The sequence below is a fragment of the Numida meleagris genome, chromosome Z (assembly GCF_002078875.1).
Source record: "Numida meleagris isolate 19003 breed g44 Domestic line chromosome Z, NumMel1.0, whole genome shotgun sequence".
Taxonomy (NCBI): Eukaryota; Metazoa; Chordata; class Aves; order Galliformes; family Numididae; genus Numida; species Numida meleagris.
The window spans coordinates 50,752,321-50,824,409 of record NC_034438.1 but is presented as its reverse complement, the minus strand read 5'-3'; the positions used below and the strand labels follow the sequence as shown (position 1 = coordinate 50,824,409).

The 72,089-nt window shown below is 38.4% G+C and overlaps 2 protein-coding genes across 6 annotated transcripts in view; one reads left to right on the top strand and one right to left on the bottom strand.

Annotated features, from left to right (window-relative positions):
* The window catches only part of RGMB (repulsive guidance molecule family member b), a 14,212-nt gene extending 6,743 nt beyond the window's left edge, over window positions 1–7,469 (top strand). Inside the window, exon 2 of the mRNA XM_021379574.1 lies at window positions 2,740–7,469. Within this exon, the coding sequence (XP_021235249.1) occupies window positions 2,740–3,408 (669 nt within the window). The 3' untranslated portion in view covers window positions 3,409–7,469. The remainder of the gene's footprint in view (window positions 1–2,739) is intronic.
* CHD1 (chromodomain helicase DNA binding protein 1) lies at window positions 20,953–70,379 on the bottom strand. 5 transcript variants are annotated; one of them, XM_021379568.1, is made up of 38 exons: window positions 70,249–70,379; window positions 68,385–68,581; window positions 61,098–61,193; window positions 57,246–57,450; window positions 56,239–56,343; window positions 54,920–54,987; window positions 52,603–52,752; window positions 52,038–52,306; window positions 50,373–50,598; window positions 49,518–49,618; window positions 49,092–49,270; window positions 47,654–47,781; window positions 46,868–47,084; window positions 46,147–46,236; window positions 45,173–45,363; window positions 43,947–44,135; window positions 43,545–43,707; window positions 41,785–41,937; window positions 41,289–41,360; window positions 39,410–39,559; window positions 38,680–38,828; window positions 38,322–38,418; window positions 38,147–38,242; window positions 37,500–37,676; window positions 37,172–37,332; window positions 35,878–35,919; window positions 34,465–34,595; window positions 33,922–34,060; window positions 33,056–33,206; window positions 31,950–32,072; window positions 31,479–31,616; window positions 28,844–29,107; window positions 28,289–28,429; window positions 26,022–26,200; window positions 24,153–24,249; window positions 23,875–23,932; window positions 22,728–22,938; window positions 20,953–22,508 (listed from the first exon to the last, which is right to left on the bottom strand). In XM_021379568.1, the coding sequence occupies exons 2-38, from the start codon at window positions 68,435–68,437 to the stop codon at window positions 22,145–22,147; spliced, it is 5,523 nt and encodes a 1,840-aa protein (XP_021235243.1). In that variant the 5' UTR covers window positions 68,438–68,581; window positions 70,249–70,379; the 3' UTR covers window positions 20,953–22,144. The 5 variants fall into 5 exon arrangements, with proteins under 5 accessions (XP_021235243.1, XP_021235244.1, XP_021235248.1 ...); XM_021379569.1 differs by lacking the exon at window positions 70,249–70,379 and adding an exon at window positions 69,412–69,655; XM_021379573.1 differs by lacking the exon at window positions 28,844–29,107.

Sequence of the window (72,089 nt, the reverse complement as noted above, 5' to 3'; positions counted from 1 at the left end):
TACACTTGGTGGGGATGATGTTGCAAGCATCCTTCTGTCAGTAGCGGTGAGAAGGTGAAGTCCAAAATGAAATATTTCAAGCGTGTCTTAAATGCTTGGGAGACTTCTTGTTTTTAGAAACTTCAATGTAGCTGAGATTTGTGTAGTGCACCCTCAGTTAAGTTTCTGAAACAGCTTTATGTGGGTATATTCTAGACTTCCTCACCACAGAACCATTAACTAGTGAAAAAAAGTTACCTTGAAAATTTGAACAGAGAAAGCCTTGCAGTGGAACTTGCTTCATCTCCCTTTGCAACAAGCTCTTGATGTTCCCTTAGTAGAAGGGTGCCAGATTGCTGTAGGAGTGGATGATATGGAAAGGGCTTTACATATATCTGGATTTATTGATCTGGCCAGTAGATTCGGTGGATGTGACAGGACAGAAAATATAATACCTAAACTTAGTGTGTTGAGCTGCAATGTTTAAATGTGGTTGTGTCCTTGGCAAGTCTTAATGATCTCTGGAAGGATGCTGGAAGCATCCTTGCATGTGGAGGTCTTCATTCGCTTAGGCATTCATCCCTCATTCAGCATGCAGCTGTTAATGCTGATCTTGCCAGTTGTCCCCCCCATATGAGTCTGATGTTTCCAATAGATTTTGCCAGGTCCTTTGCTTAACTGTTCTATAAAGTAGCCACTTCTGTGTCTCAGTAAAACCATGACCTCTTGTTCACTTTTTTCATCTGTCATTCAGCTCTAGACTGGTTCAGTTGCTGGGCAGCCGTGGAGCCTTACTTCTCTTGAAATGTAAATCATTCTTTCCTTGCAGAGCTGCAAAAGTGTGCCCCAGGAAATAGGATTGGTCCTTCATTTGAGCAGTCTGAGTTAGAAATCTGTTTCTTTGAAACTGTTATTGAAAATATAGCACACAATTTACTGCATGAGGCCATAGATTTTGTGCAGAAATACTAATCGCTTGACAGATCTCAGCTATCTCTTCTAAAGGTTGGTGAGCTTACTTCAACAAATGTAAAGTTGCGAGGTGGTCTTTACAGCAAGAGGAGCACTTGGACATTTTTTTGGACCTTGGGCGTAGGCATTCAAGCTTGGCTTAGCTGTAGCTCACTTACCAGTTTACCAGATGGCTTGAGTCAAACTAGCTGTATAACTGATTGAAACAGAAGAACTCCTGGAAAATTCCAGACAGCACCAGAGAACATATGGAGTCAACACAGTTATTGCTGTCTGTGTGTGTGAGAGAGGGACAGAAAGTTTGAGAGTGACAACTCACAGGGACATGCCAGTCATTAAAAAATAGTGCAGTACTGTTTAGGGGATCCTGCATGCTCCAAGGAAGAGTAATTGCAGTAGAGGAAGGGTAGACTTTTGTCTTCTGCAACTGGTATGGAGAGGTAAGGCTAAGGAGGTTAGAGGTTTAGTCAGACTATCTGTAATAGAGCTATTTTTTTAACCACTAGGTCTAACTTCAAAGCAGAGTGGCAGGAAACAAAACCTGTTGCACAGAAGTATGCAGGCTAAGTGAAATCAAAACGTAAGGTTATTATAAAGTAGGTTTTAAGGAAAGTTATATTGTTAGTTTGAAAATATCTTCTAGTGTGTTTTGGAGTACTCTGAATCTTGTCGTCCAGGATGAAAGTAATGATAAACATACTTATTTCTGGTACAAAACGCCCTTTGACCTTTTCAGGAAGTCCCTGTTTGCTCTGAAACTAAAGAGAGAGGCATCTCTATTTGTAATAGTTCTCTGTGATTCCTCATTATATTCTTCGTTTTTAGAAAACGCCACTGGGCACTCCAAGCTTACTCTGCGAAATACCCTGATTATTCCCTCCAAGTAAGACCAGAGAACCTTCTCTTTCTTTTGCGGCGTATTCAAATATGTGTTAAAGTTTAAAAATTTCCAAAAAAAAAAAAAAAAAAGTAATTGCTGTATACTCCCGGCTTCTTCTAGGTTGGAAGTCATCCTTCAAATGCATGACTTGAAGTATCTCTTAGTCTTCCTTTGGTTCTCCGCCAGCACGTTTCTTAACAGCAGCAGACAGAAGTGTTACATCTCCCTGCTCCTGGGGCTACTGGATCCAGGAGACATAAGCAGCTACTGGACTAATTGTTGCCCCAAGTCATGCATCTCCTCTCGGCGCTTGGTGAGCTGGTGCAAGCACATCACTGCCTTTATGGCAGTCTCACAGTGCTAATCCAGACAGTGCATCCAGGAAGCAACGAGGACTCTGTTAGGGGTCATGCAGTCACTGTGAAAGAAGCAATGAGAATATTGTGTGTGAAGGAAGCCATGTCCTTGTGGTCCTTTCTGTGCTTTCACACAGTTCAATCCAGTTCTGCTGTAGTGGCTAGCAGTGCGGGAATTACTTGGCACACTCATCTGTGACTGTAGGATGCATTCCAAAGTGTTAAGAAACCATCAGGCAGGAGGGAGTTGTGATGCTTAATTAAATACACAGCTTTTTCCTTTCCTGACCTTGTTGCAATTGCCACATGCTAATAGTCCTGCTTTCAGGCCAAGTTAAGAACAAATTTAACAGTTGCCACCTGGGGAGATATTGCTTTAAACAGGTGTACAGGCTGTTTTCTGCTTAGGCATGAATGAGGAAAGGATAGAGGTCTGAACTAGTGGGCAGTCAGTCGCAGATAATCTCAGGTGCAAAATGAAAAAGGGATTCAAATTACTCCTTTTTTTTTCTTTCCATAATCACTAACTTTTTTTTCCCCTCTCTTTTTCAGGTAACTATTATCTTTAAATCATACCAACACTGTACAGATCAGAAAGTATATCAAGCAGTGACAGATGACTTGCCTGCAGCTTTTGTTGATGGTACAACAGGTGGAGGTGATGGAAACACCAAAAGCTTGCAAATTGTGGATAAAGTCAGTGGCAAATACGTCGAAATGCATGCCAGATACATCGGGACAACAGTGTATATACGTCAGCTTGGGCACTACTTAACACTGGCCATTCGCATGCCTCAAGAGTTGGCCATGGCCTATGAGGAGAGTCAAGATCTGCAGCTGTGTGTGAATGGCTGCCCTTCCAGTGAGCGTATTGATGACAGTGGCCACTTGCCATTGCCTGTTAGAGGACAGGTGCTCCCTCAGGCAGGTGCTGCTCGTCCCCGGTCACCATACACACTGGAAACTGCCACCACCAAATGCCATGAGAAGATGCTGGTGAAGGACATCTATTTTTACTCATGTGTGTTTGACCTCCTCACCACTGGTGATGCTAACTTCACAGCTGCCGCCCACAGTGCCTTGCAGGATGTGGAGGCATTGCACCCCAGAAAAGAGCGCTGGCATATCTTTCCCAGTAGCGGAGATGGTGGTGTGGGCAAAGGTAGCAAATCCTTTGTCAGTCTTGGACTTGTGTGCTTGATCCTAGTTGCAGTTTTGTAGGAGGTGGGTTTTTTTTGGTATCTAACAAAGTTTTGAAATATATATTGTCATAATATATTGAGTAAAGATGAGTATATATGTATATACCATGTATATGAAGGGATGTTTTGTCCTGGGACATCCACCAGATTGTACATATTATGTTAACTGTTCTATGTATGTTGGATGTTGTATTCTTTGTATCTATTTGTTTTACAGTTGGTGAAATGTTTTATAATGTCCTTGCATTGGGACCTGATAGAAAGCACTTTATTTTTTATATATTAAATATTTGTGTGTAGCTGAGTAACTATGTATTATACATATACAAATGTACCTACAGTACTCAGTGCTCTGCCTAGGTACTGCTTCGTTTAACAAATTTTTTTACTGTATTAATTGATGGGGATATTTTCTACACTTACTGTAGAGACAGCACTTCTTTTGTCCTGTAATCATGTATGTAATTTCCTGGTACCTTTTTAGAGCCATTGGAGAGATGATGCAGAAAGATTCTAATGGTCTTTGTATAAGGGTGTAACATTTCCTTTTCAAAGTAACTACCACAGCTGATTCTGCCCTCAAAGGTTAACTCCATCTGAGAGATGGACTGGAGAAGTTACATGCCTGAATTATGTCTCTTTCTTTGGTGTTAATTACATCAACACATTAAAAGGCGAGGAGAGGAGTAAGGGCCCTGGCTCTGACTGTGGTTACTGAGGAGCTATTGGGACAATGATTCGGTGGCTTAAAGGCTGGTTTTATGTGGTGCCTTAATATGCTGCAAGAAACAGAAGCCTTAATATATGCTACAGTACTCCAGCTCCAGGACAGGCTTGTTTCACTCTTGAAGCTGTTCATCTGAGGGTAGTTAAACCTGCTCTCTGAACCAGACTCAAGTAGCATTTGCCTTTCTTAAAAAATCTGAACTGCTGTTTGCTGTGGTGAAGTGAGGTGTAGTTTATTTGTGGAATTAGAACTTGTAATTTTTATGAAGATTGTTCTGGCCGGGTTAGAGACTGTTCACTGTTAGGAACAGCAGTAATCCTCAGAAGGAAACTAATTAATTCCTTATTGGATGTGTAACCACAGGCAGATGTTGTTCAGGGAATTCTTCAGATGAACATAGAACCGAGTTAAGGCAGAAAGTAAAATTTTTTTCTGATCTAGATCCACTGGCAGCTTGTCTTGTCTGTCAAACTAGATGATGGTGCTGTTTGAGGTGAGGTAGACTTAGGGATTTATGCTGTGTCTGATCATGTGATTTCCCAAGTTTCTCCTGATGGTGACAGGCTTCTCCCCGTTTTGTGTTGCTGAGCATCCTTATCACTGCTCTGAATTTAAAGGTTGTGTGGCTGAAAATGGATGGACAAGCCTAACATTGCAGCAGTGATGCACAAAATACTTGGGCAGACCCTGTATACTGGTTAATTTCCACTGCCCCTGGATCCTGTGTGTATATACATATACAGCAGATATGTATACGTGCATTAAATTGTGATTCTTTCAGATAAGTAACATTTCAGAAGCATAGTACTTCCACTGAAGAGTTTTCCGCTTTCTTATTCCTGCTGTGGGATTTCTTGAGAAAATGGTATTTACACGTGTTCATTCTTGAAGTCTGCCATTGCCAAGAGAGCTTTAGCTAATGCCAAATGTGGATATTTTGAAGCTAGTGAATAGTCTCTGGAGAGAACTTAAGCTTATGGGGAACGGTGGTTTTTTCACATATGCTCCAAATGGCTGTCTTTTAGAAGGCTGCAGACTTTATTTTCGTGCCTGGAAACCCTAAAATGTGTCAGTCTTCTCAAAAACTTTTAGATGTGGTTCATGAATATACCAGTAAGTATATGTTAATGTAAAAGAGTGGCTGTGCAGTGTGTAAATACTTTAAATTATTATGGTAGAAGAATAAAGTTGCCTACCTTGCTGAGGAACGTCTGTAGCATGGTGTTAGTGACCCCTGGTGGGGTGCAGGGAAACTGGGGATATGAATTACCACCGGGCAGGCAATCTGTAAATGAAGCCCCGGTTTGTTTCCTAGCCAAGGCTTGTTGCATAGGAACGTGCTGAGTACCGTTGCTGTATTGTCTTGAGGTGCTTGTTTCCTCTCTGCTAAAGCTGCATAGTGAAGTCTGTGACCAGCAGCTGCAAACCAGGCCGGTATATTGAAGATGCTGTGTGTGGGAAACCAACAGTAGGAACCATCTCTTCAGGACCCCACTAGCACACTTCCTTTTGCGGTGACTGGGGAGATGCTTAGAAGAGCTTTAGCACAGAGGTCCTGATGCTGTGCTTATCTTAAAGAGTGTAATGAAAAGCCTCCATTAAAGTTATTGGGAAGTTCTTAGACCAGAATAACCTTAGAAAAGGAAGTTGAGGCATCAAAAGAATAAACAATACAGAAGAATCCATAAGATAGCGTTCTGTATCAGGATGATCTGATAAGGATACATGAGAGCTGTGATACTTCAGCTGCAAGGCTAATAACAAAGTGCAAAGGAAAACTGAGAACAACAAAGCGCAAAACAAATTCTATCAAACACCAAGAGCGACAGGCCTAATAAACACGACGGCTGTTATTTTGCTAGGCTTCTGCTATGGCTAGAAGTAGAGATGTGGGGGAAATGGTCTTACCTGGTAGATATACATCACTGAAATGCTTTGTGGAAACAAATGGCTGTAGGAAGCAACATGAGCTCCAAATGTGCTTATGCTAAGTGCCCATGAAAGAAGGCTGCCATATCTGTACGAACGTATTTTCAAGTGTGATGATCTACCACCACAAGCTCTGCAGAAAGTAATACAGCTTGATCATCAGTAACGTAACGCAGCAACTAGTAAGCTATTACTAAAGTTTTGTCTTTAGAATGTTAGCTGATTACATGTATGTTAGTGGTTAATTCAAAAGGTTATTTTAAGTCTCCTCTAAAGCATTTCTGACGAGAGTTTTCTCTTAATCTCCTAATGTTTGTTAACAGAACTTTTAGCAGCGGAGGATAGTTCTCTGTAGTTGTGGAGACTGATAACTTCCCTCGGAAGCATGTCGCATAACCGAGCAGAGCACTGAGTGCTTAATCCTTCATTTTGTGTGTGTATGGCTTCTGAAGGAGGCTGTCCTCACAAAGGCAAAAGGTACACTAAACTGACAGTCCAACCAAAAGTTCTCTTTTCTGTCTCACATTTCAATTCCTGTAAAACCTGGCTGGAAGAGCAGTCTGCGCAGAGCACCTGTTAAATGGGATACAACCTGGGGGAATGCAGTGCAAGAGAATAATCCACGTTTTGGTCTTGTGGTCATACTAGGGCCCTTCAATATCCAAGCACATCAGTGCATTTCCTTTAAAACTGCTCTCCTGCCGGAAAACAGATCTCCAACTACATAAGTCTTAGTCTTATGAATACCATGCATTTGTTTTATGGATTTTGGGGGTGTGGAAATGGCTATTTACTGAGATACACCCTAAATGAAGTAAGTGATGTTGCAAGTTTTGCTCCACCTAATGAGTGTTTCATTAAGGGACGCATTTAGGAAAATAAACTAAATAAACTTGTGGCTTTTCTCTCTTTTCTGAGACCCATTGCACAGTTTCAAATTTTGCATTCATCGCATGAGTATAGCTGAAATTTTGCAGTGAAGTTTTCATGCTTTGGGATATTTTAATTCCTGCATGTGTCTAGACTGGTAGAGAGTGTTCTATCTTTCCCTCTTCTGTCTGTTCCCTGTTCTAAAACTATTAAAGACTGATATCAATACAAAGCCTAGGCACGACTAGTAGTGACTCCTTTTTTAATAGTATTCTGTGTTGTGGTTTGCAAGATTAACTTTCTCTGTGTCATGCTGCTAGTTCTCCTCATCTGTATTTAAAAAACAATTGAGGATTATGTGGGCCAGTGTTGTTTATTAGACTTTATCATTCTTAGTAGCCTGTTTTGAGAGCAGCATAGCCACAAATCAAGTACAGGTAAGCAGATAAATTTATGATGTTGGAGGAAAACACTTGCTTCTGATGTGATTTAGAATTATTTTAATCTATGTTTGTAAATGACACTTCATTGAAATTAAAAGCTGCTGATCAGTATATCAACTGTGGACAATAAGATTGATTACAGACTTCATGTATACACAGGGGTCATCTTCAGACCTGGTAACTAGCTGCTAAAAGGACATTTGCTACACATGGATTGCCAGTAGTTTTGATTACAGAAATTGATTACTGCAGTTTTAAAGCTTAAGTCCCACTTTTTTTTTTTTTCTGCACCATAACAGTAGAAACATACAAAGTGTGAATTTTGTTGATTACAAAGGAGGAAGGCAGGCATTGCATGCATCTAGCTGGTGTGTGAAGTGTCTACACTGAAAATTGAGATTCACAGTGTAGCCTTAGCTTGCCTGCCTGCAGTCTCCACCTGTTCTATTAACCCACTGAAGTCCCCCAAGGGACCTGTCTTTGTGCCACTGAGCAGGATAACATAATGCAGTTTTGGGGGTGCTGCCTGCATCCGAGCCAGTTCCCCATGTTGTTTGCATCCTAGTTTGCTTGCAGGTATTAGCCCTGCTCACTCCTCATGTTTGGCAGATGGTGGTAAGAGTTGGCAAGCTGAAATTCACAAAATCACAGAATTGCTTGGGTTGGAAGGGACCTTTGAGATCATCTACTTCCAAGGCCTTGCCATGGGCAAGGTTGCCACCCACTAAGTCAGGCCTGTGCCTGAGCAGATTCCATCTTTCACACCTGCTGGTGCCCAAGCAGCCAGGAGCTATTATCAAATGAATGTCATGGTGCTTTGCTACAAAGTGACAGCTTTATCCAGCCAGGCCTTGGGTGCCTTGGAGGAGTGATATTTCACCTCAATTCAGCAAACTTAGCATGCAGGTTTTCTTTGCGGTCACTGGAGCCAGAGGCTCTATTGCAGGCTGGCTTGAATTGTCTTCTGGAGATGCTCATGGATGTCCTTCAGTAGTGGAGGCACCCAGACTTTAAGTTTTCAATAGCTGAAGTCAGACCAAAGGAATCCAGGCCTGGTGCATAAATTTCAGTTCCTACCCAGGGAGTACCGACTTCTGCTAGAGATAAGCTGGCTGCCCAGGTCCTGCCCAGCACCACGCTATCTCCCAGACCTGAAGCATGGTGATCACTACAGTCAAATGGAGCTCCACTTCTGACAGTGATGCGTGAAAGCTGAAGCTGTGCACTGGGCTGTGAGCTCTGGTGGAGGAGGGAACTCCAGTGTTAGCAGCGCTTCCTGCTGACAGCTGGAAGCTGTGAATTCTGGCAATCTTAGGCAAGGTGTCATTGCCAGGCCTGGTGGGTCCTTCTTAGCCAAGATTTCTGGGTAGCACTGCTGTATACTATGTAAGAATAAACTTCCAATGTCAGCCATGCTCAGAGGATATTTTTACTGGAGATTTAAACTGCCAGCGGCTAAATAGCAGTACTTTGACCTCTGGTGCAGTACGTAATAGTAATAGAGCAATAGAGGCTATCTGAAAATCATGAATAAAATTTCCCCAGATAATAATTTAAGTATCTTTTTGGAAAATTTGCCTTCAGTGAGGTTCTTAGCAAGTCTGTGTGCACACGAATCAGCATGTGCATGGAGCTCCTGCTTTGTATTTTGGCTCAGGTCATCATTTTGCAACGTGAACTTTGGTGTGTAGGCCCTCTAAAACAATTAGGCCTTTCTCCATCTGGAACACAAAGCACATCCACTGCCAACCCTTTTCACCTCTGTTCCTTGCCCACAGAGCAAGCATTCAGCCTGTCCTCATAAAGCAGGAGTACAATTAGTCCATTCTTCATTTATTTTACCCTGGTGCATACCCTGAGCACATGACCTGGGGCACTATATGCTGGTTTTGGCAAGAGCCTGTGGTGCACCTATGGTGCAGCATCCCTAACTCTGAGGGAAGCTCCATCCCCTGCCTTTGCCAAAGCTTTGTTCTGAGCTCAGAGCATCACCTGTAATGATGTTTAAACACAGATGATCAAAATCCTTCTCATACCTTCCTGACACAAAGTGTCTCACCCTGTCAAGGAACCACTGGAGCTGAGTTCACCTTTCACTTTTCAGCAATGCCTTCCCACCCCCCACCCCCAACAAATATAATCAAACAATTGTAATTCAGTGCGGCCTACAAGAAGCATGTCGCTCTTCACAGCAGGGTTAGCACAGCTCTGTGTCCACACTTTCCTACGCTTAAAGATTTTCTACCTGGACTCTGAGCAGTGTAGCCTTCTGCTATATGGATAATGTCTATCGCATTCCTGGGGTTATGTGAAGAGATATCCTGCTAAAGCCACAATGGGCAAACAAAAACAAACAAACAAACAAACAAAAACTTGAGATCCGGAAACCTAGTGGCAAATGAAAATGCCTACAAGACTGAATCCTTGAGGAGGACTAGCACAGAAGTGCATTCCCTTGGATGTAGGCAGGAGATAGCACCGAACTGTTCAGATCATAGAAGCCTTTAGAGATGGTGTGGGTTAAGTGATCAGAAGCAGAAATTTAGGATGGTGGTACATTTTAATATAGAAATTTGAGGCACTTCAGGTCCTTCCAGATTAGGCAACAGCCATGTGTAAGCACTCTGGGGACTGCAGTACTGCATCTAGGTGCCTAAATTCCTCAGTGACCAAAGGCTGTAATCTCCAGAAATTAACAAACTCCTCATTTTGCAGATGGCTCTCGATTTTGTCATTTGTTGTTCAATGCAGGTGTTTAGCTGGCTGGCTCGATTAGTTGCTGTACTTTTTTCCCTATGCAAGTTTAGATGAGTTGTATACTGATGGCAGGGCCCAGTTAGAAGATGACACACTGAATCTGTGCTTGGCTTTATCAAGTATATCTTCTTTCCTTGTCCTAAGATTAGAGAGTTGTGTTTAAACCATATTCACCAGCTTGTTCATTTTCTTTTACATAACTTTATTTCCCCTGCACCTCCTACAGCTCACATAAGAGAGCTATATTCTGAAAGGAGGAGCCAAACCTCAGCAGAGCAACGGTGTTCAAGACTGCGGTCCTAAGAGTCTTGTTCTTGGTGACATACTTAATAGCTCTGTGTCAGAGCATGCATAATGAGAAACTTTGAATAATGGTATGAAACAGTGAGTTCAAGACGGGCTGGCAGCCTTCCACCTGAATTTCCTTGCTTTTGACAGCCTTTTAGAATATTGGCATTCTCCTAAAGCAGTTCCCAGGCTAGTAATCAAAATCAATACAGCTGTAGCCATTTTGAAGCTGTCTTTTCAAACATGAGGAAAATCGTTGTGGAAATTGAGAGAAGGAAACCATGTTCCTCTGAGACAGTTATAATTACTGCCAGCACACCACTTGCAAAACACACTCAGTTTCATTGTCCTTCATGGCATGCTTACTCATCCACTTGATCCTTTCCAGGACAGGGGCCCAATACTGTAATTAGCTGTCACTCTTGAGAAGCAAAAATGGAAACATATACTCTAAAGAGCAGTTATTCTCTTCAGCCTCATCACACCACCAAAGCTCCTTGTAAGGTAAGAGCCCCCATCTCTTAGTGGCACAAGGTAATCAGGTGACAGAACAGGGCTGTGTGGTGGTGTCAGGAGGACCAGAGGAAAGGTCTTTGCTTTTGGGTGCTAGAAAACAACCAGCCTGTTTTTTGTCCTGATTACAAATTACTCCTATGTTCTCAATGAGATCTGACAAATTCTTCTGAGATGGTGGCAAATGAGCTGCAATAAATGACTCTTTCTCTTGGAACAAATTTGATTCTGTTAGGATATTACCATAGCTGGCTTGTTAGTTTTCTTTCTTTCCCTACAAAATTTGCAACCAAAGATAAAAATAGTTACAGTGGAGTTAGGAAGAGCCAGAAATTGTGGTTCCATCCATGGAGTCATCTGAGACCTACTCCATACACCTCCTGCCCTGATGTATGGGCAGTTCAAAATCCAAACTAACTGCTGAGTAATTTTTGTAGCATTTCTATGTCACAAGGGATGTTCAGCTGGACTTCTCAACTACTTGTCCCCTAACAAAAAGGATTTGGTGTGATATTCAGGTGTCAGGTGGACCTGAAAAGCCTCAGTCACAATGCACTTTTGTGCAAACCAAATTTTGTCTCAGCTGGGGCTGGAACTATGTCATCTAGTAAACAAATAATGGTAAGATAATGCTTAATTTTCAGGATCGGAGCGTTATCACGAGTGTACTCACACCCTGTGCTGCTGCCTTTCCAGCAGGTATCGAAGTGGTTCAAGTCCCCTGTAAGGATAACGTGTTTGAACAGGGCCTCATCTCCAACATATTCCTGCTCATTTGGACCATTGCAGCTAGTGCCACAATGTCACCTACATTGTAGTGCCCCCAACCCTGGCCCATATCCTCATCATCCATCCTTAGGCAGAGCTCCATGCTTCCCCAGTGTTCCCTCACATAAAGGAAAAATCTCCGTCCTCACCTTCTCAGCCTGTGCCTTCTAAAGAGCCATTATCCATCCAGTGCAGTGTTCAGTCATACAAGGTGTTGTACCACATCTCTGTGTTTCCAGTGGGATGATACACCAGCAGTCAAGCACAGATCTCTTAATTCCTCCTGCTTGTTCCCCATGATGTGTGGATTAGTGTGTAGAGACACTCAGCTGTGGTGATTTTCCAGAAAGGGTATGAGACCTTCACCCATCATTCTGGCCTCCTGGCAGATCCTTGTCTGCATGCATATGCTTGGGCCTGGCACCTTTGTGCCCTGTTGATGTCACCTGTCCATTTCACCTTGTACCTTTTGTTGGTCAACCTAGGCCACAAATTCCTTATATTATTGTGTCATCTTCTCTGCTGTTCATTCTTCAGATACCTTAAAGATTGCACAGTGCAGTCATGATGTTATTCAGATCCACGACAGAAGTTTCACTTTCTTTAAATGTGAGCTGCAACATTCACTTCAAAGGTCTTCTCCTGAACTCTGTAATTCTTTTCTCTTTTCTCTTCCCTCTTCCAGATGTTGTAACCTTTCCTTGAAATACATGTTTCAAACAACCAAGTCAGTAACAGCCACAATGACCTCCTTGTATTTGTGCCATAATGATAATTTTAGAATCTAAGTATTTTTTTCAGTGAGAAAATAAAACTGAGGGCTCGCTTCACAGTATAGAGAGATCTGAAATCAATTGTGCATCTGCCTCATTCTCAAGTTTTCAGTGCTGGCATTCACTATGGGAAGATGAGTCCCTTCTGGAACACAGCGTACATCTGGTGTTTGTCTTTTACATATGAATAGACCATGGGAAGTACAAAAATCCAAACTGAACTGCAAATGAGTTTAAAAATAAGTGCAAGGAACCTTGTGGTTAATCAGCAAATGTTTAATATCTAATAAAGAATCAAGCATTAGCAGTGCTATGGGAAATGAAATCACCTGCATTAACAGTACTCAGGGTAGAGTATTCTTTGAAATTACTGATTGTTGACAGCAAGCTTAGAGAAATCAGTATTTCATGTTTGTGCATGACTGCTCCTGTGATAGTCTCTGTGTAGACTTCTTTCAGTCCTTGAGCTGTCATGGCCATGCAGTCTAATAACAGGACTTGCTCTGAATTGCTGGGGTGGCCTTCAGTCCAGAGGCTGCCCATGGTGCATGCCTCCTCTGGTCAGCTCCGAGCATGTGGCAACAGGAGGGATGTTCCCTCCCACCTGTTGGGATGAAAAGTGAAACCCTGATTATCAAAACATATCTCCAGCTGAAGAACAATGTAAGGGAGAAAATAGAGTGTGCACTATAATCTAAAATGAGTGACTATAATGAAATGAAATGGAGCTTAGTAACTGGAACAGCTGAGAGATTTGAAACATGTGAGCAAAATTTACAGTGTCTGCAACAGGGCTGATTTGTGGTCACATATGTGAGGGGCGGAAGTGACCGTGAAAAAATAAGGATAATCCATGACCTTTCCAGACATGTTCCACTTAATGAAGCTTGGTGCAAGAGACCAAAGGTTCAATGTGCGTGCTCAGTAAGTACAGCAACTTGTACTTATTGTGACTGAATTGACAGAGCAATTAGTTTAATATAATTCAGAACATTTGGGGCAAATGGAGAGCACTCCACTGTCTCACTAAAATTGCTACTCAATAAGCTAAAACCTAACAGTCCCAAACAGAGCTGGTGGCACAGCCAACCTTTCTGTGGGTGAAAGCCTTTGAATATACTCTCATGTAAAAATATTCTTACCTCAGTTTTGAAAGCTTACTCTGTATTTACTGGAAACATTTCTATAGTACATGGTCTAGTACATCTGTCCTTTTATTTATTCTGTAGGATATCACACTACAAACACACATATTAAGTATTTGGTTTATGAATGGAAAGATGTCTTATAGCTAATGTAAGCAAATTTCAGTCTAATTCCAGGACATTTTTGTAAATATGGAAATACTGGTTGTGTTTCTAATAATAAGGTCTGTTTTCAGTTTTATAATTAAATAGCAGTGTATTGTCTCTGTTAAGAATATCTTCCTACCAAATTACAAGAGTGATCACTAAATACTAATGGAATATTCACAAATTAAAAGCAAATTGGATAATCTACGTGTAAATTAAATCTTTAAGTTACATCACGCTTTCTGTAATTTGAAATAAGCAACTTTTCACACCTTCTCCCATTGTATCTCCTAATCTATAATAGAGTACTATATATTTTTTTTTCTTTTTTTTTTCCCCTACTTGCAGCCAAGATTATGGAATTTCTCTAGAATTTTAAAACAGGGCCATTGTTTTCACATTAACACACACTGAAGTATCTCTTTCCCTCCACGTTTCCTTCCATTAAGGTTAATGAATGACCAGATCCTAACTCATCACAGAATCACAGGCGTGATTCACAGAATTGCAGGGGTTGGAAGAGACCTTAAGAGATCATCGAGTTCAATCTCTCTGCTAAAGCCAGTATCCCACAGTAGGTCGCACATCTAGGCATCCAGACAGGCCTTGAATATCTCAATAGAAGAAGTCTCCACAACCTCTCTGGGCAACCTGTTCCGCTGCTCCATCACATATCCATTTCATTTATTTAGATACAAGTACTTCTGGAATCTGGAATGAGGAAGTGAACCCCTAAGATCCTGGGAAATAAAGGTAATTTTTCAACCTTGTTTACTTTCATACTGGGGAAAAAAAAGAGACCAGATTATAACTCATCCTTCTGGATTTGATTGACTTCGTTGAGAACTACAGTTTTCTGTTGGCAACCTTTCAAAACTGATCTCTTGCCTGTTCCACTCTGGAAAGAGAATCCATCTGCAGATTTCATTGCAGGAAAAATATCCTTAACCCCAGCACCTAATTTTTACTTATAAAATTTAAGACAGATGTCTTTATTTTACATTAACACCTTTTTTTTTGCCCATGGTAACAAAAAGGGAAGGAGCAGTTCTAGGTTCTGGGGGCTCTAGACCTGAAAGGCCTTGGGACTTTGGCGGAATTATTATGGATGCTCAGCACCATGGTAGCAGTGTGCAGTGCTCAGTCAACCACATTTAACCATCCCAAAATTCACAATGCACAGTATCTAATTATGATACCAATATGTACAAATGTTTTCACAGGATATAATCTTGAGTATCTCAGAAACTTTTTCATGGTTTTGTGATTTTTGGTTGTTGATATTCCACATCATAACATCATGTAGTGGATATACCTGGTTCTCAGAAGAGAAGGACTACTACAGTCCCCACAGTACTTTTTCTCCTCTGTTACCATTTCCAGCCAGAGGGAAAAGATAAAAGCTCGCAGTATAAAAACTTGCAGATCATGAGACCTCGTCCCTTTTTCTGCCGTCTCTCGTCTTGGCAGCACCTCGCTCTCCAGCCGTCTTATCGTCGGTAGTAGAGTAAGGCCTACCTTGATTTTGGGACATTCTCTCTCTCTGTATTGGATTTATCAGCTTGAATTGTAATTATATTGTATTATAGTGTGTTGTTTTGCATCCCAATATCTTATTTAGTAAATTAGTTTGTTTCTCCTCAGATTGTTGCCACTGTTCTTTGCTCTCAGGGCCATCTCCTTACCCTTTTCCCCTTTTCCCTTTTCCCAGGGTGTGGACCCGTGGATCCCCCGTCCTGTTCATCACGGAACCAGGCCGAACACCCGTAAAGGGTTGACAAACTTCTAATGTGATATTAAGTTACACTTAAGAGAACAATGGTTTGGTTATCTCACAAATACCAGAGTTTCAAAGTTACTGTTGCTCCTCTCTGTCTGTGAGGGAAGTTAAAGAACCGTTTCTTTGTGTGAATTGGCCTGTGCACTGTGGGTGCATTTGCCAGTCAGCACCAGGGTTAATGCCAGCCAAATCAGAGACTGGTTTGAAGTTGCGAGAGAGAAGATTCCTTTTCAAATGCTCCAGTTACTTCAGCAAATACTAAAATGATCACAGTTAAAACTCAGTTGAGGTGCTAGGGTACAGCAACACTAAAACCTCGTCATTTCTTACATGTGATCAGACGTGCTATCTTGATGTCACCTCAGGCTGTTTGTTCTCAGAGAAGGGAGAGTTAAAAACTGAGCTTGCTGAAAAACCTGTGACAAACAGAATATTTACCCTTAGCAAATTAATAATAATCCAAGCATGTTCTTTGGGCTTTACCCCACATTTATGAACTCAGACTAGATCTGGATACAGCCTTCTAGCAGGACCAAGTGTTTTATCTTTTTGAATCTCTTGGAGCCTTACTTCAGAGATTTCCATAAGTCGTTAATAATTAATTACATGTTTTACAAACCACTTTTAGTGGAGCTTATGAAATACGCTTTGACAGCAGCTGCTCTGAGGATGACAACATTTTTATTTCAGCATTTCACCCATCATTAAGCTGCTCTGACAATCTGCCAAACTGCCAGAACCAGGGCTCTTGTAACACATACAAACCTCTGTGCATGCCCCCGAGCGCTCTGGTTTAACCAGTTCCAGCGGTTGGGCCAGCTCCTTGCTGACAGCTCAGGAGCAGACTTGCAGCGTACCTCAGCTGCTCTTGCTCACCTTCATTTTGAGTGATCTTGAGACTGGCAGTTATTACCATGAGCCCCCAGATTACCTCCATGAACTCAGGTCCAAACTCCTCCTTAATGAGATGTGTCACTCAACCTTGAATAACTTTTCCTTTGCTAAGTCCTCCTTCCCACTTTGAGTACATCCTCCATGCCTTTTGGAGAAGAGCTCACTCTCTAGGAGTTTCCAGAATCCTCGCTGAAATGAGAACTAATGCTTTCATTTCATGGGCATACACAGATTTTGCAGCCAACTGGGACTGAGGTCGGCTGCTGGCTTGCAGCAGAGACAGCAGTGCGTTCAAAAAGGGAAGCTGTGGAGAGGCTGCATGTGCAGGTGCAGTGGGTTGGAGGCCTTGGGGAAAGCTGGGCAAAGCTTGCAGTAAATGGCACGGGTACTAAACTGGAGTTAAGGTAGGGGGGCAGGGGGTAGTACCCATGAGGAAGGCTCTTCCTCCTTGTCTCTGCCAGGAACAGACAAAATGCAGTGAGGAAATCTGAGGGTGAAGCAGTAGGGTGGGAATTTGGGACAAGCAGAGGAACCAGCTGGGCTCTGGTACCTCAGGTTTGGGTGGTAAGGTCAGAGAGGCTGGTGGTGCCTCTGGGTTCAAGGATTGGTGCTCACTGACTCCTCTACCCCTGGCAGCCCACACACAGCTGGGGGACCACCATCCTTCCAGCAACGCGCTCCCTTCTGTTGGTGCAGACACGGTACCTCTAGCTGTGAGGAATCAGCCGCCACAAATCACAGCTTTTACAAATAGTTGTACCAATTTTTCTCAGATTTAGCAGTAATGCTTTTCGCAGGAAATCCTAAACACAACATTTTGCATGGCCTTAGTCAATAGATGGTATTTTCATTGGCTTTCATTTGCAAACTTCACATAAAAGGCACTATGTTGTATGAGATGTTTATAAACCAATTCCAGAACAGAAGTGGCAGCACTGGGCTGGTTTTCTTAGTGGGAATGTGTCATTCTGCAATTTGCCAGCCAGGACTGGCTCATGGCCCTTTCACTGCAGATCTCTTCACTAGATGCTCTGCAAATGAAGTCTGGGATTGACCTGTATGATGTTTGAGTTTCTGTGGAAGTCTGTGTGTGTCCTGCTGCCCTTTTCACAAAGTGCTGCAGAGCCTCCTGTAGCCGTGTCGCTGGCGAATTGATTCATACCTTCTTTATATTCAATCACATAGAAGATAACACATGCTGTCAGCAAATGCCTTAGGAGGACCGGGTGAAACAGACATCCACAGACTGTCTACCAGTACTTCCTTCTGTAGACACAAGACAGTAGGTTGCACAGGAAAGCATCTAGGTGTCTTGAATATCTTCACGAAGGAGACTCCACAGCCTCTCCGGGCAGCCTGTTCCAGCGCTCTGTCACCCTCACAGTAAAGAAGTTTTTCCTCATGTTCAGATGGAACTTCCTGTGTTCCAGTTTGTGCCCATTGCCCCTTGTCCTGTCGCTGGGCACCAGTGGAAGGAGCCTGACAAATCACAGTATATACATGCAGATTTCTTTATCAGTTTCTATTAATAATGAAATTCTGAAGTAAACTGAAAAACAGGCACTTAAGCAGGACGGATCATGTTCTGAAAAAAACCCTCCTACAATACATGCCATACTGAAAGTGAACAAATATCTAAGATATAAAAATGTATTCTGCTCATATATTTTTATATAAATGGAATTCCCACTTGAAATATACGTTAAAATCTTTCTCAGCTTCATACTGTGAAAAGCAGCTGTGTACTGTGTAAGCAGCTTCCTTAACAGGTTTATGAAGATGCTACAAGTAACATCTAAAAACATAGAATATTTTTCTTTTTGTATTTTAACTATTAATAGACTTACCATTTTCTTTTGAACATGACAATGAAACTCCTTTATTTTTTATGCAGATAACAATCAGTACTAAACATCAGTACTCACCCCAAAGCAATTTCTCACTTGTTTATACTATCAAAATAATAAAAGACGGTTACCAACAAATCTGGAGGGCTAGAGGGTTGCAAACACACACCAGAAATATCCATCTGTTTTAGAATCAGCTTTACAAAGACAGATCTTTTGCTCACCCCCAGCAGTGCGCTAGCACAGAGATGAGTGGACTGGAATACGGACCTCATGACTCAGTTATTCTCAACTTTGTATCAAGAGATTGGACTACAGAGACAAGTGAGAAGGACAACAAACCAAAACTTCCAAGAATCTCTTTTTCTTCCTGCTCCTAGCAGTGTCTCACACAATTGTATTTCTTTGCTATTGCTTCTGGAGCCTTTCACAAAGAAAACCTTCTGCAGAAACCTGAGCACAGGTGAAACTGCAGCTGTAGCCATGTAGTCAGAGATGCACACAACAGCAATACACATCTGTCCCAACACAGTTCATAAAAACAAACTGCAATCAAGTACAAGTGGCTGTTTGGGTGCCTATTGGCCATTTAAATATTCATTAATAGCACTTCAAAGACAGCAAGAGATTTTCTGCACTTATTTCTGTAAAGATAAAAAAAATCAAGAGAGGCTAAGATTCACCTTTCTGTTCAAGTAAAACTTTATCAAAGAGAAACTTGTCAGAAAACATCTCATCAGGAAGCTGCATCCCAATGATCTCCACTAATGCTTTTGGTCTTTTGTACGTCCAAAGAGGGAAGACATTTCCTTTCAGCAAAGCCGAAGAACGAACGAGCCATCAACACTGAGCACAGCACAAGAAACTGAAAAAGGGCTCCTCAAAATGCATCACCACAAGAAAATATTGCATTGGGATTTTATGCTTCAGATGGGAAAAGTGCAACTAAATGGTGAGGTTCATTTGTTGATGTCAGAAGATTGTAGAGGGCCAAGACAAGCTGAGCAAGCTCTAAAAGTAAGGCACGCAGCCATTGTCACATTTACTCAGCCTAGGAGGCTGCCCTCCAGGTTGCTGTGCTGTCCTTGACTAAGCAGCAGTCAGGGACACACGCCCTTTGTGGAAGCGTTGTGTTCCTGCCACCCTATTGTGGCTGGTGCTTGAAACCTCTGAAGTCCTCTAGCTGACAGCAGTGAAAGTATTTCTCAGAAACCAGAAGCATTTGCTCAGACACTGGGGCACCTGGGATGAAGATCAAAATGCAGAAAACACAAGAACTGTGCACTAGTAAATTGTGATGCCAACACAAGCTAATGGAAACCAGTCACAGAATGCAGTTCTGTCCTTAAAACTTTAATGCAGTAATGCATTTTTTTATGTGTTTTGCTGTTTTCAGACTGATCAGCAATCTACTCTCGATGGGTCTGTACACTCTCAGAAGTATTGAGAAGGGTGCATTTTAAATATATAGCACAATTAAGATAAAAATTTTTCACACACAGTAGATGGAACAACTGAATTTTTCTCAAGAGCCATACCAGTAGTTCTCTTGCAGCCAAGAGAATTCTCACTTCCTAAAACACTGTATGGATAAGCAACCTAAAGATCTGAAGCAAGAGGCTGTTGTGAAATAGATACTTGAGAACTAAACAAATTCCTCAGACTTTTGCAAGAGAAAGACAGACTTTTCAGTGCTAATGACCATAGATCTTCCATTACAAAACAAAGAACAGAACAGAGCACACAGAAAATGAATTGTAAATGGCTTGTTTGCAGAGGAGATGGCATTCTCCTTAGTAAGCTTTACACCATTAGCAGCCTTGTAACCGAGGCTATTTCCATCATTGTAAGCTTCATACTTATGACTTAAAACAAGCATGGGAAAACTTAAATCGATGTGAACATTGTTTGTAAATCTGTAAATACGATCAAACAAAAAGAGGCAAACAGCCAAAGATCTTAACCATCAAAGCCACCAGTTAAGAATGTTCTGTCTTCCTTAGAGACCTGAGATATCTTTAATAGAAACAGGCACAGACTGTGACACAAAAGGTCACAGTGCCATAACGTAGCTACACTGACAGTGAATCAGCTTTAGTGGGACCGATCTCTGTACGCTCTTCTGATTGATTTACAATTCTTCTTCACTTCCCAAGCAGCAAGAATCACGCAGTGGTTTGAGATGAAGCATGTTCTAGATTTTCACCAATGGCTATGGAAGGCGTATGGCACAAATGCACATCCTTAGTAGGCACCACTGGTAAACTCTGCTTCAGCAAAAAAAACTTAAAAGCAGAAAAGCTGCAAAACCTCACTTAACCTGGGAAAATAAAAGCTAAGATACAAAGAACCACTAAGTTACCAAATTCCAGCCTACAATAAATTAGCTTAAATAGTATTAACCTAGTGGACCTCAACTGTGCCTACAATGAGATCCTGACACTCCATGGACAGATTTCAGTTCTCTATCTATGCTTTCTTACAAACCTAGTTAACTGGAAAAAGTGCTCAACGTTCAAGGAGAAATTGGAACACAAGACAGAGCTCCAACCACACAATGTCAGGTTAGGTATCTTCTCTAATTAGAATGTTGTGTATTAAAATTTAGTACTTCAGAGTTAAAGCTGAGGAAAAGGTATGCTGTACAGCAAAACACAGCAGAAAACTACAAGAGCCCACATATCCTTTTAGTTAAATTTAATTTGTCAGATAGAAGTTATCTATGTACAATCAGTGTGCATTGTAACAATTCTGTTAATAAAATCATTCAAATCTTCTAAAATATTAACTGGCTGCATAGCACATTTGACATTATTGCCCATGTTAAAGAGGGAAAACAAATGGATTTACAATAAATCTTGGCTGATCTGGGTTTTGAAGTGTTCAGGTACTGAACACTCCCTTCTTTAAACCAATGCACCTGAAAAGCTTTCCAGAGCATAGTTTAGCTGGATATTTCTCACTGTTTCAGTACAACAATCACAACACTGACAGTTCAACAGAAAAAAAAAACCAACCAAAAATAGGTATCTAAAGTATTGAATAAAAAAGGAGCACTAAATGGAATAAAATATTCCCTTTCCCCATTTTTACATTCTGATTCCATTGAGATATTTTATTAAAACATGTAAGTATACTGACTTTGAGAAAAGAAGGCCTGAGTTGGTGGGGAAAGGAACAGCCAAAAAAAGCCTGAGAGGGGAAAAAAGCTCATTTAATTAATTTACAATAATTTACAGCCATTTGTTGGTTTTGTTATGTTTTTTTTTAATTGTTTTTTTTTGTTTGTTTCATAAAAAGCCATTATAACTGATCACAAACAGGAGAAATCCTGGCTATTTTACAACTGTAGGTACAGAATTTAAATATTCAAGCTTGTGATGAAAAGCGGCAAGGTGGTCGCAGTGTACAATGTAAACAAGTAGCTTTGGAAAGTGAACAAAGTCCTTGAGAGTTCTCTACTAAGAAATAAAACAAAATAAATCCCCCATTCTTTCCTGAAGCATAAGCACAGGTCAGTGTTTAAATGTTCATTTACAAACATAACTTAAACTGTGTTCAGCCTAAAACCACTTTGACATGAAGAGTTTTATAGTAGGATCCAGTCTGAAAGGGGCAGTGTTGAGGTCCCTGTAAAAGTAAACATCTTCCATTTCTTTAAAAAAAGTGCCACAACATTTGCAGCACAGTGCAGCATAAACTTTAAATACAAAAATATTTTTCTTCTGTTGGGATAGACCTTGCATCCTGGAAAGAAGTAACAATACTGCTACTGATAGAATATCCAGTCCATATCTTTCAAGTCATGTAAGGCAATTACTGTGTTAGTTTACTGTATATGGCTAAAAGAAGGTCCAGAAAATGTCAGTCTTTGTTATGTCTTCCGGCTACTCCACGTATGTTCAGGTGTACTTTTGTGATCTGATGAGTGTTCAAACGGAGATCTGTGTCCTAGGGGAGATCTTGAACCATAAGGAGACCTCTGATCTAGTGGTGACCTCGGGCCACTACCAGAAGCTCTGTGGTCCATTTGCCAGTCTGAGTGGTATCTATAATCTCTGGAAGATTTATGATGGCTGTACTCTGAAGTGGAACGGTGATCTGAATGTATCCTGTGGTCTGAATGGGAGCGGTAATCTGAATGACCCCGGCTGTCTTTTAAGTTTCCCTCCAGGTTTGACCTGTGGTCTCTGCTCCTGTGGTCATCTAACTTTCTATGTTTACTATCACTGTAGTATCTAAAAAACCAAAAGATTTTATATTAGAAAAGTCCTACTGAACACACAGTAAAAATTACAATTGTATCAGTTCAACAGAACTACATTAGATATAATGTCTTTCTAATTCTGCATTACTCAAAAAGCTTTGAATACTCAAGCACTGGTGCTTGCTACAAGCATACTACAAAAACAGGAAGAGAATTCTGAATAGACTTTACAATTGCTGCAGAAACTCACCTGCTGTCCTGTTTGTAGTGATCCCAGTCTCTGTGATCTTTTCCATTGCTGAAGGCTGAATATGGCCTTTTCCTAGAGTCACTTTTCTTGTAAGCATCTCCCTGATGCCTGTCTTTGTGATGATCATGGTATTGTGATAAATGTCTATCAGAAGAATAACTATCCCTGCTACTGTCGTCATGGTTTGTAGTCTCCTTCAGTCTTTCCACATCTGTTTAATAAAGCAGAGGTTAGAAGGAAGTTCACACACTATAAATTCTTTTCTTCACTCAATTTAAACAGCACTTCTACCTGTTTGATTTAAAGCAATGTGAAAATGAAATTATAATTTGACAGAAATACAACCTAAATAGTTGAAAGACAAATGCACTACTGTGAACGAACAGAAAGAAACCACAGAGGTAAGCGGGATGCAAACCAGAAACGTAGACGTGTAGGGCTCAGGAACTGAGCTTTTTGGCCTTAGAAACCGAATGGAGAGTCAAAGAGTGGTCCAAATAATCAGTATTGTAATCAGTAGTGCCTTTGGTAGAGCAGTGTCTTTGGTAGAGTAGTTTTAGAATGGTAACAACTTCCTCTCTAAGGAGGGAAGGCACCAACAAAAACACTTTACATGCACAACCAGTTAATGAGACTTTTACTAGCATTCCTAAAATATGTTGATTTTAAATCCATGATAACATACGTATCTTTGCGTAATATTTTGCAACGGTGTAGGTGTGGGAACATGGAAAAAAAGCCACTATAATTGTCAACAAAAGACATCGCATATAACTAATCAAAAATGATGACTTCAAAACATAGCTCTCTTTCTCTGCCACTTCTATGGTGACATTACAATGGCTACAAATAGGCAGCTTCAATGAAATTTACAGGCTTTGACAAGACATCTCTACCATCACAAAACTAAATACAAAATGTAGGTTTCCAATTTTTTTAAAGGATAGTCAACTAACTTGCTACTAACCCCATTACAAGCTCAGCCTGCAATAAGCCGAATTTCACTCAACTAGTTTAATTACACGAATCAGCCTATCTCTACCGTATGTTGTTGTACAGGACATAGACCTTGGAGACAGACAAGGGTACGTGAAATAAACTTAAGAACTATGGTATCTGGCATGAGAATAAGATTAAGATTTCTTACCTGGATTTCTGATTACATGTGCATTCACATTGCTGGTAACGTTTTGGTCATTGTGTTGCTAAAAGAGACAAGCACATAAACTCATTGGTAAGTCGCAAAGTTCATGTGAATTCTTTAGAAAAAGATCCTAACAAAAGCGACTACATTGCTACAAACACAAAGTAATTACTTGAGTTATATGTGCCTGTCTTCCTGAGTATCCTTTAAATCTAAATAAAGTGCTGTAACACTTAAAAAATTATACACTTGTATATTTAGAGAGGGTCTGAAAATATTACCTGAGACTCTTGGCGCTTTTTGATTGCATGTTTGTAGAGTTTGTGCAGCTTTCTGGCATCAAATTCTGTAAACTTGGAGACAAAAATCCACAAATTTCTGAGGAAGAAGAAAAGAGAAGTTATAATTTTATACATTCAGCTGCCTTGTATTATGCAAAAGACTGTGGATTTAACTGAAATTAATTCAAAAGCACAAAAAACACTATGAAATCCACTACAGAGAGTACTGCCTAGCTACACAGCAAGTATTACTTAGCTGTATTTTAAACATTTGACAAATGAATTCCTGTAATAATTTGTCATTTTGTAATATTTATCATCATTACTTCACAGATTTAGTGTGGAATGTAGTAGTAACACTTGTATTAATAAAATCATTTGTGTAACTGCTTATAAATGTTGCTTTCAGTTTATGTGTGGCTTCCAAAAGATTGTTTGAAATCTAACAAAATTTGAGTATTTACAACTCAGTAATTAAAATTTAAGTAAGCACAGTATGTAAGCAAAAATTCTTCCAGAACTGAAGTTTCTCGCAGTGTATGACATTTGAGTTACAACTTATTTCCTGAAAATATTATCATAGAATTCTTCCACAAAATTCTGGAGCCTGGCCAAAACTTTGAAGCCAAACAAGAAATCTGGGAATGAACAGAAGCAGCACAGGAATAACTTCAAGCCTAATTTGTTCTAGAAAGGAAGAAAGAAGATTAACTAAACTCTTTTGCTGTTGAGTTGCCAAAGCCCTAAAAAAAAAGTTTGCTTCCATGATTACAGGTAAGTAAACTGAAGACTAAAATTCTTTTAGTCAAGTTTACAGGTAGAACGCTTTAAAGAGACCACACAGTCCTGGTGTTCAGAAACATCTGAAGTGCAGGCTCAGGAAGCATCAGTCTGCTCCTTCACTGTGACTATTTAAGCATCACAGTTTTGGTCTAGAGGTTTGCAAAGGTAGATAACCAGTCAGTGGTGAGCCTAAGGATACCAGTATAACTCTGAAATACAGACTATGTATCTTTACAGTATTTACCAAACCCAGGTAAAATACATATTTTAACAGTCTATAAATGGCACTGGAGCATTATTATGAATATTATTTCTATTATACATTTCCATCTAAATAAATATATGTTTACCAAGATGTAAGACATGGATCTTGCTTATATATTTTGGAAAATCTTAAGAATTAGAAATAAACCGAGTAAAAACAGACGGAGTAACAGTCTGCAAGGAAATTACAGCACTTAAATAGCTTGCATATAGAAATGCAGGATATATGTTCAACCACAAAAGACTGAAACTCACATTGAGACAGAACGAACTCAAATTGCATTAAGAATTTTACAGTGTGATATGCTTACAAAAATGTATTTTTTTTTAAATTATCACCTCATAATGCATAAAAACATTTAAAATCTCTTTATTTTGAAATATATGAGCATGACTTTTTAAATCAAGTCATGTGATTTAGAGTATATTTAAAAAACAAGAAAGAAGAAAGTATTCTGCATATCAAAATCAACTCAAATTTTCAGAATATCAATAAGAATTGGCTATTTTTAGCACAAATTAAAAAATCCTTTAAATTGAAATAAAAAGATCCTTGAAGATAAGAACTCTTTCCCACTGTTAACAGAGTGTAAATAACAGTTATTTATTGTTCTTAGAAGTGAGATGACTCCATCTAGTGGATAAATTACATTGGTATGCAATATGAAAAAGTCCATTATTAATCACTTTTTGTAATCCAGCAGAAAGATAAAAGAAAAAGTGAGCAGGAAACAAGAGAAATAATTAAAAACTTCATTGTTTAGAACAAAAAATAATAGATTTGCCTTTTAAAAAAAGAAAAACAATGCAGAAAAAACTTACTTCCTCCACTGTTTTATTTGCTCAGGATTTGTGTACTCCTTCAGGCATTCTGTAATGTGATCCCCAATTTTGATTAGACACTGCCTAGTATGTTCCAGCTGCTCCCTTTCAGAAAGGCCCTTCTCTGGTCTATCCAGCTGCTTCAATGCTGCTTTGACAGGCCTCATTCTTTCTTTGCACTGTAAAATGGGGAAAAAAAACCCCAAACACGACCCACTGATTACTGTGATATTTATACAGGCAAAAACAATATTGTTATAAGCCAAATGAAACATAAGACTTTGCTAAGAGATCTTAAAATTTAGTTTTACTACAGGTTTCCATTGGAAGAAGTTTAAAATTCAACTCAGATGGAAATTTTACTCCTATATAAAAGCACTGCATCATTTACAACAAAGATATTCAGGATTTAAGAAAACAATACTTTCATCTAAAGGAATTTCCAGGGAGAAGGATTCATTACAATGAGGTTTGATTATAATTGCTACAAATTTCAGCACAAGTATTTAGGACAAGGCCTATTTTTAGCAACTTAACAGCTAAAAACTCAATTTCAAGATTAAGCACAAGAGTGTTCAGCATATTTCAAAATTATGTTTTTTGCAATTATTTGCCATTTAGCAGAAGATCAGCATTCCTTCTCTGAGAAGATTTTAAACCTAACAGTTATGCAGATACTAGCAGAACTTGAGCTACTTAGAGTAAAGCTATTTTAGGCATGTCTAGGTAAGTAACAACACTGATGGCAACAAAGATACATTACATATGCACTTTCTTGATTTTTTACGCTTCAGTTCAACCATTTTAAGAATAAATGCTGATCAAACAGCTAGTGTGATTTAAATGATACTTGAAGTTCCATATAACAACAACGGCACGGTAAACAGATGAAATGCATATTCTGCTTGTCCTAAAAGTCGTATCAACTAAGCCTCATCAACATGCAGCAGCAATTTATATTTGAAAGTGTAGTTAAACATGCTAAATAGTCTGCATCTGACCATGGCATAAGAAAAAAAATGCATTTCAGAAGAGCCTGGTCAAAAAATGTTATTCCATGCACAAACACAAACCAGAACTGCTCTCTGCAAGAACAAATCTCACATCTGCAGAATCAGACTTTATTTATTTATTTAAAAATAAAAGGGGGTGGAAGGAGGGCATTGAAGAATACCACCATCACTATGTCAAAATATTGAGAAAAGAGAAGTTGTGGATCCCCACCCCTGGAAGAGTTCAAGGAAGAGAGTTTCACTGCTAGGTTCATGCCACTAAATAACTAAGCAGCTGTACTACATATTGACCTAGACACAGCTTGAACTAGTTTTTACAAAACAGCTTACAGAGTTCACTGCGTAAGTGCAGAACTGATCAGAAAAATATAAACTGCACAGAGAAATCAAGTGATTTTCAGTCACATAGCCACCCCGATCCACCTGAACCACTGGAGACTCATCCTGGGAATCATAAATGTGTAAATTGCAATGTTTAGTTAAAAAACATATATAGAGCAATCAAAGGCATAATCATGAGAATCTAATTTGCACTCTGTGGCCTACACTATCATGATCAAATGAATCTGTCCGGCAGAAACTGAAAAGTGTTGAAATCAGTATAATAAAACATCCACGGCAGAAGAGTTCATGACTGCTCAAACTAGCTCATTGGTACCCTTCCAAAGGCTGCAGCTGACCTATAAAACTCTACGTATATTGATTCTGTTCTTAGTAAGAAGTATCAATTTCAGTGAAATTCTTCGGGCATCAGAGATACTATTCCAAAGTATTTCTAAAACTTTAGAATTTGTTCCTTCTTGCGTCTAATAACTGATGTCTGAAATACTTTAGGAGAAAAGTGCCAATACTTAATTTCTCTCGTTATCTTTAAAAGAAGAGAGGCATATAAAATGAGGTGAAGCCAGAGACTCCATGAATTAAGGTTCATTCATTTCTGCTCTTGAACAAGTAGAATACCTAAGTTTTTACTAAGGATAGATTTCTTCAGCATACTGACCACTAGATAAATTTTCTTACTGTAATGCATAAATGCATAAATTGATAATATCAAACTGCTGGCCTGAATACAAAACTAACTTCAGTATAATGTCAGTGACATTCACTGACCTGACAGTTTACTAGCAAGAGATCTCTGTGCTACTGTAACTATTAACGCTGTAAATAACACTATAATAATATCAGAAACTGTCTCAGTTTAGAATATCTAGTGTAAGCACTAAGGTATCACCATATCATCAAAAAGGGACTTACCACACTAAATGTCTTCTGATCCAGTTCTTCAGATTCTTCTGAGATAGGAACTGGTTCACTGGTTGCAGTAATATGAACTGGAGTATCCAACAATGGAATTTTTTTAGATTTTTCTTTATTTTCAGATTTGATTTCATTCACCTAAGAGCAAAGTTAAAATGTTTAAATGTACTTAGGGTCTGAAATTATGCCACAATATATGAAAATGACCATAACTACTGCACTCTCTTTGGTAATAAAAACTATGCCTACATTCAGTGATGATACATTTCACTTTCTCTGTAGGATGGAAAAGGAGAATGGAAGAGGAATAAGAGCCTCTTGAACCCACTTGTATTCTCAATCCAACTGAGTTATGTATAATTAAAGAAGTAATTTCCTATTTCATACGCCTGTCCTCATAGTTGCAAGTTGTAAAAACAAAACTTCAAATAATGTGAAAGTTTTCAATGAAACAACAACTGATCGGATCCAAAACAGCTTTTCAACTCAAAATAATTCACAAAAACCTAGTGGCCTCTTCTAGTGCTGTATAAGACAAGTAAACCTAGTTACCTTCTCTTCCTTCACTTGTTTTTCTTTCTGTGTGGATTCTTTTACTTTGTTTTCTCTCTTTTCTTTATTATCTTTTTCTTTTAATTCTTTCTTATCCTCTTTTTCTTTTTTCTCCCTTTTCAAATCCCTTTTATTTTCCTTCTCTTTTGTCTCTCTTTTTTCTTCAGCTTCCTTCTTTATACCAATATCTGGCTCAGGCTTTTCTTCATTTTCTTTTTCTGTTTTTATTTTTTTATGTAGATGTTTCACTGAAACAATCTCATCCTGCAATACGCAAGCATATATGTCACATCAAACTGTGTTCCTAGCTAAAAAAAGTTTAATAATAATCAGATTAAAACATATTTTTTTATCTGTGCATTTCCTTTTTGACATAGATTTAATAACTATCATGTAGAAATGGATGCAGTTGTAAAGAAAAATGAGGGCTACTCTTTGTTTCCTTGATGTGACACAAACCAAGTACTGATTTGGCAATGGTAATGGGTGGTGAGAAATTAAGTCCTTTCAATTTTTGTATGCCCATAGAATTCTGTCCCTCTAAAAGGTAATTAAGCTCTAAAGAGCTAAAAACTGTAGAGAAATAGATTTGCAAATCTGAGCAAATTGTTCAGGACACTCAATTAACTCTAGTTAGTAATTGTCCCAGTAACTTTTTACTGCTTCCACATTAAACATTCACAGAAGAAGGTAAGAGAATCCCAAATTTCTTTTTTTTTCCCCAAGTTGTTTTTTTTTAATGCTCAAATATAAAGTCTTACTTATAGATTGTCTGATGCAGCCCAATTAATTATTTGATGATGAAATAAATGCCCTATCAACAGTGTCACATTTACCTAAAAGGGCAGAGATGGAGGCTCATATCTTTTCAGACACAGAAGAATACTATAATAGTAAGTAATAAATGTAAAATGAACAGAGGCAAGAATCTTCATCATCATCTTTGAACTGATCTGAAATACACACCAGGCAAGCAAATATAGAATTTGCTGCAGAAAAGCAAATAAAAGGAGACCTAATACACGAATCCCAAAAATATACTTAGATTAGATATCAAATGACCAATTCAACCAGGACTTCACTACTTAGGTACCACAGAAACTGCCTTGCAAGAATCCAATGACTACAAATGTTTCCTGAATGCTTAAAGTATTTGTTTATCTGCTGCGTTTTAAATATTCCCAGAATCAGGCAGTTAAGTAGCTAGAGCCAAACATTTAGGTGTTTAAAGAATACTTTAGGATCTAGTCCATTTTCTTCAGAAGTACTACCATTTGTCTATGCCCAAAAGTATTCAAGAGTTGCATAATCATTATTAAATGCATGAAAGAGGAGAGCATTCTAGGTATTTTCTCAAAACACAACACGTCAACCAATAGACTAGCAATGTCTTCTGTTAGGAGTGGACTCTCCTAACAGAATGAGTCTGACACTCATTCTTTCAAGTACTTTTAAGACATAATTTACATAATTTAATGATTTGGCTGCTAATATCAATTTTACTAGGAACTGTGACAACACATACTGTTCTAAGCCTTACATTCTAGATAAGCTATTCAAGTTACTGTATCTATAAAAAAAACCAGTCTACAAAGAAAGTCTTGTTTGCTGATACGTTTGTTTCCGTCTTTATCTATTCTTCATAGAACAATCTAAAAAACATTCAGGAAGGCTTTCGTTAAAAAGGACTTTTCTTTTTTTCCATAACTGTACCATAAACTGTGTCATAGTTCTTCTCTGACCTAACCAGTTTCAATTATATACCTACTGCAGGGAACCTGCTTTAGCAGAAGGACTGGACTAGATTATCTCCAGTGGTCCATTTCAACCCCTACAATTCTGTGATATATTTGCATTAGCATTTTATCCTTTGCAAAGAGAATTGACAATTACAGTGGCATGTCATAGTTTAAAATGATTATGATGAAGACACTTCAATTTAGTTTATTTAAACCAAGTAGGAAGTATTTTAGTTAATGATTTGCACTTAATTATTTAACCTGATTTCATAATCATAAACATAGCTGTGACATGACTTTAAGTGTTACCTATGCTGTTCTCTCTAGTGACTCTGGCTTTGGAATAAATATATGAAAAAGATCAAACAAAGCAGAAGCGTAATGGAATACATCTGAAGTAACACAACGTAACAAGGATAAGTAGCCTTTCTGGATAATGGAAGTCATGACATAACCTGGAACTTCCACTTGCATGGCTTGAAATACCATTTATTCATGCTGCTTCTCCTAACTGAATTTCATTTTTTTCCCCTGTGCCTGAACAAAAACATTTATCTGAAGAATCAGTACCAGTAGTAGCAACACACTAGCCAGAGACTGCAGTTTTATATTTGCAGTTTCATTAGATTTGCATTTCTCGCAGATACAATGCTGTAGTATTTAAATAACATTGAAATTAAACAATGTTATTTTTTCATTAGACCACAACATTATTTATAATATAATCTGGAAAACATGTCATAATTCTTTGTCTACTGACTTATCCTTAAATTCCACGTGATTGTACTGATTAACAGCAGCAGCCACAGGAAGAAGAGGCCATTCAGGTGCTTCGTTCTTACTAGGTCAAACAGAAGATAAAATATGAACATCTTTAAAATGTGAAAGATATTTACCTTGTTATCTTCTTCATCATCATCTTCATCAGATTTTTCTGAGGGTTGCGGTGAAGAATCACTTTTTATTTCTTCTTTTATTTTTGAAGCCTTCAGCTTATTCTTCTTACTTCTTGCCTTCCTCCTCTTGGAATTGCCCTGAATGCAAATTAGTACCTTTAATACATCAGCTGACGGATACCTTCTCACTGTAACTGCAGAATTACATCAAACAGAATTTTATTTATTGCCACTAATGATCATCACTTTTCTCTGGACTGTAGACAGAGCAGAGTGCAACAGCAGAGAATACATACAAATAAGATATACAACATACAAGATAGCTGCAATTCATTTCTTATGTTTATCTCTTACAGTATGTTTACCAACACTATACAAAGTAAAAAACAGAACTAAAAAATGAGGAAGTTCTACTGACAACCCCATAAACATATTACTTTATCTTGCTAATGAATGCCAAATTTTACTTACAGCACCAGCAAGCCTCTGTGCTTCCTTTCTTGCAAGGTCTTTATTCAGTAATTTAATGAGGTAGTCTGCACGGGTCTGTAACTGCTTTGCCTGGGGTTTTTTGTCTGGATCATCAGGTAAAATCTAAGGAGAACATTGGTAGTACGAATTATGAATACGCATTATCAAATTTCAAAGATGCTAGCTTTGAGCACTCAGAACAAAAAAAAATCTTCATAAAAGATGGCGAATCCTTCCACTTCAACTAGCAAATATGTCAGCATGCTTCAAAGCCACAGGAAAATTTCTTAGATGTTTTCATTTCTCTCTAACCACAGCCAATACAAAGGCTTGGAAAATGCCTCACAGAATTCAGAACAAACTCAAACTACCCTCAGACTTCTGTTTCCACTTTCATTATTTATCTAAGAAATTCTCAGCTTCTCTACCAGTCATCCACAGAACTCTTGTCTCTGCCTCGTGCATCTTCTAAATGCAAAATTCATTATTATAGGATACAAAAAGCGTAAATGTGTGGTATCATAAAACAGAAAATTAATGGAAGGCAGGAGTAGAAATCATTATTAAACAAATTTGGATGCAACCCTGGCTCCTTGAATCCCAAAGCTACCGGTTGTTTGCAACATCCCTATATCTGTTGCTCACTATTGCCAAGCAGCTACGGAAATACTGCACTCAGATGAGTATGGCTATTTTTATGCCACGATTGAAAGAGCTTCAACTGAAGAACGTTGGGATTAAGTGGTGACACAGAAACCAGCCAAAATCTCTAGTACAGGCTCCCTCCCAAAAGCTCAAGAACAAGACAAAAGCAACTAAATCATGAAAAATAGCAAAGCAAAAGACAGAAAAAAAAGAATTCAAATGAAAAAGGCCCAAATGTATAGAAATATGAAAGCATAACTGACCATAAAAAGGCACGCTGCAGTTGAATACTGAAGTCTTAAAATCTGATAATATACCAAAGTATAGAAATGTAGAAGTACTACAGACATGCAAAACCTTTGCAATTTCAGTTATCAAAAATAAGCACTTTCAGCAACTGTTATTCACATTGTTATCTAAACAAAAGAAGTCCTTGATGAAATGTTGTATATATGACATACCTTCTGTGTTAAGCTGAGATCCGGATCCATCTTTATCATTTCCCAGCTGCCATAGCCATATTCATAGATGCCTACTAACAGATTGGAATCATCTTCTTTGCCCCAGTCTATATCAAAGTGAGCAGCCTTGGTGTGGCATGGGATGACGTATCTAGCAGAAACAAATTAGAAAGACAAATAAGGGATTTTTACCACTGCAATATAGGAAGTGAGAAGGAAACACATTAAGAACAGAGAAAATATATCTAGTTACACCACTGTGGTACTGCTATATTTAGGAAATCAATCCATGTATCTACCATATTTCCTTAACATTTTCATAAAATATTTATTTAAATGAGCACTGAAATATGTTTTATAGCTGATCTTCCTACAACAGGAAGAACAAAATACATTAGTCTGTGGCCCTGGGTAATGTCACAGCCAACCATGAAGAAAGGCATAAAACATCATCCAAGTGTAACTGCTGACTAAATATATGGATAGTGTAAGAACTGAGATATATAAAGCAAAAGCAGTTCGGAGTGGTAACAACAACCATCAGTTACCATCTGCTGCAGTTTGCTTTCCCTCAAGCAGCAATGACATAACAGCTACTCAGCAGACGACTTCTAGTCTGGATTACTATGAGTAACTGAACACAGTCCCCAGTGAATGCAGTTCACAAACCAACGCTAGCACTGACTTCTGAAGAGAATGAAGAAAGAAGGAAAAACAAATGTGGAGTAGGCTGCTGCTGCTGCCAGTCCCTGCAGGGAATGGAGGGAGAACACTGTCACAGTGTGCTCTGAGAGAGTTGTCTGAATAATGCAGATAAAGCCTGAATCACTTTTTACATGATGACTTCCTTTATGAAAAGAAATTACCTTTTCCTTTCTTCTGGATCTGAAGGAATGGATTTGTGCAATGGTGCCAGCTCTTCTTCATGAGAGATGACTAGTTTTGCATTCACCTGAACTCCTGAGATTCGAAACGTTGGACCTTTAACTTTCCCAAGTCTACCTCCTAAAAACAAATGACCAGAGTATTAAAACGTCAGCTGTTAACATGCATTTTATGGAAAGACACAGAAAACAATTGAGTTTGCTGCTACAGATAAAAGAAATGATTTTTTCTTAACTAAATGGTCTGATTAAGCTCCAGATGCTCTAGGTCTGTCAAAGAGTAACAAATTGATTCTAAATCTCACAGTAATGTAAAAATGTACTGTGTACTGCAGTGACAATTCACACACAGAAAAGAATTGTTTTCTCACCATAACCCTTTTTTAAAATCACCCATCATGCTAACATTTATATTTGTATTTTTCCCTAACACAACTGTTTTTTGGTATGATCACAGTGCAAGAATAATTCAGACTTCTTGACACTTCCTATTTTACATCACATGCTCATCCAAACACACTGTACCTGCTCTTTCTTGTCCAGATGAATTGTCCTTTAAAGCCTTAATGCATCCATTATGTACAAGCTCACCCAAACGTCTAAGGTCTGTCTCAGATTTATCAACTAGCTCAGCATCTCTAGCTACAGCATCTAGCCTGTAATAAAAAAAATACACATTTTTATAGCTCTGCAACTTTAATAATTGTGAATGACTCCTTCACATTTTGACACTAGAGAAACGATCATTTAAGTTATCCGTCACCTGCACTTGCAACCCTGTGTACAATTATGATCCATGTAGTTATAAAAAGCTAAAGAAAAGAATATAGGAATTACAGTAATCAAAAATAAAAGTGATTCAGATATCAGAAGACAATATAACAAGAACTACAAAGGACTCTTTAGTTGTATTATTGTACCTAAAAAAATAATGATTGCATATAATATGTTCATGCAGACTACAAATATTTTTAAGGAAAGGAAATATCTTAGTTTCAGCTGGGATGGAATTGTTTTCTTCAGAGTGTCCAGTATAATGCTACATTTTGGTTTTAGGAGAAAATCTATGTTGATAATAGACCTACATTTATAGTTACTGCTAAGCAGTGTTGTACAGAGCCAAGGCAATTCACAGTGAAGGAGCTTGGAAGGAACAGCATTAGGACAGCTGACTGAAATTGGCCAAAGGGATATTCTACGCCACAGGATAACAAGAGGAAGGAGTTTTGAAGGGGCTCTGAGTTTACCCTGCTCTTTTCTGCTGCACAGGGGGCTAGCCGGGCATTGGCTGGGGAGTCGTGAACAACTGCTCGTGTGTCACTTGTTATATACATTTATATATACATATAGATGTATATGTATATATAGCTATGACTATTACCCTTTTCCTTTTCTCTTATTAAATAGTTTTTTATCTCAAACCACATTAGTTCTTTTTAATTTTGTTTTATTTTTGATTGTCTCCCCTATCCCACTGAGAAGGGGAGGAGTGAGTGAATGCGTGGTGCTGAGATGCCAGCTGCGTTAAACCACAATACTAAGGATGGCACTCAAAACAATGGAATAACAAAGAAAATTTAAGCTTGAGTTGGAAAAGTAACTTTGAAAGCCACACCGGATAAGCTAGTAGGCTTTCAACAGGCTAGCAAACACAACAGCTGAATGCCTATAACCAAAGCAGCTTAAACAAAAGAATAGGTAAAATACACAGAAAAAGAGCAAGCAGACCTGCAAAACTGAAAGGCTTTCTGTGCAACTATCTGAACACATATCATACATGCACAAAACGGAAGACATTAAGCCAAAGCTGCATTACAGTCAAGTTAAAAGACCACGCATATTATTTTCTCTCTAGTCTAAGGCTTCTTGGTTTATTGTTCTAATTTTTATGAAAACAAGGTTCCAAGTTGCTATACAATTGTAATTAAATAAGTTTACCTTTCCAGAGGGCCGCCAAATTTCTTGTAACTCTTGATAAACCTAGTAAAACAGAATAATTTTGCAGTTTAAATGTATGCTTAACTAAATACATTAGTTTTTATCTGTTTGAACTGACCAATTCAGAATTGTGCTAAGATTTCATTAAAGTAATTTAAAACCAGAGAGACTAAGGCAACTTAGTATATCCAGACAACCTACACAAAGTCAGAGCAGTATCTGGTTTAAGAACTGATATGAATGTTTTAGGTACAATTTATACAATTCATCTCTTGAGAATGTTTATTACTGTATGTTCACATGACACAAAACTCAGCAACAAGATGTCTTTAGCCATAAAAACCAAAGTGTAGAATTCTAGTAAATAGAGAATAGGAAAACACAACATGAAAGACAAAAAATGTTACTGCTCTTGGAAAAAATAAGTAATGGAAAGAAATTGAAAATACCAGAATAAAAAGGGAATTAAATGAAAATTCAAGTTGCAAGTGCAAGCACATGAATACCTTCAAAACGATAAGCAAATAGCTGTGCTGTTAAATGAAACAGAAGGGCAACAAGGATCTTCAAAGGATTATTAAAGATTATTATTATAATACAAATGATTTTGAAAGATTTAAAATACTTTGAAGAAATGCGAGACACCCAAATTTCTGAAGCATTTCATGAAGCCACAAAGCTAAAGTAAAACAATTCATCCTCCTGTCAAAAAAATTTCTAGAATCGTTTTGATGGGAGGAACTGTATAATCATTTCTCCAATGGGATTTTGTATTTCATAGTTCAAAAATGCACCTTATTGAATTAATTCAATTACAGTATGAACAAGTATGAAAAAAACAAAACCCACTCAAGCTTTTGTTATTTCTCATCACAAAGATACACATATCCCTTCTACAGCTTTCAAATAAAACAATGGGAAGTAGATTATTCTGTGAATGTTATAAGATCAACTGTTGTAGGAACCATTTTCTGAAACTGTTGCACTCAGAAGATGCAGGAATTAAGAGTAATTCATGATAATCAAATTTAGAACAATCGGGTGACATCTTCCAAGCTAATTTTCTCCTCACAAAACTGAGCTCATTTTTGACATAATGGTTTACTACGTCAGCAACATGAAGAACAAAAGATACAAAGTGTACAAATGTATAAAAGAGCCCAGGAAGGAAATGTTTTAATAAGTTTGGGAGAAATCGTCTGTCTTCTGTATTTCTGAACTCTAGAACAATCAAAACTAATAAACAAACACCTGTCTTTTCCCTTTGTAAACATGATATCACCTCATATCTTACCGCCTGATCTCTGCATCACTAAATCCTTTAATATTTTCTCGAGGAATAGTTCGAGGTCTTCCACGCTTTTTTGGCCGTTTTCTTTCCGTGATGGAGTCGCTGTCAGATCCAGAATATCTTCTGCTCCTACTGCGTCTTCCTTCACTTCCATTAAAGCTGATCTGGAATTTCAGAATAACAACACAAAACTACATGATTAACTCGCACACAGTAAAGACTTATCTAGCCTGACAAAAATATGAATTCAGAGAAGGGAAAAAAAAAAGTCAAAAACCAAAATGAAAATATCAACATAAAAAAAACCAAGACAGTCAAAACACAGAGGTACCTGTTTTGCACAGTTTCTCATCCTTGGGAGCATATATATTTCTTCAAGTTCTTTTTGTCTTTCCTCCTCCTCTATTCTTCTCCGCTGAGATTCTGGGATGATTTCTTCCCAATTTCTTGAATTTCTTTCTGGTTCCAACTCAATATCATCCTCATCCATATTGGAAAAGTTTGCCACCTTGCATATCAGAACATATGTAGTAAATACATGGCTTTATTTAAATAAGACTTAGCAGCTATTATTTTAGGAAAATTAAGTTCTTGATGGTATATTTCATGCATTTACAAATTGTACCCACACTGTAATATTTTTAACTGGTAACACCTAAAATATCTGGCGTTCAAGTATACTTCAGGACTGAAAGCACTTTCTAAAAGTCATCAATTAAGACTGTGTTTAAAAATACCGCAGCTGCTTAACACCAAAGGCATTAAGACAACACAGCCCAGAATTGCAGTCACTAACACATTCATAAATATATCTTATTTTAGTAACAAAATACATTACATATTTTTAAATATTTGCATTGATAGTATAGATGAAAAGACATTTTGTTAGAAAGAGATGCAGAGCTAACAGATGCAGAGAATCATGTAGTTTTTGTAAGGGAAAGTAATTATGACAGGAGGAAGAGGACAGAGCTATACCTTGAACTGTGAAAGCAACTCATCCCCTACAGTCAATGGACCTGGCTCATTTTCCCGAGTTTCAGCTCTCTTCAAGATTTCATCTATATCCATTTCCTGAAAAAGATGAAAATTTTCTTTACAACTAAATAATTCATATGTATTTTTGCTTGTTTTGTCTATAAAATCTACCTACCTGGGGCTCCTGTTCTTCTCCTTCAGGTTCTTTAAAAAGTTCCTCAGCACCAAACTTCAAAATTGCTGATAACTCTTCTTTATTAAAAGGTGTAGAACTGAAATACAAAATGTTTCAGGAAAACCATTTTATTTTAAATATTAAAAAAATTATTTATAATCATGAACCAGTTAAACATTCTTTTTACTGTTAAATAAATCTTAGTATGGAAACTAAAATCTACAAAGACAATATACTTTCCAGTTTTCATTTATTTAACCTTGTTTAGCCTTTATTAATTAGTGCAATTACTGACATTTTTACTTACCTGTCAAATATAATTAAATGTAAAATGATGTGTAAGATAACACAAATATACCTTGATGGAGTAGAACCTGTATGTAGTACAGTTTTTCCTGTTGTGTCCATTCTCTGAATTACTAAATGGTCTAGCACCATCTTTTTCTTGGCTCTTTCAAGAATATCTTCTTCTACTGATCCTTTTGTGACTAGCCGATAGATATTAACCTGTATATTTCAAAACATTAAGCAACAACAAAGAGAGATGTAAATCTCATCTACTTATCTTTTTAATTTTATTGACTGGCTTCACATGTGAAATACTTCTTCAATGATGTTGCCATGTCTTCACATAAGCAGTTTAAAAAAAACAGAGAAATAAACTCTTAAGACTTGTCTTTTTTTTTTTTTTTTTTTTTAACTTCAGTGATTAGCTGCAATTTTTGCTATACACAAAATTGTTGTATTTCTGGTTATTATGGCATGTCTTCTCCAAGAAAGGAAATTGAAGAAAACTGTGAAATACTTCACTAAGGGGAATGTGCCTGATGATATCAATGAAGATGGGACAGGGAAGCCCAGAACTTTTCTCCCTCCCCATCCATATATCACTGCTGCCATACTTTGACTCCATTTTAGGAGATTTAAAAACTAAACAAAAATTGAGCATTTATTAACATTTTTGGACTCACCCATCCAATTGTTAATTACTCTCAAAACACACAAATATTGCAATGGCCCGCACAGACAGCTGACAGCTACAGTATGGAATCATCCTTCAGGTCTGGAGCTTAAAGAGGAATGTGTACCTGTTTCTTCTGTCCAATTCTGTGAGCTCTTGCTTGTGCCTGCAAATCGTTCTGTGGATTCCAGTCAGAATCAAATATTACTACAGTGTCAGCAGATGCCAAGTTAATACCTAATCCTCCAGCTCTGGTAGACAGTAAAAAACAGAAATCCTGCAATCATAAAACAAGAAATGGTTTTATATATATCACAGTTTTAATATTCTTAAAGGAAATACAATGACACTTGCTTATACATTCTGCGGCACAGACTACAGACTCGTACACTGCCGATTCAGTAACTGTTGTATAAGGGAAGATTCTATAAGCAAAAAGCCAACCCTGGCAACTATTTACAGCAGATATTAATATTTGGTCCTCCATGGTTTAAAGGCAGCAGCATCCTAAAAGATAATTGCCAACCATAAAAACTCAAAGAAATGCATGTACTTCACTCTTACAGTCTTGTATGCAACAAAGGTACAGTGTCCCACCTCTCTTAAGCAACTAAGCAGCCATGGCACAGCAGGGAAGATATCTGAGCCTAAACCTAACCAGTTAAGTCAAGAGACGGGAAGTAGAGCTGTTCTTCATGGGTCACTGCTGTTCAACATATTTATAAGCAACATGAAAATGGGATGCGCAATGAGATGACAAAGCTTGTAGATGACACAGAATTATTTAGAGATAACTATGAAGGACTGCAGAAGGAACTTGAGATGTGCAATAAAATAGCATATGAAATTCAAGAGAAGGTAAACTAGTAAAAAAAAATCTCATGTATAGTAACAAACAGCAGCAAACCATGACTAAGGAACAAGTCCTGGGAATTATGCTACACGTTTCCATGAAGACCATTGCTCACTAATGGCCAAAAATACATGGAGTCTTATGGTATTTTTTAGGAAAAAAAATTGAGAATAAAACAGAAAACATAATTTTGCTGCTGTATAAACGTGGAGTTTGCCTCCTTTTCTGAATACTGCATGAAGTTTGGGTTCTTCTTCACCTCAAAAACTGTACAGTATAACTACAGCGATTTCAGACAGAGGCAATGTCTGCGCTAGAACTTTAAATTTAAATTTTAAACCAGGTTTAAGTAAATTTGGATTTTACAGATGTCTGAAGTTTACATCAGAGAGTGAAGTCCTTCCTCCTCAACCACAGCAGAAACAGAAGTTCAGCTGCAACTGAGAAATGCAATCCTATTACCAAGAAAAAAATACCACTCCCTATCACCAAAAAAAAAACCCCCAAACCTGATCGCATTGAGTGGCTCACATATTAGGAGTGTTAAATGTGCTAGAAATCCCTCAGCTCATTAAAAACAAAAACAAAAACAACAACAACAAAAAAAAACAAAGCTATAACAGAGCTGGCTGTAAATTCACAGGTCATGTACAAAGAATGGTTAGAAATCAGTTCTTCATTTTTTTCTTCCAGGTCATATTATGTAGGTGGCATAAAAACAAAGATAACAGAAGCCATATTAAAAACAATTAAAAATGTTTGTATATCATACAGAACTCAGCTCTGCCATTTGTTTAAGGATGGTTTTTATGCTAAAGACTTAAGTTCACCATTTTTTTAACTGATGTTATGTCATACAGTGCGGAAGAGTTGAATTATTTCTACAGTGCTGCACACTAATTAAAACTACTTTGATGAAGAGCACTGAAACCAATTTTAAAATGTTACAACTACACAATCCACTAACCACCATTTCCATAAATTATGCATTTTCTACCTAATCTTAGAGAAAAATAATAATGTAAACCTTACAGTCTAGGCAACAATAACAAAATTTCAATCTTACTGATGTATAAGAGTCAACGTTCTCAACTTCATTTTCATGTAATGTTTCTTGGGAAAAAAGCACATTAGGAAAAAATAATTACCATACCTCCGATCCTTCGGCATTGAAATGATCCAGTGCTTGCTTCCTCAATTCCCCTTTTATTGATCCATCAAGTCTCTAAAGAGATTGAAGACAACGGTCTAAAAGTAATTCTTTAGCTACATCCCCATCACAGTAACTTGACTTTTCAATTGATAAAACAGTAATGTGAAGGAACAAAGAGAAGGAATGTTAACATATTCCTTCATTTAATCTTCTTAATTCAACGCTGCTTTCTTTTCTTAAGCAAAATGGTAAAGATCAGATAATCACAGATAGTTGAAATTGGCAAGGACCTCTAGAGGTCATCTTGTCTGTGTTCACGCAAGGTCTGCTACAGCAGGCTGCCCAGGATCATGCCCAGTTGCCCTTTAAATATCACAGAGAATGGAGATTTCATAACATCTGGACAACTCACTTCGCTACTCTGTCACCCTCAGAGTAAATACACTATTTTTCTTAAATTCAGGATCAAGACTTCTTGATTACCCGAGATTGTTACCTGGAAAGGAAATTGGCGATACTTTAGATATTCTGCTAGGATGTCCAGCATCCTCACCATCTGAGAGAAAATCAGAACTCTGTTGCCACGTTCTCGCAGACGAATCAGTAGCTTGTCAAGAAGGATAAGCTTCCCGCTGCTACGTATCAAATGCTATTAAAGCAAGAAATATGTATTACAAAATCAGTTCTCAACACAAATATACACTGCAGGTATTTAGCTATTCATTTAAGATTTGTCTTCCTGTCTACTGATGTGGAAGTTAAAAAAAAGAAGATACATTCTGACATTCACTATAACACATAACATACATTGTTTAAAATATGTATAAAATGTATAGTGTCCTAGAACTAAAAACCATCTTCAGGTAGCAATAAGAGTACACAGCCAGATTCACTGTTACGTAGTATTGACTGAACGCTAAATTTTCTGATTTTAGTTAACTCTTAACTGTAAAGGGACATTACCACACTAAAAAGAAGAAAAAAAGAAAAGAGAGATGTGCTTCTCAGGTTCTGCTCATAGTCTGTCAGTCAAGTTTCTCAGGCAAGACAGTGAGAGGACTGTTGTTTGTGGGGCTTAACAGGCTTTATGTGGACTACAATACTGAACTTTCTCAACTCCCTTGGGAATATCAGGAACAGAGAGCAAACATGGAATTTAATGTTTTTAATCTCATGCCTTTTTAGGTAGGGACAGAATTCTGGAGAAGGCAAAACTCAGGGTGAGGTGCTTTTTATTACTTAGTTCAGAAAAGAGGAGGATATGCCATACACAATTAAGAGCTGACAAAATTTAATAAGGTGGACCAAAGAAGTAACCGTCAAAAGTCTGCAAATAGAAATAATGTTTGAGCAGTTCTGAGGGGTATTATGATCAGCTAGCAGTAGAGTGTGCCAACTTGAAAACAAAACAGCTTATGCCTTTGAGAAATACCTCATAACATAAAAGAGCTTGTAATCACAAGTTGTCACTGTATAAACTAGTATTTTTGGGAAAACTACTTAAATTACCAATTTCAAAGCTTGCAGGAAAAAAAAGATCATTAGAAAAAAAAATTATGTTGATATAAAGTACATTGATGATAGCCATCTTTTTATCTATTGCAGTACTTTTCAACAGTTTTGGTGCAAGTTCTAGTTAATTTTTACTATAAAAAAATCACAGTCCATCTTTGTTTTCATCTGTAACAACAACAAAAAATCAGACTGAGATTTTGATGTTCTTTATTTTTATTTCCCCTCACTTTCTTCATTTGCAAGCATATAACGAACAGTATCAGATTAAAAAAAGCTTAAAAACATTCTGCAGATCACTTTACGCTATCACATACATTGCAGGTGCACCAGTGCCAGTTATATGCATTTCCATTCATATTGCTCCCGCTATTTTAGCTGCTTTATTTTAGTTGGGTTTGAAAAGGTCAGTTTGTTCGAAAATACAGTCTGTTTCAAACTATTTTTTTTATCACTTTGATTGTAATTAAAGAACTAATTTTTAATCTAAAAAAATCAAGTAAAATTAAAATTAAATGTTATTTAATAGTGATTTGTCTAGTATTTTGTCAAGTAGACTGCTCTAACAAAGAAATAAAAATCATTTCACTTACTTGTAAAAAAATCCAGGATGCACATTTCAGAGATCTTTTTCTTTTCTAATGTACTTTAATAAATAAATTGTCAAATAAACTGCAAAATTACTGTTTGCTTATTACAGATATAAAACATTTTTCACACAAATTGAAAACGAAGTTGCATTACCTGTAAGGCCTCCTGTTTATTATAGAATTCATTATCATCTGGTGGTTTAATGAGGTAGCAATGGTTACAGCACTTCTTAAGTTCCATCATAATGTTCAGAAAGCCTGAGGTACTGCCTTTTGAACCTTTACTGAGGGCTTTATAATTCCTTGTTAAAATCCACCTACAATTTAAGACATACAGTGTAAGTAACTATATATGGAACTACGAGGGCAAGATAAGCTCTCAAAATAAAAACAAATCAATAAAAAGAAGCTCCAAATAAAATGTACAAAATCCTAAAAAGGTGCTTTTTATTTTTTTTTTGCACCTAACTCAAACAGCTTTATCAAAATGATTAGAGTTCAGTAATTTGCATATAGACATATCACTAAAACAGAAAAATTTAAGAAGTGGTGTTACTTGTAATATTGCTTCTGCAATGCACTCATTTCCATCCTCAGAATTTGCTCAACCTTAGCAGGTAAAGACTTTTCTACATCTTTTTTAACTCTTCTTAGTAAAAATGGTTCAAGCTCTTTGTGAAGACTTGCATAACCATACTCTCTTCCTTTGCCATGCTCCTCTTCAAAATCTTCCCAGGAGGAAAATCTTAAATGTAAAAGAAACTAAGTGTAACACAGTGACATACTGCAAATTCCAAAATTAACACAGAAAGTATAGATATAACAAAAGTGCACACATACATGGATTTCTTCCTCACTTCTCTTTTTTTACTTTAAACATAATCATTTTTAAAAAATCTGAATTTTGACCTGGTAGGAAATTCCAAATAATTTGTACATCAATAGAAGAATGGAATGGTCCAAATACTTTTACGTGAAATGAAATTGAATATTAAATTTCTGAATTATAATAGCCCCAGTTAGCTGCAGAAATTCCATTACTACATGTATCAAGAAGAAGAGCATGAAAAAATAGCTGGTGTGCCAGAGAATGACAACTTCATATATTTTTTATCACCTTGAATGGACAGGTGAAGTCTAACTATCCTGTGCTTAACAGACTAGAAGAACAGACTTTAGACTGATAAAGAATGAGCACTAGATTACTAAGGCTTTGAAGAAGTCAATGCAATCCATAGGTCAAAGGAAATGAAACGTTGCTTGGCATTTTCAAGATGTCTATAAGAATGTGAGCCCTAACATGAGCTCTCATTTATCCTACTTACAAACAGAGATAAAGAATCAAGTCAATACAGTAGGCCCACTGCATTTAAAGCAAAAAGGGAAAATGAGCCACCTGACTCAAACAGAGGGTATCAGGCATCTTGGTACAAACTTGCTATTACTGGTAGTACTATCACAGAAAACAAGATATCCTCAATCTTATTCTATTTCTCCTGGGAAAGCTGTACAGGTTGTAAGAGTAAGGCAATCTTCTGGGTTCTGACCAATACACACTAATCTGTGATTCTTGTGGACTGCTATAATAGCAAAAAGCAACAACTATATCAGGAGCCAGTTATTAACAGGACCATGAAAAATAAATGCATCTACCTTACACTGAATATTTAAAATCTCTGACACTATGTTTACCACTTTGATTTTCAAATCACTACACTATTACATAATACAAAACTTCACAAAGCAGAGAATTAACACGAATCATATGAAAATCTTCCTTACTTTTCTGGCATGATGAAATGCAACAAAGACCAAAGCTCTTTGAGGGAGTTTTGCAGAGGAGTTCCAGTAATAAGAAGTCGATGGTTGGACTTAAAGTCTATTAAAGTCTTGTACAGAAGAGAGTCATCATTTTTTAAACGATGAGCTTCATCAACTCCTATGAAGGCCCAATTGAGACCACCAAGGAATGACTAAAGGAAATGGAAGATGGGTATTAACATTTATACAGCTAGGCATATTATATAATTTCTCACATTTCATAACCAAGATATAAATACCACTTTTTTTCCGTATATTAATAAAACAAAGACAGCTATATGCTTTCAGTAATATTGACGCACATTACTACATTTACCAGACTCTCAAGAAAGGCTGTGCAAACATCACAAGGAAGTAGAAAATAAAGGGGAAAAAAAAAGGACCGAAGTCTGATCCACATTAATTTTCATGACAGGAGCAAAAAAGTCAGCGTTGACCTGTTCTTCCCAGCACATACAAACAAATGAAGCCAAAACGTTCTTCTCACTGACAATTCACAAAAATTACCATATACTTTTAGAAAGACTACCAATAACTGTGTACTACCACCATGGAAACAGTGCACACTGATGAAGTAAATTCATACAGGATTTCAGAGTACGGTATTGCACATGTTTGGGGCTAGGTTCTTTATCAGTTCTTTGATGATGAAAGGGAAGTAGAGCTCTTCAAGATGGGAGAAGATCACTACAGTAAAGATAAGCTCAAGCAAACTGGAACTGGTATCAACTTGATGAAATGGAAAAAGGCGGAAAACCTCACCACACAGAAATACTAGAAGCACTTAAAAAAGGTACCCTGTTACATTTCGAAAATGCAAAATCCATCATGCTTGACTTCCATTTAATGACTGAGAACCCAAATATATGCAAGTCTAGCAGGAGTTCTACACCAGACTAACAATTCCATCTCCCTGAAAAAGCATACGTGATTACCTTATCCTTCAGTAAAATTTCATATGTTGTCAGAAGTATGTTAAACTTTAATCGTTTAGTCTGTGGATGCATCCATTCATGAGTCCTTATCTACAAGAAGAATGAAGTGAACACTAAGCTAGAGGAAAAAGGTCTGGTTGATTGAAATGAATTTAAGCACTACAGCAATATAAATGTATAAAGACTGTCAATAATTTCATCACAAAAAAGAAGCATAACACAAGAACGTACACAAGTCTGAACTTCCAAGCTAAGCACTTCAAAATAATTTGGTTTGCCTCTTGAATAAATAGAAACCAATTTCTACAAGACATTTTTTACTTTAATAAATAAGATTATCAATATTCAGAAGACAGATTATGAAAACAAACCAAGAACCCTTGAGAAAATAAACTAAGATCATGACTGGCTTGCATAAATATTAATTTTTATTTTATTCACCAAAATAATCACATGGCAGAAGACAATTTGCTTTCAAATATAAGACTACATTTTTTTAAATCCTGTTTATTATTAAGCATGAAGGAAATCTTTCACATGAATTTACACTGCATGTATAAATAATATATAATTTGAGCTCTAAATGCGCATCTTAAATCCATTCTGTTTTAAAAAGTATTTGCTCACTCTAACACCAGATACTGGAATTAGAAGAGGACAGAAATATAAAATGAATCAGATTTACAAGTTAGACTTTCTAATGATGAAGGGAAATACTCACCATATTTCTGCTAGTTATATCTCCTAAGTAAACTACAGCATTCATCTGAGGAGCCCAAGTTTGAATCTCTCTTTGCCAAGATGTCAAGGTAGAAAGTGGCACAACCAGCAGAAAAGGCCCATACAGTTGGTGTTCATGAAACAGGTAGTTTAGAAAAGAAATTGTTTGTATTGTTTTACCCAGACCCATTTCATCCGCAAGAATACAACTATTCCCTCTGAAAAACAAACAAACAGAGCATCAACAAACAAAAAAAACAGGGAAGAAGGTGAAGAGGGAAGGAGAGAGGGAATGAACACCAAGAAATAAATTATTATCTTCTGAGCACCAAATTAATACCTTTTGAGCACCACTATTCAAACAAGATTTTGCAATGGTACATCCTGAAGAAGTTTATTTATATACAGTTTCCTTAAACCAAGCTATCAGTATTAACAAAAAGCTTCGAAGTATTGCGAAGAAGTCTATTTTAGAAGTAAGGTGATAATGTTGGCATTTCTGAAGATTTTGTTTGGTTCTTTCGGCTTTGTAGCTTTAGGTACTTTTGCTTGATTGCTTTTTAGAAATATAAATTACTCCCACACAGAAAGTAAAAGCAAAACAGCAACAGAACTTGGCTGTTTTTTTGATAAACCATGTAATGACAAACTTTAGTTTTACTTAGAGCAAAAATAGTCATCTCCAGTGTCTACTTTCAGCTGCAGGAAGATGAAAAAAATGTTAAAAAATCAAAAATGATTTTAAAGTTTTACAACTGCTTAAAATTTACCAACAGACTATACTTACTTGCACCATGAATGAGCAAGCCAATTCAATCCATTTAACTGATAATCTCTTAACTCCAAACTTTCATGTCCTCCAATGTAAGAAGGTTGCTTCTTTAGTGCAACAAATCTTGGCCTCTGTTTTAGAACCTGTCAAAAGCAAATAGAGCATCAGTCTTATTTCTGATCGAAGTTACCAAGAAGGCCTCCTACAGAAAATGTAGCAGTAGGCATCTGTTGGATCACTGCATCAAGCATGAGTCCATTACTGAAAACTATGCCATGTAAAAATAATGAGCAATATAAAAACAAAAAGCAATTTGCAAGATGAAATTAGTTTGATTGTTGATTTAGATTTCATATTAGGAATGATCTTAACTTATTCACAAAGTTGATTTTCTTTTCAGACAAACCAAAATACTAAGAAAGCCCATAAATGAACGCCAGAAAAAAACTAGGGGGGTAGTACCTACAAAAAGCTATTCTTAACAGGGATATTTGTCCTATATATCACAATACAACTACAGCTATTACTATTCTGAACAAGCTTCGAAACAATTTTGTAACACATATCTCTCAATGCAAGAGACTTTCACATTTTTTTACTTTCACAACTAATGTGGTGGTTTAGCTTGAGTTTGTCTGGCAGCTAAGCTGTTATTCAGCTGCTTATTTGCAAGCCATCCTACCAAGATGGCAAAGAAAACTGAAGCAGCACAAGTGAGCCAAACCTGTGGATGAAGATAAATAAATTTTACTGGGTGAGGGAAAGAAGAAAGAAGATATAAAACAACAAGAACTAAAAAAGAACCATTAGATAGAAAGCAATCACACACAGCCTCCAACCGGCAGATCTGTAAGTCTCCAAGCAATGCCCACCCTGTAACCCCCTACTTTTCTTCCTCAGATTTAATGCCGAGCACGACATTACAAAGCATGGAGCATCTCTTTGATGCTTTGTCAGTTTGAGTCTGAGCACTGTTTCATCTTGACCGTGTTCTCTTCCAAACTCTTGTCCATCTCTAGCCTACTTCTGGGAAAGGGAGGGGAGAAGTGAGCACAATGAGAAACAGAAACTGCTGTGAAACCATGAATGCACTGTTCAGCAACAGCCAAAACATTTGCCCCTTTGAACACCTTTTGCAACATTAGGAAAACACTTCTTTACCATGAGGGTGGTCAAACAAAGCAACAGGTGTCCTAGAAGGACAGCTGATGCCCCCTGCGTGTCAGTGACATTTGGATAATGCTCTTAGCTTTACACTTTACCTACACACTACACTTTAACATTCTGTTAGCTTGGAAGAGGTCAGGCAGTTGGACTAGACGACCTTTGAACGTCCCATCCAACTGTGCTATTCTCTTCTGCTCCCTTCTATTTTCTTCTGCTCTAGTCTAACAATACATCCCAGGCAGAGACAGTATGAATTGTTGTAAATCCACTGCAATTATAAACTCACCTTGCAGTCCTTAAAGGGGGTGGTCTTGGATTGATTTCTGCTAAAATACTCATCAATGCGTGCCTGAAACTTTTTGGCAATGAGAGCACCATCTTCCCAGCTACATTCTGAATAAGGTAGACCCTGCCATTTGCAATAGTAGTCTGGATAACCAGCTGCTGACTTCTGATTTGAATGAGCTGCAGAAAAGCATTAGAGATATCAAGTGAATATTTTACTTCTGTATTTTAAGACTACACTGAATTTAGGTGATACGATAACACATATAAGGATCACAGCACAGACAATATGACAACTTCTCTTTCCCTGAAATTTTGTTTTAGATTAGAAAAGAAGTTGGTGATATTCTAAATTTTTAACTACAAATTTAACATATAAGCAATGAACAGACAATATTCTCAACACTGCTTTAGATTTGTAACATACCAATTATTCTTTCCACTATTTGATATTGTTTATGCAGATCATCTGTAAGCTCCTGCTGGCAGTTATAATATTCCACATCTTCTGGAGAAGCATTTTTCAGCCTGAAATGGGAATTTATTTACATTTACTCCACTGAGTAGTTCTAAAACTACGAAAATCCAACAACTCTGAGTGTAAGCATCACAAAAACACTGCTTAGAGAGCTTCTTTTAAAGGGGATACAATTTAGACATTCCTACTACAAAAACGCTGCATCTGGGCTAGCTGTCTCATTATTAAAGACTAAAAATGCTTATAAAAAGACACAATTACCATCTGATACATCTAGTGTTAGTAATGAAGATACACTTGTTCTCAACAGCAAGTAGAATACTTCATAGGGTATTTTCATGGAACATTCTTGAGAGTAGCCTGTTTTGTAAGAATACGCCTTACTCAAAGTTGCTAAAAATGTCACTAGCATTAATTGAACATATCAAACATACTAATAAAACCAAACACCAGAAACACTACATTTCAGTTCTAGGTTCTAAGCCAATAAAGCTCAATTCATATAAATATAATAAGTAATGGCTAAGACACCAGCAAAACATTCATCTCTGCAGCAAGATTCCTACAGAACTCTGATTTTATTTATAACAGATGCTCAAATCAGGTTCAGAATATTAGCATACAGGATTGTATTAGGGAGGCTTCAGCTTTTGAAGTTTTTGTCTTCCTGTTGCACAGGCAATTGAAGCCTGCACTCAGGAAGAGGTAACAGGTCACAGTCACAGATTTGTTACAAAATAATTGTTATGAAATATCAACACTGTTACAAAACAAATAAAAAGAAGTTCTCCTAGAAATACTCACCATCGTTTTGTTTCCTGATCCTTTTTCTTGTAGTTGTCCAGTTTCTTCATTCCTTTAACATTTTGTTGCTTCAGTGTTTCTTCAGTTTCCCAAGTATTATGGATGTGTGACCAACCTTTCCATTTAATAAGATACTGTATTTCTCCTGGTTCCTTTGACTTTTCAAATCCAGCATTTGGGTCACCATCTGCCTCAACGGCATAGATGGTGGTTGAGGCACCAGTGGCTGAGGAAGAAACCACAACACAATCTTTAATTAAGTGTGTACTGTTATAAATCTACCAGTAATAAATAAACTGTAGACAGCATTTAGTGATATTTTATATGGGCATGAAGCATTATGAACATATATACAGCTCTCATGTAACTTTTGAACAATTATGTAGGTATGTTAATCCATTCAAAGTAGTCAAAGGAGAATCAATGCAAAGCAATTAAAACTTCTGTATCTAACCTGTAATATCTAATCTTTTTTCATGAGAATTTTCTTTGAATTCCTGCTTCTGATTGAAAAGGAATGCACCACTAACACTGCTTGTTGTCTTCTCTGTAACATTATTCCCATCTCTGAGCATATAAAAGACATGGTACTACATTTGAAACATCAGTAACTTAGGGATGCTATGAATCTATTTCTTCTTCAACATGTTCTACTACATTTTCTGGCTTTGGAATTTTACCTGGGAAAAATATTAAGTCCAGTCTGTATCACAGTGAAGCATCCTAGCAGTAGGGAGCAGGCTCATTTCTGTGAGAACAGTCAAGTAAGGACATGAGCCCAGTGAGCTGCAGTGGCCAGATAAAGCAAAGCAGAGTGGCAACAGTAAAATAAAGCAAAAGTAGCAACAGCATCTGGACAGACTGTAAGAAGCTTAGTCCAGAAGACTTTGAGCACAGCAGTGACACTATGTGCTCTTGCACTGGGGCAGAATGTGACAGAATTTAGGACAGCATGCGAGAAGAAAGTTGAAAGGAAAGAATGCAAGCTTGGAGATAGGACCTATGTACACATATACATAATATTTATATATATACGTATATGCATATATATAGTTAGAACTCTTAATCTACAGGCTCAAACTTACAAAACAGAACTGCTGGACAGTGCATCACAGGACTTGCTGGAAACATGAATGCCTACCACCCTCTAAAATAATACTTATAGAAATTCACATGCAAGAGAACCATTGACATTTTATATGCATTTTGTTGGCATCCCACACATTGCACTGTATTGCGATAATCTGTACAGCAATAACTGAAACCCCAGACTCAGTAGTTCAGCCTTACCAACACAATCTTTCAGAGCTCAAATTACTGGTCAGCTGTTCCATCTATTTGCACTGCTTTCTGATCTTCACTGCATACAATTTATACCAATCAAGTACCACTGAACTGTATAAGTAGTCATTTAATAATATGGTATGCATTTATGCAATATGAATCACTTTTTTTTCTTTCTATGTAAATATACAAATTCTTCAATATTTTACTTTGAAATGCTTAGAAGGGGACCAAGAAAGGAACATCCTTATGAATATGTAAACAAAACAACTGATATTTTTACAATTATCACTGTTTATAAACATTACAAATCTACAAATGAGAAGGCTGAAGTTGTCCCTCAACACACTCCTTTATCTTAAGAACATTGTTAATCATTACCTCCTTTTCGGCCAATTCGACTGTCCATAAACTTCTCTATAGTTTCAAATTCATCTTCTTCTGTCTGTGGGACATCTTCTCCACAAACTTCCAGCAAATCATCAGAATCTGTCTTGGTTTCTTCAGCTTCTTTGTAACTAATATTCACTGTTGCCTGGCGACGAGATCCTCTCTTATCATAATCTTCATCATCATCTTCCTCCTCCTCTGATGAATCAAGTTGCCTCTTCTTCTGTCCTGCATTCTTTTTCCCACTTTTTGGCTTAATTCTTCAAGACAGTAAGATACACACAACAATGATGTACCAAGATGGACAACCACAACTCTCCTGTGTTCCCTTCTGAACACATGTATCTCTTGAGCACCCAGTTACATTACTTTCAATTACAGCAGAGAAAAAGGCATTCAATACAAAGTGGTATCATTACTATCTTTTGTGGCTTCAAAAAATTACTTAATTTTAAAATAAATATTAATCTTTTCATTTGCCTATATAGTAGCAGTACAATACTAAATCGCTTTTTAGAAATAGTATCAGAGTATTGAAACACAAGGTATATCTCACCTGCTTGGAGGTTTACGGCTTTTGACTTTGTTTTTTGGCTCATAGTCAGATTCACTTTCTTCACAACTGCTTTTATCCCCATCTTCCTCCGATTCAGAGTCAGATCCAGTTCCTGATACTGACCCTGACCCTGACATTTGCCAGTCTTCACTGCACAATTGAAATACAAGAAAAATAACTCACAGTGTTATTTTTTATTAATCAGGTATTCATCCATAGGTGTCTATTGTAATTTAAGCATTCTTCACATTAATAAAAATGTTTTTAACAATTATTTTAGCTGATTGACAGAATGTTGTCATCACCAAATAAGTAAAAACTGTTGCCATTAATGATAAATAAAAATGCTCCGTGACTTCGAAGGGATTTAAAATAAGTTTTCTATTATCAAGAGGTAGAGGTTAAAGCTCAAACAGAATATAAATCTGCATTTCTACATTTATTTTGTTTTGAAGAAATGAGTTAGGACTGACATTAAGAAACCAAAGTATTTAACAAGTCTAGCTAGAAAGATACACATTTACCTGAACTTACACCACTCAAACCATAAAACCTCGACATGCTACTTCTGGAGAGTCCTACATTTTCTAGTACCTATGTTCTCTGCAGCTCATGTAAAGAATCGGCAACATTGTCACTGGGACCAAAAGACAACGCGAAGCAGATTACAGAAACATCCTGAACACCTTAAACTGCAGCTACTGTGAGAGGCACTGGCTCCCAAAACATCCCACACTTCCCATACCGTAAATCAGAGCATCACAACCAGGCAGCATACATACTACAAATAAACAAACCAAGCACAGTCTCCTTGCACCTGCTTAACTGTGATCTTCTTTGTAAAACAGAAAAGATGTACCAGCTGATGAATAGTATCTTGCCTCAAACTCTGACTGTACACAGGCAAATTTAATTTTAATAGCTCCATGAAAAAGAAAAAAAATCTGGTATGCATTGTTGAAAGGTTACTAAATCTTAGAATTAACATCCAAAATAAGTTTTAGATTTCCTTGACCAAAGTGTTAGAGAAGTACTAATGTCCATCAAAGCTGGAACGTTACAAAAAAAATCATTGTTATGTTTCCAGTCAAGAAGTCTAGGAACTGGTGCTTTGACTCTCTCCTACTCAAATATGCACTGGATCCTGGAAGAAATTACATTCCCATAATTCTAGTGACTCAAGACATGTATGTGCATATGGTATAGATGGTACATAGCCAACATCAAAAAATCATGTCTCATTAAAACACTTCTTCTGCAGGCAGTAAATTTAAAATCAATCTATCGATCAAATTAAATCCATGACCTGTATTTATGTGGAATTACATGGACAACAAATACAAAGAACCATCGTCTAAGACTTGCTCACATACCAAGTTACATACAGAGAAATCTTTGATCTGTTTATCAAGTAGCAACCAAACGTATTTGTTCAGAAGAATCATAAAACAAAATTCAAGAACTGGCTGTAAGAGGTGATTTGATTACTGCATCCTAAACATGTTTTTCTTGTAACAGAGGATGTTACTAGATGCAATCAAATTTTTAAGTAAGAGAAGACTGTGAATAGTACTTCATCATAAGAAAAGTTTGCACAGTTAAAAAAATGGCAAAAAAAGCTTAACTACCATCTCTTTAAGATGATACACCAGCAATGATGAGAACTGCAATGACTCACTAACTGGGAGAAGAGGAATAATAGAACAGTTCAATTTCTACGCAGCATTCGTGAAGCACACAAGTCACTATGCCTATTCATTTCTCACTGCCACAATGACATGGTATAACCCTGCTCAAAACTTTTTGACCTACCACTTAAAAGCAGTTTGATCTCAATGAAACTTAGTTTTCTAGTCAGTATAGCTAACTACTGCCAGAACTATAACCAATTTTGAACACATCAGAGCAAAAAAAAAAAAAAAAAAGCAAGAAAAAACTGAAAAAAAGAAAGAAAAAACTAGGAGATTCCAACCTAAATTTCATGAGAAAATCTACTTTAGTAATTTCCAATTTCTACAATAAATTTTACGGAGGCTCCTCAGCTCAAAAACACACTGCAGTAAAGTATTTTAGAAATAAAAGCACTAATGAATATTTTTGAATAATGCTACAGATGCTTTTGCATTAGGAATGAATATGATACAGAAATGTCTTTAGTTTATTTTAAAATATTCAAAAATGTCAATCTAAATTGGTATGAATAAAATAAATTAAAAAGGGGACTTAAGCATTTCAGTGTGGAGAAACAACGCATGAGTTATGAGTATATGCTACCATAAGAAACAATGGTACGATTTTACTTTTAAAAATATCTTACTCTTTATGTTTTTTCTTCTTGGTTTCACTAGATGACTCATCGGCAGAATCTTCACTACTGGATGAGTCCTGCAGATGAAGCAAAAATACACAATTCATTATCAAAAAAGAATGGAATACTTCTAGTTTTCAGCTCCCATATTCAAACTGCCATCATATTACTCATCCTGTGCTCTCCAAATCCTCCACAATGTAGTCATTAATACAAAATAAGGACTGACGTGGGTTTTGCATTTATCCATCTACAAATACATCGTGCCAGCACAACTCCAGAGAACACCAGAAAAAAACAAACCAATCCCCCCTCCAAAAAACTGTCTCCAAAAGTAACTGTTGTGCCTACACAGAACAGCTTAAGATGCTCCGAGTTAATCAGCATGATGGTTCTACCATAATTCTAATAAAATCTCCTGTCCAGGGAAAGCTCTCCCACATTTCATGTTCTTTAATGTTTAAATGCCAATTTTGAGAATAGCATGTTTTCTCTTCTTTCTACTCCCAGAAAAATAAGAAAGAATCCTTTTAAAACTAGATTTTCCAAAAAGCCATCTAATAGGGATTAAGTTCAGATAATCTATATCCTTAAAAACAGCTTTAGAAAGAAATACTTAACAAAAGCTGTAACTTAATGCTTTATTGATGTGTGACTAGGTTAAGTTTTATGATGAGTTTCTGTACCAGTCAAAAACAAATCCAGCCATTAAGTGTGACTACAGTGCATAATTGCTGCAATAAAGGAGGATAATCTGCTTTATAAGTACCATTTCACAGCCATTACTGTCTTTAGAAGATATTCCTAGTACACAAAGTTTTATCAGTGATCTAAGTTTTTAAATATCTAGAATTCAGGTATGGTTCTTAAAATACAAGAATTCTTCTACAGAAACTGTAAGAAAAAAAAAACCTCTTGAAAAATGTATCCTACAGTGTTTTTGAAAACTGCAGTAGGCTGCAGTAGCTACATCTACACAGAAAGAACAGATGACCAATATTCAACATTTTGAACTGTCTTTAAGAAACTCAGGAGACCAAAAATACAATGCAAGTACCACGTGGCTTGAAAATTTTGCTTATACATCATAGAATATCTACCTGAAAACACCCATAACCTAGGCTGCTATAGTTTTGGCACAACTCACCAAGAAATCAGTAGATACTTTTATCGCTCCTCATAAAAATGTCAGGTTTTGAACATTACTTTTACAGACTAACTATAACACACACTTAGAGAATACAGCTTGGCTCTAAAATTTTTTTCTATAACATATGGGACAAGGCAGGCAAGCTTAGACTGTAAAAAACCTGATGTGTATTATTCACCTCTTCTGAAACACTGTCTGATGATGCTGCCTTTTGTTGTTGTTGTTGCTTCTTGAGCACTGCTGATCTCTGTACAGCAAGTATACTTGGACTGGACTTCCAAAACTGAATTGGAATTGAGATGTAAGAGTCAGTTAAACATACTGAAACATGTCTTAAGCAAACAGCACCACTATTAAGACTGAATTCCACTGAATTTTGTCAATAATAAAAAAATCACTTCAGATTACTACATGCGCTAATAATATCAGATAGCATTTTAAAGCAGTAAGATTTCCTCAAAACAGACTATTATGTAACAATTGTTAGAACAGTTTTTCCAGGATGTTTCACAACAGTTTTGTAGTCACTATTATTATAAATTAGATTTTTAAACTGATCTAGATAAACCACTTCAGGACACTTACCTGATAATGCTTTTGCTTCACACAGGAATAGTGAAGTACATGAACAAAAACATAAAAGTCAACCCGTAATAGTCTTCAAACTTTATGACAGCTAATATATTACTGACTTTTAAATATATACAGTATATCACCCAAGTAAGCCCATATAACTGAGGAGAGTGCAGGTAATTTTGGCCCACTGAATTTAGGAAATTTATAAATTACCACTTCTTCCCAAACTTAGCAAACTTGGTTATACAAATAGCCAGTTATATATAACCTGGAAATTTTTATAGGACCTTTTACTAATACAATGAAACTAAGTATTATAGAAACACTGTAAAAAAAAGAAATTCAGAAATAGCAACTTCCATCCAATTTTGTCTTCCTTAAGTTCAAGTTTCTGCATAAAAAAAATTTAAGAAGCATCTAACTCAAAATACTTATAAAAAAGTGAGAATAGCATCAGTTCAAGTACTTACTCATGAGACAATGAGACAAATGGTTAAAATCTAAACACTTTAAAATATTATGTTCTGTAATGAAAATTTCTTCAAAACAAACAGCGCAGAGTGATATTTTCTCCTGCCATAAAGGACTCATTTGTAGATTTTGTTTTACCTCAGTTCCATCAGCTTTTGGAGGTTTAGCTTGAACTTGTTTCTTCTCTCTAGATGTGTCAGACTCTGATTCTGATTGACTGCCTGACTCTGAACCAGATTCAGAGTCACTGCTACCTGACTGGCTGCTACTTCCATCGCTACTGCTTCCAGAGCTTGAACCAGATCCAGAACCTGAAGCTGACCCAGAATCATCATCTGATCTGCTGCAATTAGAAATTAGTGGGATATTACACAATGGCTGAAGTACTGAAAAACAAGTCATCTTGGCTTCACTATGAATGAGCTGATAAATTAGCCCAGATACACATACAGCACACAAATGCATGCAGTTCATTATAAAAGTTGAGATGAAGAAAGGTTAAAATGAATAAGAAATGAGATTTCATTTGTCAAATACGTTTTCTGTAGACTAAAAAAAGCAAAGACAAAACAAAAACGTTCAAATTAAAATGAAGAGTCAAGCAGGAGAAATTAAGATGATACAAATGTTTATTAACCAAACACTTACCACCCCCACCCCACAAATGGCCATTTAGATCTATCAAACTTTTTATATATACCACTTACCAGTAAGTATATTCCACAAAAACCAGTCCAACTAAAATACAAAGGATTTTTTTTTCCATTTTATAGATCAGCATTCCCCTATCTTCCCCCCTACCCTTTTTAAGGAACGCACACCTCTTTAAAGAAAATGTTACGCAGACCATCTTATTTTCCTAATATAATGACAGAGGAGATTTAGATTAGGTATTAGGAGAAAATTTTTCACTCAAGAGGATGGTGAGGCCCTGGCACAGGCTGCCCAGAGAAGCTGTGGTGCCCCATCCCTGGAGGCTCTCGGGGCCAGGCTGGATGGGGCCCTGGGCAGCCTGAGCTGGTGGGTGACAGCCCTGCCCATGGCAGGGTGTTGGAACTCAGTGGGCTTTAAGGTCCCTTCCAGCCCAAACCACTCCATGATTCAGTGATTACAAAACAACACCTCTCAGCACAACTAAGTGCTCTAAGGATGGTAGAATTAAGCCCTAACTACAAATAAAGAGAAAAGGAAGAAAACAGAGAAAGGAGAAACCCTGAAACACAAGTGAATATCACACACATGAGTGCATGATGAGAAGCCACCAAAAATGCGTACATCCTACATAATCTTGGAGGACAGAAAAGAAATTAAATATCTCCATGGAGGATAAGGTGTGCTCACAGTTGTCACATGGACAGAAATAATCAGGTAGATTACTAAAACTAAGAAAGATTTCTTAGACTGAAACTGAGCCAAAAAGATGGTAATTATGTTAGCTTTTCATATAGCAGTAAGACATTTCACACACACTAATACAATGCTAAAGGTTCAAGTGCATATGGAGCCAAGGGTAATCAAAACTAAGTAACTCTATTTTAAGGTAGCATGGATGAAACTAACACCGGAATAAGACATCTTGGGCCAGATAACTTGCCTACAGCTTCATGAGAGGAGCGGAGGGCAGTGCTGAGCTCTGCTCTCTGGTGGCAGTGACAGGGCCTGAAGGAACGGCATAAAACTGTGACAGGACAGGGGCTGGTAGGGGGTGGGGAAAGGTTCCTCACCAGAGGGTGGTGGGCATGGAGCAGACTGCCTGGGGCAGTGGGCACAGGCCCGAGCTGCTGGAGCTTAGGGAGTGTTTGGTAGCAGCTTTCAGACACAGTGTTTGGATTTTGGGTGGTGCTGTGTGGAGCCAGGAGGTGGACAAAATTATCCTTATGGCTGCCTTCTAATGTTCTGTGATTCTATGACTGTTCTTTATAGCTGTATTTTATGTGTTTTATAATGTACATGATAGTGCAGCAGCACATGCAAATTCATTTATAAATGAATATACATACACTGGAAGCATTTGCTCAATAATCTTCATTGATAGCAGTGTAAAAAGAATATGTTTGGAAACCACTGCACTACATGATAAAAAAAAAACAAACAACAACAAAAAAACCCAAAACAGAGAAAGATGTTTTCTTCTCCCTAACATAGACACTTCAAGCAAGTCTTAAACATAAACATAAATCTGTAATCTCTATCACGGGATTACCTGTGACCTTCTACTACATGAGCAATAATTCAGACTAAATCCCAGTACACTAGATGCTAACCCTAAGAGGAAAGATGAAATTATTTAAGAAAAGGTGCACAAGTTCAAGCATATTCATGCATTTAAAGAAGAAAAATTACAACTACCACCTCCTCACCAGTAAGGAGGTAACTCAGGAAGAGGGAATTTAAAACTTTCTCTTTAAAAATTCCTACTTTGGGCCTGAATTTTAGCAGTTTTCAAACAATTTGAACAATGGTGCAAGCAGTAGTATGAGCTAGTGTACCTTGAAAATATGATCTCAGTCCTTACCAATACATTCACCTATTGGTGAGGGTTCTAATGAGTAAGTTTTGCTGACATCTCTACTGCTGCCCAGCAGAGCATCCCCCCCAGTGGTGCCAGTAGCAGTAACAGATTCAGCTTTTACAAATATCCTATCAACCTAAAGGACTGACAAAGCCCTGGAACAAGCAAGCAGGTATTTCTTACTGATACTGTACTGAAACAAAAAATCTCCATTAGTGTAAATCAGTACAAAACCTACACTAATTTCAAAAGAAGGGGTTTTTTTTTGGTAGTTTTAAATTCCAATACAAATACACTCAACATTGCATTGAGACAGACTGTGGCTGCTTTTCCAAGTGCCAAAAATGCTATACAGTCCAATACCTCCAGCTCTTTGTCTGCACAAAGCATCACTAAATTCAGAGGGCTTGTATGCCAGAGGTTTTAAAAATGTAGTTGCTTGACTTTTTGAGGCTTATAGGAAAAGACATACAGGATACAGGAGTTTAATTCAGATTCTTAGTAGCTCAGATGTAATTTTCTTGATTTGCTGGAACGGATGCCCTTACAGCTGTTCTAACAGGGCAAAAAACAAGCACAACTGACTTGAGAGAAGTCTACATGCTTTTGAGAATTTGAAGACAAGCAATCTCTCACTCCAACTTTTACCAGCAGAAAAGGTTTAATTCTTCTTGAAGTGGAAAAGGGAGATACAAACGAACAAGAAAACGTGTTTAATTTCTGTAAATCGTCGCAGCAAGTTACTATTGCTAGCCAATTGACAAGTGAGAAGCATTTCACTCTCTTCACTTAAAATTTGACTTTTAAAACAGATGTTCCGTTAGAAAAAAAGAAAGAGAAAAAACCTGAATAAGAGAAGACAGTTTATTTGTATTGAAGAAACAGAACCTATGTTCAGTTTTAACATAAGGATGTTAAAATATAAATTCAGGGAGACAGTACCTGCTAGGCAGTCATAACACCCTTGTCACTTTCTTTTCCACCTTTGTGGTCTTCTTCAATTTTCCTTGCATTTCTTGAGGCATATTCTACAAGCAATTCTTTCTACCTAAAGAGCTTGAAATATTATCTGAGGTACTCAAGCTATGGTCTATATTTTTTCTAAGTTTTCCAAAAGCATGTAATGCCCATTAGAGCAAAGTAACACCACTGACCTCCACATAATCAATCACCTAAACCGAGATTCTAGTATCAAATCTCCAGGTGTAAGACATAAGGAACATTAAAATATCTCCTCAGTCAAGGACTCAGAATACCGTCATAATTACCTGCTACCTGCTGACTAATGCTGTTATATAAATAACACCACAGGAACAATTCTGGTCCTCTGCTTAGAGTTCCCCATTCCTAAAAGGAAAGGCCATGTGCTCTCCCTCTAACCCTTTTCTCTTCCCTTACAGACTAGGTTCACCGCCCTTGATTAATATGCTTCCATTGGAAACAGTTCAGCAAAAGGTAAAAGAGAACACCATACTCACTATGTTGTGGACAGCTGAAGTAACATAAGAGAGAGGTTCTGGGCATGATATACCCACATCTGCTCCCTTTTTCCTCCCACTTCCAAAAAAGTTTGTCTGAAATCAGAAAGTAGAAGGAAATCTCCACTATCTTCAGGTATCTAGCATAAATTAGGACACTGCTGTCTTTTTCAGGCTTTCTGAACACATTCAAGATAAAAGCTGTCTGCAGGAAAATACAGAGCCAAAGCCTGCCTTCTTTCAACAATTCTGGTAGAAAAATCATACGTATCTTACATTACATAGACAAAGACAGCACACAAGGCTTACGTTAACTATTTACCTGTGTTTGTCAATTTACGCTACCCCACCCAATATATTTTGTCTTCCCTTTGCTTTGGTTTTGCACTGCTGACTTCTGAGCAACTCCATACTGTAGTCTAACTAGCCTTTTTTTTTCCATGACACCAAATGCTAAAAACAATTATAAAAGCTATCAAAGCTACAATAGAATGTGCTGATGGAAAATAATAGGGCTAGACAAGTCAAGCTACAGCACAGAGGTTCTGCTAATATAATGTATGAAGAAAGACAATATTCATTAACTCTTGAAGAGCATTTGTGCTCTTCTAGGCACTTAACTCCATTACTCAAAACTGACTTTTGGCTTTTTTAAATCCCGTTTTTGATAATATGCTACATAAGCCTTCTTCCCTCCCCGCCCCAAGAAAATTAAATACTTGAGAGGAAGTAGGGTGGGGGCAACACTAAAATGAAAACAGCATCAAGTGATAAAAGGTATTCCTGAATAGGAAATCAAACATTACATACACTGTATCTTGTACTACTGAAAAAAACAACCAACGAACCCCACCCAAACTCTAGAAAAAGATAGCAGTACACAGGGCTGCAGAAAGCACTTACTGGAGAATCACAGAGTTACAGAAATATGGATGCAAGTGTGACAAATAATGCTATAATGATACTCTGTTCAGTCTTGCTGAAGTGAGACTACTTCTCTACCATTATGTTAGCCCCAGCTGCGATGGAACTATTTTCTTTAGAGCGTCTGGTATGATGCTATGTTTTTGGTTCTAGGAGAAAACAATGTTGATAATGCACCAATGTTTACAGCTGCTGCTAAGCAGTGTTGTATAGAGCCGAGGCCATTCTCAGTGAAGGGCTCAAGAAACTGGGAGGAAACAGAATTAGGACAGCTGACTTAATCTGGCTAAAGGGATATTCCATACCATATGACATCATGCAGAAGCAGTTTTGAAGGGGGTGACATCACACAGGGGTCTAGCTGGACATTGCTCACAGGATGATGAGCAATTGCTGGTGCATGACTTGATCCTTTTCATTTTCATTATCTTGGTAAGTAGCTCTGTTTCAAACCGTGAGTTCTACATTTTCTTCCCCCAGCTCTTTCCTCTGTCCCATTGGGAACAGGAGGAAAGACAAAATGACTGTGCAGTGTTTAGCCATCTGCTGGGTTAAACCACAACAACCATGCAAACGAATCACAGCAAAAATGGCAAAGTTAAATGACAGTAATAACCTGCAGCAGCAGGAACGCAATGGTATACACTAAAAATGAGCATGCTCTCAGGAAAGGATTTCTATGTGAAAAAGTACAGTTTCATGCATATTGACAGATAAGGGTGAAGGTTAGAAAGAATACTATTCAGGATATAGTCAAGAAGCCTCTCTCACCCTACTCCTTGAGTCAATGAACTGCATTTGTGTAGTAACATATGTCAAATCTAATTTGGTATGGAAGTCTGACACAACAGTATTTTACTTCCTTTCTTAAAAAAAAAAAACACCAAACAAAACTAAACAAATTACAAAGAAATAAACCCACACTGTTTCTGAGTACTCCTAATATATTTAAGAAAAATGTATTTCTTAACATAGCACCTATTTTCAAACTACTTTATAATAAAGACAACACAGCTTACTGAAAGGACCAGAAGATGTAACTTTTGTATTTGTTTTTACCCATTAATTTTTCAAATTCCCAGTAAGTACCTATTCAGTGAAACTAGAGAATGCTTTGGGAAGATGAAATCTGAAGAGACATGTTACATTGACAGTGAAAGAAACTGAAAGCAACTATTCTGTTACAGAGCCATTAGTTTCTTCAAGTCTTCAGTTTAGCTTTACTCACTTACCCCTTATAACAAGGTCCACCTGAAACAAACAGTGAGGAACAAAGTCTGCTAACTTATACAGGGCACTTGAAAGAGAAGCCAAAGGATGAAAAGCTATACAAGTCATGTTGCGAAAGAAAGATCTGCCTGAGCTTTCAGACTCCTGTGTCAGTTCTATGTTAATTATGGACTCAAGTGATAATTTATCACTGCTGATTTAGAGTGCATTCATTAGGTTAAGTTACTTGAAGAATCTTCTGTTTTAAAAACACCAGAGTATCAATTTATTCAAAATAAAAATTCAATTAAAAAAAACAAAAAGGTGAATTCCTACAGATTCTTTGAAAAGCAATTTTGATGACAGTGGACTGTTTGTTTTGGTTTTGTTTCAAATAATCCAGAGGTTGAAGGAAAAGAAACATTTGTATATGAAGCCCATTCAGAATGAGCAGAGGTAACACACAAAGTGACAAATAATTAAAACTTATACTCACATTTAGGGTTGTTTTTTATTTGTTTTAGGGAAATGCTACCTAAAATTTATTTAAAAATAAAACAAAACAACAACCAAAAAACACCTCACAGGCAGGAGATACCAGTGGCTTTCTAAGGGCCTACTACTCTGCCGGGCAAAGAGACCATCATTCTTCATGCAGCCAGTCCCAGCAGCAATACAATGATATCTTTATCAGAAACTCCTTCTAAATCACCAGCAAAAAAAGTATTAAATACAACTTAATCCAAAAAACACTTCTAATGCTCTGTCAATATCTGGTACACATACTTACCTGTACCACAGTAACTGAATTCTTAAAGCTTCACTGAGGAATGCAAAGAAGTCTAAAATTTTGAAGCACTGAGAATAGTGGAGTGGAAACAAGTATCTGCCAACTCAGACAAAGACTGGGATGCAGAAAAAAATTGAACAGGTGTTCTAATGCTAAACTAGAGACCACATATGTAATGAAAGCCATGCTGTGAATTTAGAATTTCTCCTTTTAATTGGAAAGGTTTCTAGACAAAAACCCCACTTGGGTTTAGATATATATTATGTCTGAACTTTTTAAGTGAATAAAAAGGTTTTTAAGTTAGATCTGGAAAGCTTAGCATGCTTTAGTATGCTTAATTCCACAACAGATGATTCTTGATGGAAAAAAACAAAGAGAAGACAAAAGGAACAGAAGGAAAGCATTGGCTTTAGCTCTACTAGCCCTTCACAGTAAATTCTACAAACAGTTTCTTTTACCATTCAAGTATTTTAGTTGGTCTCAGAATTTCTCTGCATTAAATATATGTTTACATATAGTTTTGTGCATATACTCTCTTGCTATCCACCCAAACTTTTCTTAATATTACCTATGAAACTTCTAATAAAAAGATGCTAGCAAGAGGGAACAATTCTGCAAGCATGCTTGGAGAGTCTCTAACTTAACTCCAACTTAGATTTCTTGAAAGAGAGAATCCATAGCAGCAGGCTTTTAACTTATCTTTTCAATCTTCCAGGGAAATTATGAATTCTATGGCAAACTGAAACCTGCTGATAAAGTCTTCAGTCTTACTTAGATATCTTTTGTGGTTAATGCATGAAATGAATTAAACCCACAGAAGTTGCTATTATTGGTTAACATCAGCTTTCAAGTGTATAAAGAATGGTAAAATTCTTTGGCCTAAGGAGCTGCTTTCAGCTTACAGGAAAAAGTACCCCGCATTCCATTCAGCCACTTTCTAGATAAGCTGCACTGAGAACATCCCTTTTTACCTATGAAGTAGGAAGGCCTTCACAAGTCCTCCACACCTTGTTCTACAGGAAACATAGGAAGAGCAAAGAGATGGGAAATCAGATTACTATTCAATTACCAACAGTGTTTCACTTCTGCAGTCCTTGTTCTACCTGGAGCTTGCCTTGCTGTTCAGGTATAACTGCCCTTCCTTGCTGATTAAGCTTTCTTATTACTAGCTAACCGGTATGCGTTTACTCATAGTCAAGTCTGCAATGTGAATGCTTTCAGGAACACTGCACAAAAAATGCACTGACTGACTTTAAGGGCCAACTTCTCAGAGCACTGCTATTAAGTTTTTATGCCTATACTCACCTGTCATCTGGCTGAATAGTATCTCTTATATTCTACCTTGAGTTACTTAAATATCCCAGAGTAGTGATTTCAAGTGAACAAAAAGCTGGAGAGTACTGAGGCTCTACTGTAATTATCACAAGAAATCAGAACAGCAAGCAATAAGATTAGAGGACAGTGTTTATCTTAGTCTATAACCTCCACCATGGTTGCTTGGTACTAGAACTGATTTATAGCTTCACAGGTTGCTAAAGTAGCAAGGAAAGTCCAAGCAGTGCCAAGAAGTTATTCAACTGTGAAAACACAAGTGTTTCTACCTGTAGTAAAATGCAGCTTCATGCTCAGCACCTGCAACAAGGGAATTTTTTCTGCTCTTCTACCAGACAGAAGGATACAACAGTGAAAAGGAAAACAGCACATAAGCCACTTCTTTCACCAACTTAACTGCTTGCCCTTCACAGCTAGTCACAGGGAGTAAAAGACAGCTCCAATTCCCTACCACAGCGCTAGCCAACGTACAAAGTTCAAGACTTATGAGTGATCCTTTCACCAGTACTCCCAATGCTGATGATTCTACCATCCTTCCACAACTACTGCAAGACATGTTTCCTTAAAACAATATCCCTGAGGCCTGTGTAATTTTGTAAATCCAGTCTTAACCCACTGCTCCTCTTGACTTTCCTAAGTAACACCGGTGACTACCCTAGTTAAGTGTATTTCACTGTGATCACAGCTGTCACTCCAGAACGAAGGCCACGCAAGCTTACACCAGGCATCAAAGGGGGTGAGTGGTCACACCATACTAGCAAAGTGACATAACTTTAAACATTTGTTGTAGTTATCACCAATGCTGCTTCTTGGACTGTCGCTGTATTTACCTTCACCTCTTCTACCTATAGCTGAAAGTTTGATCTAATTTTCAGCCTCTTCCTAGTAGCAATTCCCAATTGCTTTCTCAACTTGTTTTGCTTCTCCCCCTAGCCTAGATAAGGATAATTCACTACCCATAGTACTATTACCGATCTATTCTTCCATTTTGTAACACTCCGTAAGTCACACTTCCAGGTTTAAAGGCTAAACACAGTAGCACTTCCCTAATTACATTTAGGTATTTGTCTGCAGTTATTTGAGGGTAACTTAAGCAATTCCCCTTCCAGTAAAAAACTTTGTAGAATTGCAGAGACTTTTAAAGATGACAGAAAAACTCTACAAGACTAAACAAAGGGCAAGACAACTTAAGGTAGTCCGCAACTGTTGCAGTCCTTTTGCAATTATTATTTTAATAATGGAAGCAGATTAGAATGAAAAAAGTTCCATCACCTAAAATTGAAAGCTTTCCGTTTTTCCTTAAAAAACAGTTTTCTGGTAATATACAGCCAACATGCAAATAGGCTTTCCAATACCTGCCTGTGAAACAGGCTACAGGGTTAATGACTGTTACAAGCCTAGCAAAAAAAAAAAAAAAAAAAAAACAAACAACAACAACAAAAAAAACAGCTGTTAGCATTTTACAATTTTTAAAGCTTTAAGTTGCACTCACCAGCACTTTTAAGATAAAGAACAAACATTTCACAAATAACCATCAATTTTTAAGTGCTATGAATCTTCCTGATACTTACTTTTAATAAAGTTGCTGTGAAGTTTTCAGGATGTTTAGTTGTTTTAGTTTCATGAATCGCTACAGTTTTTAAATAACTTTAATACACTAGTATTTTTGGGAGAAGTTTGATACAAAGTAGCTTTCCTACCTTATCTCTGGCAAGGGAACCTGTTCATGTAATAAAAAAAAATTGCACACAAATTCAGAGTAGCCCCTGTTAATCACTGAGGTCTTCTAGATGAGAAAACTTAGGGTTACTTATTTTTTTCGTTCATTTTTCTCTTCTCACCTGATGATGCTTATTGTAGTAGTTTTTTGTTTTGCTTTTTAAAGTAACCAAGAACATTTTCACATTTACTAGAAGAAAGTCCAAGTTTATCCACTAACTAGAATCCATTAACAGTATAGTCATATTAGCATAATGGCTACCCAGTGATGACTGATCATGCAACAGTATTTCTCATTTCTTTCTTCACTTGATGCAACAACTTAGATCTCTCTCCCCTACCCAAATGGATGTTTCCATTAAATCCACAGAACTCAGCTTTCTTTCTGTCCTCCAAATTATGGAATTAACTAACAGGCTGCAATCAGAGGAGCAGAGAGACATACTGGTAAATTAACAGCATGGCCACAACCACCTCTCAGAAGAGGAGTCAAAACTTTCTTTATATTTGCAAGATTGCTTTAAAATTCTTAAATTTAAACTTCTTAAATTTCCAGCATTTGTCACATTTTCAGTTTTAGGAATTTTCCTAGTGCAGGAGACTCCTGTTGAATTTTGCATTGTTCCAGAAAGAAAACTTCCAATTCCACCTCAATAAGTTTGCTGCCATTCTGTGTGGAGAAAGGAAGGTTTGATTCGGGGTCTTACAACCAAGTGAACACTGCACGGGCATTCAGTATTAGAGGACTGTGCTTTTGCTGTTGCAGTTTATTGATTCATTTTTCCTTGTAATTTAAAAAATAGCTGGTAAACTGCACTTCCATTTTGGAAAACAAACAGAAGGTTAACAATTTCAGTAACTACACTGCTTTGACAGCTCTGTGAAAAAGAAGTACTCATGAAATACTACAATTCAAAAACTGAAAACAAGAGTTCACTGGTCCTGTTTTGGAGATGGCCTTGCACATCTTAGGCACTAGCTTTGCTTTAACTTCCCAGTCCTGCTTCAGCTTTTGACATTTCAAACATTTTATTTCCTCAAAAGAGTAACACTGTTATGTTGGATGTTGATGCAGCTTTAATACTATCTAAGCTTTATCACATAAGGTATCTGCATGATCATTACAATACTTAGCTGAAGCAATGTGAATGTAACAAGCAGATGAAGCATCTGTAAGAAAGCATGGCCAGTTCTCCAAACTACAGTTTGTTCACTAATCAGAGGGCTTTGGCACAAAATTAAAATGGAAATCAATTTTAACAGACAAAATACAAAAGAGTACACATCCAAGAATAACTGAAGTGAGTGCTTACCTTGACTCTCCACTGCTGTTTCTTACACTTTCATCATCACTGTGCCCATTCATTGTAAGTATTAAGAAGTTAAAAAGAAAGTCCACTCAGGTTACAAGGCGGATGTCAAGAATCCCCTTTCTGGTATTCTGTATGTTTTCAAGTAATGTGTTTCTCTTGCTTTTCTCTACAGATGGCCAAGATTTTTGCCCAAATACCTAAAATGATAAAGGAAAACACTGACAAAAATTGAAGTTAAGTTTCCAACTAAAAAGATAACAGAAACAACTCGGCCCATCATACTAGCACTGAAAGTGGGCACCTATCACATTTCGTGTTCTCTTTTTAACTGAAAAACACAGCATTCTGTGTTACCTGTTCATGGTTCCCATTCTTCTCAAGAGGTCTTTTTATTTGCTGTACTTAAAAAAAAAAATAATGGAGAGGAACCAAGCATGTAAAATGCACAGAAGGAAAGACCTGTCCAGTTTTTTGGCCAACTGCAGTCAGGTCCCATTACGTTCCTTTATGCAACTTTTCATTGACATTGCTGTAAAGATGACAGTTCTGCTAAACCACCAAATGCAGAACAGGAAACGTTATGGAAATGACACATCAGTATCGTAGAGTGACAAGAATGGCTTACCATGCATGTGCACTGCACCTTGCAGTGTAACTTTTGCCACAGTCCTGACTTTGGGACAAATCAGCTGCACATTTTGAAGGAAAACTGCTTCCCTAAACACATAGGTAAAGACTACGGACATTAATATTCTGCCAAGATCTGCAGAAACTAACACAGTGGAAGCACTTCCACACACATACGTGCTGTTTACATACAGATGGGAGTACAAGCAAGAAAATGAAGACTGCCTCGTTTAAAAAAAAGAAAAAAAGTCCAAACTTAATCAAAGCAGCCAGACTCTGCTGATGGAATGATCCTCATTTCACACAGAGGAGCACGTTAGATTTGATCACTACAGTATCAGACGCAGTCCACACACCGTGAGTCTTAACTTTTGCTCTCTAGGTGCAAGCGTAAACTCACTCAGAGAAAGCAGCGCCTGGTACGTTTCCTGGTGTGAGAGCCCTCGGAGCTGCCGGCGGGCTCCCTGCCCCGAGGTACTCTCCCTCGTGAGCAGCGGCCCTGCCCTCCGTCCGCGGGGGAGAGGGAGGGATCCGCTGCGGGATGGGAAATTCCCCACGCTCGGACCCCTCTCAGCCACTCGGGCCACTCAGGCCAGCGAACAAAGGCGATGACGGAGGGAAAATGAGCAGAAGGAGCCCTTTAACCCGCGAAAGGCCGCGAGGCCAGGGCTCGACGGCCGTTGCCCGAGGAGGCCGCGCTCCGCACCGCGGATCAACGGCCCGCGGGCCCCGAACTCCGGACCCCAGGAAGCACCGCGAGCGGCCCCGCCGCCCGCTCCGACGCGACCCGCGCCGAGCCCCGCGGCCGCCCTCCCTCTGTCCGCCGCCAGGCGCTGCCGCGGGGGCCCGTCCGGAGCTGCCTCCCGCCCCCGGAGCCGGCGCTGGGCGGGCGGCGCGGCCTGCACAGGCGCCGCTCCCGGCCAACGCTCCCTGGCAGCGTCTCTAAGGCCGTCGCTGTCCTCCACGCTCGCTTCCCCCGGCGCCCCCCATGGCCGGTGGAGAGCCAAGGCCGCGCTCCGCTCCCCACCGGCTCGGCACGGGCTCCCCCCGCAGGAGCCAGTGAGAGCGGCTCGGCCCCGGCCGCCCGCCCCGGCCCTCACCGTTCCCTCCGTCCTTCCGCGGAAAGTAGCCCCACGCCCCGCATCCAGCCCCCCCCCGCACGCCCGATCCATCTCCGGGCGCCGTACAACTCCGTCCGGCGCGTGGGAAAGAGAAGCCATGTCGGGCCGCTTCCTACCTGCGTGCGTCCGGCTCGGCGGGCCAGGCCTTCTCCGGCCCGAGCCTGCGCGCGCCGCGCGGGCGCTTCGTGCCGCAGCCCGCGGTCAGGAGCTGCTCCCGCGGCCGCGGCCGGGCCTGGGCCGCCGCTCACTGCCGCCGGCTCCCGGCAGCCCCGCGCGGAAGGCTCTCCCGCCGCCCTCGGCGGCTCCGAACAATGGGCCCCGAAGCGGGCAGGGAGGGGCGCGGGGAGAAGCAAGGGTGGGCGCTGCGCCGCTCCGCTCCGCTCCGCCGCCGCTCAAGTCCTGCCAACCGCCGCCATCACGCTGCTCAGCCTCCCCCTCCCGCGGTCGGATGGAAACCCCGGGCGTGATGTCAGCCCTGCGCCCTGGGACCGAACGGGAGGAGGAGGAGAAGGAGGAGGAGGAGGAGGAGGAAGGCGGGGAGGAGGAGCCACGGCCGTGCCGCGGGGAGGGTAGCGGGGGCCGGGCGGGCCTCCTCACGGCGCCGGGCCGGGGGCAGCACCTCCCCTGCAGGCGGGCGGCGCGGGGGCTGGGCCGCTTGGAGGGCGCTGGGCGCGGCCTGGCCCGGTGGGGCGCCATGAATCGAGCGGGCTGCGTCGCAGGGGTACGCGCACAGTGTTTCGTGTTAGCCCTGGGTTTCCCCGTGTAAAATCGGAGCCCGTTACTCAGTGTTCCCGTGCAGTTACAAGCGGCACCGCGACGGCCTGAGGAAGGTTTGGCTGGAGGCAGACCTTCCCCTGCCCGCTCCGTTGTTTCAAAGTGATTAATAAGTGAGCCGCTTGGTTACGGTGTGTCATGTTCTTCGAAGTAAGTGAAAAAGTAAACGGCGGAAGTGGTGTTACTGCGAGCGCTCCCGGGGCGGCAAAGGGACGCATGAGGGGCTGCGCTACGACACCGCCGGTCCGCAACCAAACACAGCGAGGAATGAGGAAGCAGCGCACCTTCCCTCTGCTCTTCACACCCACGCACTCGTGCTTCGTCACACCTCCAGGTTTACAACCGGCGGAGACGTTGCACCAGTCCTGGGCATTTCTTCTGCGCCCCGCAAAGGAAGTCGGGATTAGCATGAGAAGAGGGTTCGCTCAGCAAGGAGGAGAACTGTGAAGGTTCATAGCACTGAAACAGGCTGTCCAAGAGGTTGTGCAGTCTCCTTCTCTGGAGATATTTGGAACTCACCTGGACGCTTTCATGTGTAACCTACTATAGGGAACCTGCTTTAGCAGGGGGTTGGATTAGATTAACTCCAGAGGTCCCTTCCAGCCCCTACAATTCTGTGATGCTGTGAAGGGAGAGAGCTGCTGTGTGGATGTACCAGTGCAAAGTGGTTTTGGTAGCTGTCAAACCAACTCAAGCTCGAAGGGCTGTGTTGGCCAAGAGCCAACCTGTGAGCCACAGTCAGTCAGCTGGAGGCCTCCTGGGCCTGCGGCTTACCTCGTGGTTGCCCTTCAAGGGTGAGAAAGCCAGGCGCCACAGCGCACACAGGAAGGTGAGCAGCCTGTGCTCCAGCTGCATGACTGGGGGCTCCTGGAGTTGCCCCTCCATCTAGCCATGTGGGGCTGCGAATCCACTGTTGTGTGCACCACTCTGAGAGCAGCAGAGGCTGGGTGAGGTGTACCCACTTGCCCAGCTTTCAAGCAGCACAAAAAAGTATAGAATTTTTTTTCCCCCTAAAGTTTGAAGATGCAAGAGGAATTGCTCAGTCAAGAAAGATCTCCAGAGTGTACAAAGAAGCTCTATCAGACTGTGGCATATCTAATTCAGTTCAAGGGACATTTTTTAATTGTCACAGACAAAGGTGCTGAAGGATCAGTGGGCTGAAGTTTAAACTCAAAGTGTCACC

What these genes read in the sequence shown, in the direction of transcription:
- CHD1 (XM_021379568.1), bottom strand. Translation starts at nt 68,437, where the DNA reads ATGAATGGGCACAGTGATGATGAAAGTGTAAGAAACAGCAGTGGAGAG. An exon ending in ATCGCCAATTTCCTTTCCAG is followed by an intron (nt 41,361 to 41,784) that starts GTAACAATCTCG and finishes CAATCTCTTTAG; the next exon opens with AGACTTGATGGATCAATAAA. An exon ending in CACTACAAACAGGACAGCAG is followed by an intron (nt 22,509 to 22,727) that starts GTGAGTTTCTGC and finishes TTGGTTTTTTAG; the next exon opens with ATACTACAGTGATAGTAAAC.